Source organism: Pristiophorus japonicus, chromosome 1 (genome assembly GCF_044704955.1).
Source record: "Pristiophorus japonicus isolate sPriJap1 chromosome 1, sPriJap1.hap1, whole genome shotgun sequence".
NCBI classification, from domain to species: domain Eukaryota; kingdom Metazoa; phylum Chordata; class Chondrichthyes; family Pristiophoridae; genus Pristiophorus; species Pristiophorus japonicus.
The window spans coordinates 3,132,177-3,204,091 of NC_091977.1; the positions used below are offsets into that span (position 1 = coordinate 3,132,177).

The 71,915-nt window shown below is 48.5% G+C and overlaps 1 protein-coding gene across 1 annotated transcript; it reads right to left on the minus strand.

Annotated features, from left to right (window-relative positions):
• Positions 1-15,837: 15,837 nt before the first annotated feature.
• LOC139261631 (uncharacterized) lies at positions 15,838-53,775 on the minus strand. The gene is made up of 10 exons (XM_070877076.1): positions 53,742-53,775; positions 43,020-43,164; positions 42,727-42,803; positions 42,466-42,633; positions 28,672-28,767; positions 28,334-28,429; positions 25,902-25,997; positions 25,564-25,659; positions 23,067-23,152; positions 15,838-15,921 (listed from the first exon to the last, which is right to left on the minus strand). The coding sequence occupies exons 1-10, from the start codon at positions 53,773-53,775 to the stop codon at positions 15,838-15,840; spliced, it is 978 nt and encodes a 325-aa protein (XP_070733177.1).
• Positions 53,776-71,915: the final 18,140 nt, after the last annotated feature.

Genomic DNA, 71,915 nt, shown 5'->3' on the forward strand with positions numbered 1-71,915 from the left:
TGGTTCAAGCAGAAGGGGCAGCGCCAAAAACTGGAAGGAGCGTATCACTAAAGCCAAACATAAACTGGGATGGTGGAAGCTACGCAACCTCTCCTTTGCAGGAAAGAACCTGGTCTTGTGTGGAGTGAACGAGGGAGTGAGCGTGTGTGGGGTGAGCACCTGGGGAGTGAGCGAGGGAGTGAACATGAGTGGAGCGAATGTGTGTGGAATGAGCGTGTGTGGAGTGAGCGAGGGAGTGTGTGTGTGGGGTGAGCGTGTGTCGAGTGAGCGTGTGTCGAGTGAGCGTGTGTGGAGTGAGCGTGTGTGGAGTGAGCGCGTGGGGTGAGCGTGTGTGGAGTGAGCGAGGGAGTGAGCCTGTATGGAGTGAGCGTGTGTCGAGTGAGCGTGTGTGGAGTGAGCGTGTGTGGAGTGAGCGTGTGTGGAGTCAGCGCGTGGGGTGAGCGTGTGTGGAGTGAGCGTGCGTGGAGTGAGCGTGCGTGGAGTGAGCGTGCGTGGAGTGAGCGTGTGTGGAGTGAGCGGTGTGGAGTGAGCGTGTGTGGAGTGAGCGTGTGTGGAGTGAGCGTGTGTGGAGTGAGCGCGTGGGGTGAGCGTGTGTGGAGTGAGCATGTGTGGAGTGAGCGTGTGCGGAGTGACCACGTGGGGTGAGCGTATGTGGAGTGAGCGTGTGTGGAGTGAGCGTGTGTGGAGTGATCTTGTGTGGAGTGAGCGTGTTGGGTGAGCGTGTGTGGAGTGAGCGTGTTGGGTGAGCGTGTGTGGAGTGAGCGTGTGTGGAGTGAGCGTGTGTGGAGTGAGCGCGTGTGGAGTGAGCGTGTGTGGAGTGAGTGTGTTGGGTGAGCGTGTGTGGAGTGAGCGTGTGTGGTGTGAGCGAGGGAGTGAGCCTGGATGGAGTGAGCGTGTGTGGAGTGAGCGTGTGGAGTGAGCGTGTGTGGAGTGAGCGTGTTGGGTGAGCGTGTGTGGAGTGAGCGTGTTGGGTGAGCGTGTGTGGAGTGAGCGTGTGTGGTGTGAGCGAGGGAGTGAGCCTGTATGGAGTGAGCGTGTGTGGAGTGAGCGTGTGTGGAGTGAGCGTGTGTGGAGTGAGCGTGTGTGGAGTGAGCGTGTGAGGAGTGAGCGTGTTGGGTGAGCGAGTGTGGAGTGAGCGTGTTGGGTGAGCGTGTGTGGAGTGAGCGTGTGTGGAGTGAGCGTGTGTGGAGTGAGCGCGTGTGGAGTGAGCGTGTGTGGAGTGAGTGTGTTGGGTGAACGTGTGTGGAGTGAGCGTGTTGGGTGAGCGTGTGTGGAGTGAGCGTGTTGGGTGAGCGTGTGTGGAGTGAGCGTGTGTGGTGTGAGCGAGGGAGTGAGCCTGTGTGGAGTGAGCGTGTGTGGAGTGAGCGTGTGTGGAGTGAGCGTGTGTGGGCTGAGCGTGTGGAGTGAGCGTGCGTGGAGTGAGCGCGTGTGGAGTGAACGTGTGTGGAGTGAGCGCGTGGGGTGTGAGCGAGGGAGTGAGCGTGTGTGGAGTGAGCGCGTGGGGTGAGCGTGTGTGGAGTGAGCGTGTTGGGTGAGCGTGTGTGGAGTGAGCGTGTTGGGTGAGCGTGTGTGGAGTGAGCGTGTGTGGTGTGAGCGAGGGAGTGAGCCTGTATGGAGTGAGCGTGTGTGGAGTGAGTGTGTGGAGTGAGTGTGTGTGGAGTGAGCATGTTTGGAGTGAGCACGTGTGGAGTGAGCACGTTTGGAGTGAGCGTGTGTGGAGTGAGCGTGTGTGGAGTGAGCGCGTGGGGTGAGCGTGTGTGGAGTGAGCGTGTGTGGAGTGAGCGTGTGTGGTGTGAGCGAGGGAGTGAGCCTGTATGGAGTGAGCGTGTGTGGAGTGAGTGTGTGGAGTGAGCGTGTGTGGAGTGAGCACGTTTGGAGTGAGCGCGTGTGGAGTGAGCACGTGTGGAGTTAGCGAGGGAGTGAGCGTGTGTGGAGTGAGCGCGTGTGGAGTGAGCGCGTGTGGAGTGAGCGTGTGTGGGGTGAGCGTGTGTGGAGTGAGCGCGTGTGGAGTGAGCGTGTGTGGAGTGAGTGTGTGGAGTGAGCGTGTGTGGAGTGAGCGTGTGTGGAGTGAGCGTGTTGGGTGAGCGTGTGTGGAGTGAGCGTGTGTGGTGTGAGAGTGTGTGGTGTGAGCGAGGGAGTGAGTGAGCGTGTGTGGAGTGAGCGCGTGGGGTGAGCGTGTGTGGAGTGAGCGTGTTGGGTGAGCGTGTGTGGAGTGAGCGTGTTAGGTGAGCGTGTGTGGAGTGAGCGTGTGTGGAGTGAGCGTGTGTGGAGTGAGCGCGTGGGGTGAGCGTGTGTGGAGTGAGCGTGTGTGGTGTGAGCGAGGGAGTGAGCCTGTATGGAGTGAGCGTGTGTGGAGTGAGTGTGTGGAGTGAGCGTGTGTGGAGTGAGCATGTTTGGAGTGAGCACGTGTGGAGTGAGCACGTTTGGAGTGAGCGTGTGTGGAGTGAGCGTGTGTGGAGTGAGCGCGTGGGGTGAGCGTGTGTGGAGTGAGCGTGTGTGGAGTGAGCGTGTGTGGTGTGAGCGAGGGAGTGAGCCTGTATGGAGTGAGCGTGTGTGGAGTGAGTGTGTGGAGTGAGCGTGTGTGGAGTGAGCACGTTTGGAGTGAGCGCGTGTGGAGTGAGCACGTTTGGAGTGAGCGTGTGTGGAGTGAGCACGTGTGGAGTTAGCGAGGGAGTGAGCGTGTGTGGAGTGAGCGTGTGTGGACTGAGCGCGTGGGGTGAGCGTGTGTGGAGTGAGCGTGTGTGGAGTGAGCGCGTGTGGAGTGAGCGCGTGTGGAGTGAGCGTGTGTGGGGTGAGCGCTGAGCGCGTGTGGAGTGAGCGTGTGTGGAGTGAGCGTGTGTGGAGTGAGCATGTGTGGAGTGAGCGTGTGTGGAGTGAGCGTGTTGGGTGAGCGTGTGTGGAGTGAGCGTGTGTGGTGTGAGAGTGTGTGGTGTGAGCGAGGGAGTGAGTGAGCGTGTGTGGAGTGAGCGCGTGGGGTGAGCGTGTGTGGAGTGAGCGTGTTGGGTGAGCGTGTTAGGTGAGCGTGTGTGGAGTGAGCGTGTGTGGAGTGAGCGTGTGTGGAGTGAGCGCGTGGGGTGAGCGTGTGTGGAGTGAGCATGTGTGGAGTGAACGTGTTGGGTGAGCGTGTGTGGAGTGAGCGTGTTAGGTGAGCGTGTGTGGAGTGAGCGTGTGTGGTGTGAGCGAGGGAGTGAGCCTGTATGGAGTGAGCGTGTGTGGAGTGAGTGTGTGGAGTGAGCGTGTGTGGAGTGAGCACGTTTGGAGTGAGCGCGTGTGGAGTGAGCACGTTTGGAGTGAGCGTGTGTGGAGTGAGCGCGTGGGGTGAGCGTGTGTGGAGTGAGCGTGTGGGGTGAGCGTGTGTGGAGTGAGCGTGTGTGGTGTGAGCGAGGGAGTGAGTGAGCGTGTGTGGAGTGAGCGTGTGTGGTGTGAGCGAGGGAGTGAGCCTGTATGGAGTGAGCGTGTGTGGAGTGAGTGTGTGGAGTGAGCGTGTGTGGAGTGAGCACATTTGGAGTGAGCGCGTGTGGAGTGAGCACGTTTGGAGTGAGCGTGTGTGGAGTGAGCACGTGTGGAGTTAGCGAGGGAGTGAGCGTGTGTGGAGTGAGCGTGTGTGGAGTGAGCGCGTGGGGTGAGCGTGTGTGGAGTGAGCGTGGGTGGAGTGAGCACCTTTGGAGTGAGCGCGTGTGGAGTGAGCACGTTTGGAGTGAGCGTGTGTGGAGTGAGCGTGTGTGGTGTGAGCGAGGGAGTGAGTGAGCGTGTGTGGAGTGAGCGTGTGTGGTGTGAGCGAGGGAGTGAGCCTGTATGGAGTGAGCGTGTGTGGAGTGAGCGTGTGTGGGGTGAGTGTGTGGAGTGAGTGTGTGTGGAGTGAGCACGTTTGGACTGAGCGCGTGTGGAGTGAGCACGTTTGGAGTGAGCACGTGTGGAGTGAGCGAGGGAGTCTGCGTGTGTGGTGTGAGCGAGGGAGTGAGCATGTGTGGAGTGAACGTGTGTGGAGTGAGCACGTTTGGAGTGAGCACGTGTGGAGTGAGCGTGTGTGGAGTGAGCACGTTTGGAGTGAGCGCGTGTGGAGTGAGCGAGGGAGTCTGCGTGTGTGGTGTGAGCGAGGGAGTGAGCATGTGTGGAGTGAACGTGTGTGGAGTGAGCACAAGCAGAGCCTAGACGCGGGAGGGGCGGCATTTGGGGTGGGCTGCAAAGCCACCCACAGGCGAATAGTTCACCTGCCAAATCTTAATACCCAATGTGAGGCTCGTCGCCTTGACAAGAGGAAACGGTGTCTGGGCGTTACTAGAGAACAGCTTGGAGGAAGAAATTGATTGCTGACTCCTCTGTGATGCCCCTCTTGTGGATATCTGAACGGAATATATGGAATTAAGGACAGTAAAGTAAACGGGATATATGAAAATGTATAAGCCATGGAAGAATAGCTGGGAGAATGTCAGATTGCAAATAGTGCAACATCAGCATAGCTAACAGTCTGTCTCAAGGTTTCAAGTCACTAATCCTGCCAATAATATATAATTGTAACATGAAATACATCTGCAGAATTGCAAGGTCTCAGTAAATAGTCACACCATTAGATTGAAACATTTGGAGGCAATACTTAAGCTTTCAAGAAGAACATCTCATATAGATTGACTAATGAGTGACTGAGTTAGACTGTCAATCCATTTGTATTTTGTTATCTGATTTCAAAACTGTATAACTGTTAACGCTTTACGATGTAACTTCACCTATCCGTAGGGAGTGTGTACGCTCTATCCAGAGAGTATATCTTCTGTCTGATAGGTCTTACTGGCCGGTAATAAAGACTGCTTTGTTCAAAGCACAAGAGGTATTCGACTCAGTAATTTTACTGAACCAGATTGAGGTAAAAGAATCCAGGAATTAACATTTGGTGTCAGAAGTGGGATCTCAACGGACGACTGCCGAAAACTTGCGAATTAAGAGCCAGACTAGCCTTGGACGAGACGAGGGGAAAGTGGCCACTGGAGTGAGTATGATTTCAATACTGCTCCAGTTTCCCCCGGTTTCAAAAGTCTGAGGAAAGTTTAGCCACTCGCTGGTTCTCAGGTAGTGTCTGAACGAGATCCAGGACAATCTGGTGAATACCTTTCAAACTTAGAATAGGGATAGAGATAGGGAAATTGCGCGATGACGCAAACCAAGCGGCGACTTGGAAAGATAGTTAGAGCTAGATAGGGATAGATGATCAATCATGGATCCAAAAAAAAAAAAATTAATAGGAAAGAAAAGAGACTCTTGTGAATGTCTGTTTAAATGAGAAATGCTTCTGTGACTTTTACTGTAAAAAAAAAAGCCGGGGAGTTGTGGTTTGTTTTATCTCAAACAGAATGAAAGTTTGTTTTAACCCTTCGTCGTGTTGTCCTGTATGTGGGAAGTTTAAGAGTGTGAACCTTATTGAATTACGTATATTCGGATGATAAGTTGCGGAGCCAGGAAATGCCCAGAGGATCGATTTGTTAAAAAAATATAAATTACATGGTCCCGGTGGTTAAAAAGTTCAGAAAAACTTGTTGAAAGCAAACATTCAGTGAAGGCACAGCAAAACAACTGAGATGGATTCAAAAGGATTTAAAAAAAATTATATTAAATAACACGACCTTGAGGCTGGAACAATTGAGATAACGAAAAGCAGTCCACAGCCTACGTGCCAGACTTCTCTCTAGTTGTAAAAAAAAAGTAACGTACTAAATAGGTGCTGAAAGAAAAAAAAATGTTCTGAGATTTTAAATTATGAAAAATATAAAATCACTCCTGTCCAGTTGGCAGAAAAACTCCATTAAATTAGGGCTTTCATTGACTGATTGGATTTAAACTGCGCAGTAACGCGAAAGGATAGGGAAATTTGGAGACTAAAAGAAATTAATTGAGGCTCATAAGAAATCAAAATTAGAAAATTAGGCTCACAGGGAATAAAATGGGGATTTAAATAGAGGATAGGTGTTCAACTCAGGTACGACGAAGGGACCTTGAATATCACTTGGCCCGTCTAGGCTCTGATTGAATTTAAAAAAAAAACCCGCAGCAACTCAGAAGGTAGGGCCGACGCGAACGCGCGGCCGAGAGAAGGGCCGAAGCGAACGCGCAGTGACGTAAACGCGCAGTGAAGCGAACGCGCAGTGACGTCAACGCGCAGTGATGTAGACGCGCGGTGACGTAAACGCGCAGTGACGCCGACGCGTAGTGACGCAGAGGCGCAGCAACGCGAATCGCGAAAGTCAGTGCTAATGGCAGTAAGTCTGTAAGTCTTAAAGTGTTTAGAGTTTTAAGTAAAGTTTTAATTGAGATCGCGCGGCGACGCGGACCGTGCGGCGACGCGGGTAAGTGTTAGAAGTCTTTGTCTATTTTGTAGATCGCGCGGCGATGCGGACCGTGCGGCGACGCGGGTAAGTGTTAGAAGTCCTTGTTTACCTTTTAAAGTTAAAGTATCTTAACTCGCGCGGCGACGCGAGCCACGGGTCGACGCGGATTGCGCGGCGACATGAACTGCGAGGCAACGCGGATTGCGCGGCGACGTGAACTGCGAGGCGACGTGGTAGTTTAGTATTGAGATCGCGCGGCGACGTGGACCGTGCGGCGATGCGGGTAAGTGTTAGCATTAGTAAAGTTTGGTTATTTGGAGTTAGTTAAAGTCCGTGTTAGTTCTGTAAAGTCTGTGTCTATTTTTAAGTTTGTTTAAATTGCATGACGACACGAACGCGTAGCGACACAGTAATTAATACGAGGGGCAGTGTGAAAATGGGTAATCAGTTAGATAAAACCACGGATGCGGATAATCCGCTACAAAAGCTATGTGAGGAATTCCCTGAAAGAGCTGAAGACTTTAGAAAATTATCAGGAGCCCTGAACAAATTATTAGGGGATGACCAGTGGCCTCTAAGTGACACTAGAAGCGTAGAGGTAAAAAAAAAGCACAGGGATTAATTTGGAGAAGGGGACGAGGAAAAGGGGATAAAAAATTTAATTGCAACCTGGCGACATTATTGTCAGAAATTAAAAGATGCATCACTTCTATCGAGTTGGCAAACAATGCTATTAAATTAGGACTTGCATTGACAGAGGGAACACATGTTAAAACTGTAGACGTCTTTAAAAAAAAAGAATGAATGTGCGCACGAGAAACTTGCTAAGAGATCCTCTGGGACCTCTGAGAAAGGTATTGATCAACTACAAGTTAAAATGGCTGGCTTTGTGTTAACCGAGGCTGATGATGAAATTGATGAGTGGCCACTGACTCAGCGCTCAACGGCGCCTCCCGCACCCCCTGGCCTCTTGCTCCAGTCCTCTTCCCAACACCCTCCACCTAACACTCCGGTAAAAAGAGTTAGGAACAACCACATATCACCAAAGCAACAAACCCAAACTGACTCCTCATCCTTTGATAGCGATTCGGATCCCCAGTTTACAAGCAATACAGCCGAAAGGACCAGATCTCACACTCGAAAGGGCAGAACTATATCTCAACATCACAAACAGTCCCGTAAATCTTCTAGTCAACCTACCAGTCCAAGTTGTGAAAGACATAGCAAACACCCCCGCCGATCGAGACGCAGAACTGTCAAGCAGTCAGACAGCTCTGAAACATCCACCGGCCTAAAAATGATTTCCAAGATCCCAAAGTCCCGACACCAATTCCCTGTCAGACCAATGCCAAACCCTGATGCACAACAAGCTGCAGACCACCTCTCTATAGATGTCTGTGATCTTCAAACAACTATTTGATTGCTCACGCTATCCGGACAGATGGAAAGGGCAGTTAGATATTATTGGCAGAAAAAGAAAGGGGAGGGGGGAGGTGCGCCCCCAACCCGGGTCAAGACTGAATACGTGACTAGAAAGGAAGAGCCATCTCGGGAGGAAGGATCAATAGAACCGCAGTGTTGCATACAGGATTGGATGGATAAGCAAGGATACGGTTATACTAAACAACCAAACGGCCCGAGCCCTGCTAATAAACCTCCCTATTGTCCCCGGCATGGTATGGGAAGAGGCCGGGACTGGGTAAGAGGAATTGACTGTTTTAATTGTGGGCAGGAAGGACATTGGAATAAAAATTGCCCCTACCGTCAGCATGGAAAAGGAAGAGGAGGATGAGGAGGGGGACAAGGGGGGAGAGGAGGATCTTACACTAACTTCTCCCAGAACAACTCCTTTGGTCAATTGTCCCCCAATTGACTACGCAGCTTGATTGTGCAGGGATCCTCCCCGGACGACGAACCCATTCTGAATGAGTGGCAACCCTTTTTGATAGATACGGGAGCCTTCATGTCTTCTGTACAATCAAAGCTTAAACTCCCTGCCTCTACTGAAACACAGGAACTTTCAGGATTCTTGGTACAAATCTCGACATTCCCAGTGTCAGAACCGGTTAAAATGGGTTACCAGGAAGAATCGGTGGAACATCGAGTTGTTATCACAACCAATCTGGACTGTAACTTGATGGCTAGAGACCTCCTTTGCAAATTCCAGTTGCATTTGGAGTGTGGAGATAATGGGATTATTGTAAAACAGGAAACCCTTAAGCGGCAGTATTATACCACTAGAACCCCTCAGTGGTGGTCTCTGGACCTGCCGCAGGCACCCTATCACGTGACCCTAGCATACGATCCCAGTGGAAAGAATCAGGACCTGCAGAACTTTTATCAGGATCACGAAGGGGAAGTGAAGGGAATTCTATTCAGGGCTAGAGTGACTGGACTGGAAAGAGAGGCAGATTTTGTGGAAGTGGATAAGAATCTGTGGAAACAGCCCCTAACAATGGCACCGCATATTGCTCGTGAAGTATTAGCCCCTCACCATGCTAAGGATTTGGGAGTTATGGTACGCAAGGCCATAGATGAGGCTGACCCTACCAGCCGGGATGTGCAAATAAAACATGGCCGAACAGTCCAATTTCATGGGGACCCCGAGAAGGTCTTAAGGACTCTACAGCATCATACTGGCTCCGGCATACCTGACTATGTGGATCTTCATGTGTGGGCAGAGGACCCCTCCCAAGTGGGTTATACTCCCATTAATTGAGATCCCAGTGCAGGGCAATGTGGACTGGCCCTCTATCCGACAGAACCCACTGAAATCACAGGCAATCCTAAACTGACTTTTCGGCACTGTACTGCAAATAATCCAGCCTGTTTTCTTACTGAGCCACCCCAAGATGAGGAAGAACCCAGTCATGATTGCTTATCTTTAATTTAAGAGGCCATATCAGTCAGGGAAGATTTAGTTGATGGAAGATCCAGACTGTATTCTTACTGAGCCACCCCAAGATGAGGAAGAACCCAGTCATGATTGTTTATGTATGTTGACGGAAGTACTTCTATTAATCAAGAAGATACACGAATCTCAGGATACGCCATAGTAAACCAGGAGAATCAGGTCTTGGAATCTGCTGCTTTGAAACCGCCTATTCTGCTCAACAAGCTGAACAATTCGCCCTCACCCAAGCCTGTATCTTGGCCAAAGATCTCAAAGTCAATATCTATACCGACTCTAGGTATGCCTTTGGGGTGGCCTATGATTTCGGACAATTATGGAAAAATAGGGGATTCCTAACCTCACAGGGGAATGAGATATCTCAAACAGTTAGTATCTGATTTGTTGCAAGCCCTCATGTTCCCCAAACGCATTGCCATTGTCAAATGTACCGCCCATACTACCGGAAATTCTCTGGTTGATATACGGAATCGTTGTCCTGACCAAGAGGCCAAACAGGCCTCTCGTGACCAACAGATGGTAGTGCCCAAAATTATGAGTCAGATTAAAAATCCTTCGAAGGATAAGTTAGCCTCGGAAAAAAACCAATGCCAACCATCCAAGATGTTATAAAAGCACAGGGGGACGCTCCTGAAAAAGATAAACTGTTGTGGAAATATTATGCATGTACTTATGACAATGTTTCTAAACTCTGGACCACTCCCGCGGAACAGACTTGCATGTCTGACGAGTTGGCCTCATGGGTTATAGAATGTCTGCATATTGCTACTCATTGTGGAGCAAGGACCACGAGTGACACACTTTTGGCTACTTGGTGGCACCCTAAACTCCAGGCGCTCACCCAGAACATCAGTAGTCGTTGCCTGGTTGGCCAGCAACATAATCCAGGGAAGGGAGTCCCCTGTGATTGGGGTAAAACGCCCCTACCCGAAGGTCCCTTTGAGACATTTCAGTTGAACTACATTGAGTTGCAAAAAGTTCAGTGTTACAGGTATGTGTTAGTAATAGTAGATGTGTTTAGCAGATGGATTGAAGCCTACCCTAACCTGGACGATAAGACTCAGACTGTTGTTAAGGTGTTAATGAGGGAAATTGTTCCTAGATATGAGATCTCAGCTAGACTGATGACCACCTATGTTCTTTCTCTGACTCAGGCTCTGCGACTAGTTCACAACCAGGTTCAAGATGCTCACCTCGACCTCCCAGTTTTACCCGAATTGTCCCTCGTGGCACCAGGGAAGTATGGATTCGGAAGGGATTAGAGCCACAATGGGAGGGGCCTTTTTAGGTGTCACTCACTACCCCCACTGCAGCCAAGGTTGAGGGGAAAAGTGCCTGGGTTCACCTGCACCACTGCAAGCTCATCACCATTTAAACAAATTTTGCTGGTTAGTCTAATTCCTGTTTCTGTTCCAGATCTCCTCCTCCCTATAGCTGAACAAGGCAGTTGAAGGAGGATCAGTTTGAACTCTTACCTGTCAAACAGCCAAACACACTGACGGAAACCTGAAGGGAAACGTGAAAACAGAACTCTTTTTATCAGCTAAATAATTGGACTATTTATAAGATGAGACTGTGTCTGTATGCTACTGTCTGCATAATAGTGTTGATATATGACAGTTTTGGTGCACGGGAAGGAAGACAAAGGCGAGAGCTCCATGTAAACACCTTTTTGTATATGTCTTACGTTTATGCGGAAAAAGGGCACTTCACTAGATGCTGGGTGTGTTCACATATCCCTATACATTCTAAAGGGGGAATTCCTTTGCGCACCGTTCCCCTGACCCTAACTGAGACTGTTAGATGGATTCAAAGAAACGATATTGGAACAGGTAGCTAACCGCACTGCTGAGGCTCTGGAGGGCATCACAGCTGAAATGGTAGCGATAAGGACCGTAGCATTACAAAACCGAATGGCCCTCGATTACCTGTTAGCTGAGAAAGGGGGAACGTGTGCCCTGATAGGATCTGAATGTTGCACTTACATTCCTGATAGTTCAGAAAACATAACCCACCTTGCCGATCACATAAGGAGGGAGGTGAAAAAGTTATCCACACCAGCAAAAGAACTTAGCAGGTTTGATTGGTTTCTGGGTGGATCTTGGAGATCCTATCTAATACATGGCGCAATTGTTCTCATCATAATAATTACCTGCTGTTTGATTGTTGGTTGCCTTAACCTCTGCTGTAAAGCAATGACAAGGTTAGCAGACCCTCTTGTGGTCAAGGGTTCCCGGGTTATGATCCAACAAACTAGAGAACTACTCAACAATGCAATACTCATAGAATGATCCTAAATGTTATCATAGAATGATAAAAGGGGGGATGTGGATATCTGAACGGAATATATGGAATTAAGGACAGTAAAGTAAACGGGATATATGAAAATGTATAAGCCATGGAAGAATAGCTGGGAGAATGTCAGATTGCAAATAGTGCAACATCAGCATAGCTAACAGTCTGTCTCAAGGTTTCAAGTCACTAATCCTGCCAATAATATATAATTGTAACATGAAATACATCTGCAGAATTGCAAGGTCTCAGTTAATAGTCACACCATTAGATTGAAACATTTGGAGGCAATACTTAAGCTTTCAAGAAGAACATCTCATATAGATTGACTAATGAGTGACTGAGTTAGACTGTCAATCCATTTGTATTTTGTTATCTGATTTCAAAACTGTATAACTGTTAACGCTTTACGATGTAACTTCACCTATCCGTAGGGAGTGTGTACGCTCTATCCAGAGAGTATATCTTCTGTCTGATAGGTCTTACTGGCCGGTAATAAAGACTGCTTTGTTCAAAGCACAAGAGGTATTCAACTCAGTAATTTTACTGAACCAGATTGAGGTAAAAGAATCCAGGAATTAACATTCTCATGTCCGATCTTTTGCAGATGTTGCGCTCGATGTCACCCCCGTGTCCTCGGGGCTCCAGCCCGGGCTCACACCAGCAGAGGGTTCCCCAACATCTGGGGCATGTTTACCTCAGTGACCGAGTAAGTATATAGTGATACACTATGGGGCTCCTTGTAAATACTGACACACTCCCGAGGACCTCCTGTAAATATTGACACCTCCGGGAACCCCCTGTAAATACTGACACATTCCCGGGGACCCCCTGTAAATACTAACACACTCCAGAGCACCCCCTGTAAATACTGACACATTCCCGGGGACTCCCTGTAAATACTGACACACTCCCAGGGACCCCTGTAAATACCTACACACTTCCAGGGACCCCCTGTAAATACTGACACACTCCGGGGGACCCCCTGTGAATACTGACACACTCCCGAGCACCCCCTGTAAATACTGACACACTCCCGAGCACCCCCTGTAATTACTGACATACTCCCAGGGACCTCCTGTAAATAATGACGCACTCCCGGGGACCCCCTATAAATACTGACACACTCCCGGGGACACCCTGTAAATACTGACACACTCCCGGGAACCCAATGGAAATACTGACACACTCCCGGGGACACCCTGTAAATACTGACACACTCCCGGGAACCCAATGGAAATACTGACGCACTCATGGGGACCCACTGTAGATACTAACATACTCCCAGGGACCGCCTGTAAATACTGACACACTCCTGGGGACCTCCTGTAAATACTGACACATTCCCGGGGACCCCGTGTAAATACTGACACACTCCCGCGGACCCCCTGTAAATACTGACACACTCCCAGGGACCCCCTATAAATACTGACACACTCCCAGGGACCCCCTATAAATATTGACACACTCCCAGGGACCCCCTGTAAATACTGACACACTCCCGGGGACCTCGTGTAAACACTGACACACTCCCGAGCACACCCTGTAATTACTGACATACTCCCAGGGACCTCCTGTAAATACTGACACACTCCCAGGGACCCAATGGAAATACTGACACACTCCCAGGGACCCCCTATAAATATTGACACACTCCCGGGAACCCAATGGAAATACTGACGCACTCATGGGGACCCCCTGTAAATACTGACACACTCCCAGGGACCCCCTGTAGATACTAACATACTCCCAGGGACCGCCTGTAAATACTGACACACTCCCGCGGACCCCCTGTAAATACTGACACACCCCCGGGGACCCCCTGTAAATACTGACACACTCCCAGGGACCCCCTATAAATACTGACACACTCCCAGGGACCCCCTATAAATACTGACACACTCCCAGGGACCCCCTATAAATACTGATACACTCCCGGGGACACAATGGAAATACTGACATACTCCCGGGCACTTACTGTAAATACGGACACACTCCCAGGGACCCCCTGTAAATACTGACGCACTCCTGGGGACCCCGTGTAAATACTGACAATCTCCTGGGGTCCCCTGTAAATACGGACACACTCCCAGGGACCTCCTGTAAATACTGACGCATTCCTGGGGACCTCCTGTAAATACTGACGCACTCCTGGGGACCCCGTGTAAATACTGACAATCTCCTGGGGTCCCCTGTAAATACTGGCACACTCCCGGGATGAAGGGATTGTCTTATGAGGAAAGGTTGAGCAGTTGGGCCTGTACACATTGGAATTTCGAAGAATGAGAGGTGATCTTATTGAAATGTATAAGATACTGAGGGAGCCCGACAGGGTAAATGCTGAGAGGATATTTCTCATCGTTGGTGAATCCAGAACTCGGGGACATCGTTTCTGAATAAGAGGCCGCCCATTTATGACGGAGAAAAGGAGGAATTTCTTCTGTCAGAGGGTCGTGAATCTTTGGAATTCTCTGCCGCAGAGAGCTGTGGAGGCTGGGTCATTGAATATATTCAAGGTGGAGATAGACAGATTCTTGCACTGTAGGGGAGTGAAGGGTTAAGGGGAGCGGGCGGGGAAGTGGAGCTGAGTCCATGATCGGATCAGCCATGATCGTATTGAATTACGGAGCAGGCTCGAGGGGCCGTGTGGCCTACTCCTGTTCCTATTTCTTATGTTCTTATGGGGCATAACCTCAAAAATGTGAGCTAGGCCGATCAGGGATGATGTGAGGAAAAACTTCTTCACGCAAAGGGTAGTGTAAATCTGGGATTCTATCCCCACAGAAACCTGTTGAGGCTGGGGGTTAATGACAGATGTCAATACTGAGCCTTTTGTTGGGTAAGGGTACCAAGGGATATGGGACCAAGGCAGGTAGACAGAGTTAAGGTACAGATCAGCCATGATCTCATTGAGTGGGGGAACAGGCTCGAGGGACTGAACCACCTACTCCTGTCCCCATGTCCCTGTGTGAGCCATTTTGAGTGAGATGGATTAGCCAAGGTGAGCAGAATACAATGGGGGAGGGGGCACACTGGGTGCTGGAGATGGACAGATCCCACCCACCGGTTACAGTGACATCCCATCTGACCCCCCAGCCTCTCTCCACCAATCATTGGACAGCGAGTGTTCCTTACCGGGAGAAAAACACCGGCTTTTCCTGATCAGGTGATCTCGCCATTCCTCCAAGATCAATAAGCTTCTTGACACGTGCAGGTTAAGTGTTGGTTGATTTATTGAGCAGTACAGATCATGCAGTAGCACTTAAACACACACTAAATCGATGGGGCTTACAGACACAGCCGATGGTCAGGAGCTCAAAGGGCCTTACAGTTCTGAGCTCAGTATTCAGGCCCTACACACCCTTGCAGTACAAATCCCCATTTCCGTCCACCACTTTATTGCTCCTTTCTAAGCTCCAGTTTCCCCCTTGTCCAAATATCCATCAATGGAAGCTACAACTGTCCTGACCATGTCTGGCTCACATCTGCAGCTTTCCACCGTCACACCACAGAATGGGGACCAACCACTGGGTCATTTCCACAACACGCCTGTTCACTGACGTGGGTCAAGATGCAAACCTTTGGCTTTCCACTTCCTCAGGAATAAATCTCCGTGTCGGGAGAATCTCACTGGACCCGCCCATTACCAGTAACTTCGGTTAATAAAACTGGCACCCTTACCTATTTTACACTGGACTCATGAGCTCGGTTTACTCCATTCCTCCCTCATCTTATCAAAACGGTTAGCTTTTCTCTCATATAATTGCTGTTCTACCAAAGAATATCTTTACTTATAAGTCTATAATGAATTCTGTAAGGACCACAACCAGCTACTTGCCCCCACTCTAGGGAAACCCCAATGACAATGCTGATATCCACCCAGAGGTTCTCCTTTGGCCAGGACTACCTCCCGCCCGCCCGTTATCAGCGCTGACTGACAGCTCCCTGAAGCTCAGGAGCCTCTGCACAATGCTGGCTGGCTGGGTCTTTGCTGAGATTCCCTCACTGAGCAGGAGGTCCCCTCAGCCTGAAACAGGCCCGAGCTGGAGGCTCAGTCTCGGCCCAGTGGTTACTACTTAAACATGGGATGGTATTTCCCACCGCTAACGCTCAAAGCTCCCACACCCTCGCAGTATGAAGAGGAATCAATAGTGATACAAGAATAGCACGCGTCTCGTTGAAGGTTAACCTTTTGTAGAGAGTTTCCTTGGGTTAAACAAGACAACGGTCGGTCAGGCAGAGCCGGAATCGAGGCAGGCTGTCACACACACACACACGGAGACGGCATCACGGGCTCTGGCTGACCCGCTTGCTCCGTCAATTCCCATCCGAGCACTCAACGTCCTCCAGTTTGAAACGGAACTCCTCGTTTGGGCATTGTTCCTTTATCATCTGATTAATCTGCATCACAGACAGGAGAAAGTGTGGGTGTTACAGCAAGGGGGGAGTGCAGGGGGAGAGGGGGATAGAGAGAGAGAGAGAGAGAGAGACAGGAGAAAGGGTGAGTGTTACAGTAAGGGTGGAGTGCAGGAGGAGAGAGGGGGATAGAGAGAGAGAGAGAGACAGGAGAAAGGGTGAGTGTAGGGGGAGAGAGAGAGAGAGAGACAGGAGAAAGGGTGAGTGTTACAGCAAGAGGGGAGTGCAGGGGGAGAGGGGGATAGAGACAGGAGAAAGGGTGAGTGCAGGGGGAGAGAGGGGGATAGATAGAGAGAGAGAGAGAGAGAGACAGGAGAAAGGGTGAGTGTTACAGTAAGGGTGGAGTGCAGGAGGAGAGAGGGGGATAGAGAGACAGGAGAAAGGGTGAGAGTAGGGAGAGAGGGGGGGTAGAGAGAGAGAGAGAGAGAGAGAGACAGGAGAAAGGGTGAGTGTTACAGCAAGGGGGGAGTGCAGGGGGAGAGAGGGGGATAGAGACAGGAGAAAGAGTGAGTGCAAGGGGAGAGAGGGGGATAGATAGAGAGAGAGAGAGAGAGAGAGAGACAGGAGAAAGGGTGAGTGTTACAGTAAGGGTGGAGTGCAGGAGGAGAGAGGGGGATAGAGAGAGAGAGAGAGACAGGAGAAAGGGTGAGTGTAGGGGGAGAGAGAGAGAGAGAGACAGGAGAAAGGGTGAGTGCAGGGGGAGAGAGGGGGATAGAGAGAGAGACAGGAGAAAGGGTGAGTGTAGGGGGAGAGAGGGGGATAGAGAGAGAGAGAGGAGAAAGGCTGAGTGCAGGGGGAGAGAGGGGGATAGAGAGACAGGAGAAAGGGTGGGTGTAGGGGAGAGAGGGGGACAGAGAGAGAGAGGAGAAAGGGGGAGTATAAGGGGAGAGAGGGAGATCGAGAGAGCAACAGTATCCGTAATAAGGTGGATGAATTAACTGTGCAAATAGATGTTAACAAATATGATGTGATTGGGATTACAGAGACATGGCTCCAGGATGATCAGGGCTGGGAACTCAACATCCAGGGGTATTCAACGTTCAGGAAGGATAGAATAAAAGGAAAAGCAGGTGGGGTAGCATTGCTGGTTAAAGAGGAGATTAATGCAATAGTTAGGAAGGACATTAGCTTGGATGATGTGGAATCTATATGGGTAGAGCTGCAGAACACCAAAGGGCAAAAGACGTTAGTGGGAGTTGTATACAGACCTCCAAACAGCAGTAGTGATGTTGGGGAGGGCATCAAACAGGAAATTAGGGGTGCATGCAATAAAGGTGCAGCAGTTATCATGGGTGACTTTAATATGCAGATAGATTGGGCTAACCAAACTGGAAGCAATACGGTGGAGGAGGATTTCCTGGAGTGCATAAGGGATGGTTTTCTAGACCAATATGTCGAGAAACCAACTAGTGGGGAGGCCATCTTAGACTGGGTGTTGTGTAATGAGAGAGGATTAATTAGCAATCGCGTTGTGCGAGGCCCTTTGGGGAAGAGTGACCATAATATGGTGGAATTCTACATTAGGATGGAGAATGAAACAGTTAATTCAGAGACCATGGTCCAGAACTTAAAGAAGGGTAACTTTGAAGGTATGAGGCGTGAATTGGCTAGGATAGATTGGCGAATGATACTGAAGGGGTTGACTGTGGATGGGCAATGGCAGACATTTAGAGACCGCATGGATGAACTACAACAATTGTACATCCCTGTCTGGCGTAAAAATAAAAAAGGGAAGGTGGCTCAACCGTGGCTATCAAGGAAAATCAGGGATAGTACTAAAGCCAAGGAAGTGGCATACAAATTGGCCCGAAATAGCAGCGAACCCGGGGACAGGGAGAAATTTAGAACTCAGCAGAGGAGGACAAAGGGTTTGATTCGGGCAGGGAAAATAGAGTACGAGAGGAAGCTTGCAGGGGACATTAAGACGGACTGCAAAAGCATCTATAGATATGTAAAGAGAAAAAGGTTAGTAAAGACAAACGTAGGTCCCCTGCAGTCAGAATCAGGGGAAGTCATAACGGGGAACAAAGAAATGGCAGACCAATTGAACAAGTACTTTGGTTCGGTATTCACGAAGGAGGACATAAACAACCTTCCGGATATAAAATGGGTCAAAGGGTCTAGTAAGGAGGAGGAACTGAGGGAAATCCTTATTAGTCGGGAAATTGTGTTGGGGAAATTGATGGGATTGAAGGGCGATAAATCCCCAGGGCCTGATGGTCTGCATCCCAGAGTCCCCACTTTTTAAAAAAGGAGGGAGAGAGAAAACAGGGAATTATAGACCGGTCAGCCTGACATCGGTAGTGGGTAAAATGATGGAATCAATTATTAAGGATGTCATAGCAGTGCATTTGGAAAGAGGTGACATGATAGGTCCAAGTCAGCATGGATTTGTGAAAGGGAAATCATGCTTGACAAATCTTCTGGAATTTTTTGAGGATGTTTCCAGTAGAGTGGATAAGGGAGAACCAGTTGATGTGGTATATTTGGACTTTCAGAAGGCGTTCGACAAGGTCCCATACAAGAGATTGATGTGCAAAGTTAGAGCACATGGGATTGGGGGTAGTGTACTGACATGGATTGAGAACTGGTTGTCAGACAGGAAGCAAAGAGTAGGAGTAAATGGGTACTTTTCAGAATGGCAGGCAGTGACTAGTGGGGTACCGCAAGGTTCTGTGCTGGGGCCCCAGCTGTTTACACTGTACATTAATGATTTAGATGAGGGGATTAAATGTAGTATCTCCAAATTTGCGGATGACACTAAGTTGGGTGGCAGTGTGAGCTGCGAGGAGGATGCTGTGAGGCTGCAGAGCGACTTGGATAGGTTAGGTGAGTGGGCAAATGCATGGCAGATGAAGTATAATGTGGATAAATGTGAGGTTATCCACTTTGGTGGTAAAAACAGAGAGACAGACTATTATCTGAATGGTGACAGATTAGGAAAAGGGGAGGTGCAAAGAGACCTGGGTGTCATGGTACATGAGTCATTGAAGGTTGGCATGCAGGTGCAGCAGGCGGTTAAGAAAGCAAATGGCATGTTGGCCTTCATAGCAAGGGGATTTGAGTACAGGGGCAGGGAGGTGTTGCTACAGTTGTACAGGGCATTGGTGAGGCCACACCTGGAGTATTGTGTACAGTTTTGGTCTCCTAACCTGAGGAAGGACATTCTTGCTATTGAGGGAGTGCAGCGAAGGTTCACCAGACTGATTCCCGGGATGGCGGGACTGACCTATCAAGAAAGACTGGATCAACTGGGCTTGTATTCACTGGAGTTCAGAAGAATGAGAGGGGACCTCATAGAAACATATAAAATTATGACGGGGTTAGACAGGTTAGATGCAGGAAGAATGTTCCCAATGTTGGGGAAGTCCAGAACCAGGGGTCACAGTCTAAGGATAAGGGGTAAGCCATTTAGGACCGAGATGCGGAGGAACTTCTTCACCCAGAGAGTGGTGAACCTGTGGAATTCTCTACCACAGAAAGTTGTTGAGGCCAATTCACTAAATATATTCAAAAAGGAGTTAGATGAGGTCCTTACTGCTAGGGGGATCAAGGGGTATGGCGAGAAAGCAGGAATGGGGTACTGAAGTTGAATGTTCAGCCATGAACTCATTGAATGGCGGTGCAGGCTAGAAGGGCCGAATGGCCTACTCCTGCACCTATTTTCTATGTTTCTATGTTTCAATGTTAAGGAGGTGGCCTTGGAAATAGCGGATGCATTGACAGTCATTTTCCAACATTCCCTCGACTCTGGATCAGTTCCTATGGAGTGGAGGGTAGCCAATGTAACCCCACTTTTTAAAAAAGGAGGGAGAGAGAAAACAGGGAATTATAGACCGGTCAGCCTGACATCAGAAGTGGGTAAAATGATGGAATCAATTATTAAGGATGTCATAGCGCACATTTGGAAAAAGGTGACATGATAGGTCCAAGTCAGCATGGATTTGTGAAAGGGAAATCATGCTTGACAAATCTTCTGGAATTTTTTGGGGATGTTTCCAGTAGAATGGACAAGGGACAACCAGTTGATGTGGTGTATTTGGACTTTTAGAAGACTTTCGACAAGGTCCCACACAAGAGATTAATGTGCAAAGTTAAAGCACATGGGATTGGGGGTAGTGTGCTGACGTGGATTGAGAACTGGTTGTCAGACAGGAAGCAAAGAGTAGGAGTAAATGGGTACTTTTCAGAATGGCAGGCAGTGACTAGTGGGGTACCGCAAGGTTCTGTGCTGGGGCCCCAGCTGTTTACATTGTACATTAATGATTTCGACGAGGGGATTAAATGTAGTATCTCCAATTTGTGGATGACACTAAGTTGGGTGGCAGTGTGAGCTGCGAGGAGGATGCTATGAGGCTGCAGAGTGACTTGGATAGGTTCGGTGAGTGGGCAAATGCATGGCAGATGAAGTATAATGTGAATTAATGTGAGGTTATCCACTTTGGTGGTAAAAACAGAGAGACAGACTATTATCTGAATGGTGACAGATTAGGAAAAGGGGAGGTGCAACGAGACCTGGGTGTCATGCTACATCAGTCATTGAAGGTTGGCATGCAGGTACAGCAGGCGGTTAAGAAAGCAAATGGCATATTGGCCTTCATAGCGAGGGGATTTGAGTACAGGGCCAGGGAGGTGTTACTACAGTTGTACAGGGCCTTGGTGAGGCCACACCTGGAGTATTGTGTACAGTTTTGGTCTCCTAACTTGAGGAAGGACATTCTTGCTATTGAGGGAGTGCAGCGAAGGTTCACCAGACTGATTCCCGGGATGGCAGGACTGACCTATCAAGAAAGACTGGATCAACTGGGCCTGTATTCAAGAGTTCAGAAGAATGAGAGGGGATCTCATAGAAACGTTTAAAATTCTGACGGGTTTAGACAGGTTAGATGCAGGAAGAGTGTTCCCAATGTTGGGGAAGTCCAGAACCAGGGGTCACAGTCTAAGGATAAGGGGTAAGCCATTTAGGACCGAGATGAGGAGAAACTTCTTCACCCAGAGAGTGGTGAACCTGTGGAATTCTCTACCACAGGAAGTTGTTGAGGCCAATTCACTAAATATATTCAAACGGAGTTAGATGTGGTCCTTACTACTAGGGGGATCAAGGGCTATGGCGAGAAAGCAGGCTTGGCGTACTGAAGTTGCATGTTCAGCCATGAACTCATTGAATGGTGGTGCAGGCTCGAAGGGCCGAATGGCCTACTCCTGCACCTATTTTCTATGTTTTTATGACAGGAGAAAGGGTGAGTGTCGGGGGAGAGAGGGGGATAGAGAGAGAGAGAGAGACAGGAGAAAGGGTGAGTGCAGGGGAAGATGGGAGATAGAGAGAGCGACAGGAGAAAGGGTGAGTTTAGGGGGAGAGAGGGGGATAGAGAGAGAGAGAGAGAGACAGGAGAAAGGGTGAGTGTCGGGGGAGAGAGGGGGATAGAGAGAGAGAGACAGGAGAAAGGGTGCGTGTAGGGGGAGAGGAGGGGATAGAGAGAGAGGAGAAAGGATGAGTGTCGGGGGAGAGAGCGGGATAGAGAGAGCAACAGTGATAGTGATAGAGAGAGACAGAGAGAGTGAAAGTGAGAGAGAAAGAGGGAGAAAGTGACAGAGAGATAAACAGTGACAGAGAAAGAGGGGGATAGAGTGAGAGATAGAGAGGAGGATAGAGCGTGACAGTGAGAGAGAGAGAGAGGGAGAGATATAGATAAACAGTGACAGAGAGCGAAAGAGGGGAATAGAGAGACAGAGACAGTGGCAGAGAGTGATAGAGAGACACAGAATGAGACAGTGTTTGAGAGAGAGAGCGACAGAGAGAAAGAGAAACAGTGACACTGAGAGAGGGGAGAAAGTGATAAAGGGACAGTTAGCGAGAGACAGTGTGTGAGAGAAAGACGTGAGGCAGTGGCAGAGAGAGATAGACAGAGGGCGAGAGAGAGAGAAAGAGATTGTGGCTGAGAAACAGAAAGAGAGAGACTGACAGTGAGAGATAGAATGGGAGAGAAACAGAGAAAGAGACATGGAGGGGGAGAGAGAGTGAACGAGAGAGATGGAGAAAGAGAGAGAGAGACAGAGAGCGATAGCAATAGAGATAGAGACCGTGACAGAGAGAGAGAGAGAGAGAAAAGAATGACAAAGCAACAAAGAGAAGTGATCCTAACATCATCAAGTCATTCAGCCCCTGGAGCCTGTTACATAGGAACAGGAGGAGGCCATTCAGCCCCTGGAACCTGTTACACAGGAACAGGAGGAGGCCCATTCAGCCCCTCGAGCCTGTTACACAGGAACAGGAGGAGGCCCATTCAGCCCCTGGAGCCTGTTACACAGGAACAGGAGGAGGCCATTCAGCCCCTGGAGCCTGTTACACAGGAACAGGAGGAGGCCCATTCAGTCCCTGAAGCCTGTTACACAGGAACAGGAGAAGGCCCATTCAGCCCCTGGAGCCTGTTACACAGGAACAGGAGGAGGCCCATTCAGCCCCTGGAGCTTGTTACATAGGAACAGGAGGAGGCCATTCAGCCCCTCGAGCCTGTTACACAGGAACAGGAGGAGGCCCATTCAGCCCCTGGAGCCTGTTACACAGGAACAGGAGGAGGCCCATTCAGCCCCTGGAGCCTGTTACACAGGAACAGGAGGAGGCCATTCAGCCCCTGGAGCCTGTTACATAGGAACAGGAGGAGGCCCATTCAGCCCCTGGAGCCTGTTACATAGGAACAGGAGGAGGCCCATTCAGGCCCTGGAGCCTGTTACACAGGGACAGGAGGTGGCCATTCAGCCCCTGGAGCCTGTTACACAGGAACAGGAGGAGGCCATTCAGCCCGTGGAGCCTGTTACACAGGAACAGGAGGAGGCCATTCAGCCCCTGGAGCCTGTGACATAGGAACAGGAGGAGGCCCATTCAGCCCCTGGAGCCTGTGACATAGGAACAGGAGGAGACCCATTCAGCTCCTGGAGCCTGTTACATAGGAACAGGAGGAGGCCCAGTCAGCCCCTCGAGCTGCCCGTGACCACAGCTCCATGAATGGGGTGTTGCGGGGGACAGGACGATACCCAGAGGGGGAAGTGGAGCTGGTGAATTCAGACGGCGAGAGGGAGGATGTGGTGTGGTGTGGCCCTGTGTTTGCCCTCAGTGCCGTGCTGTCTCTCACCCTCTCCGCAATGATCTTCTTCGTCGTGTCAGGATGGAGCTTGGTCGTCGAAGTAAGCTGCACATTAATCCACCGCTCCTTGGGATCTAAAAACAACAGTCACAACTTCAAAAGCCTAAACAGAGCGAGAGTTCAGCACAGGTCAAAGGGACCGAGTTAGAATTCTTGCTCCCCTCTATTTCATGCTCTCCTGCCTCTGTTTTTGCATTCACTCTCTCCTTCCCCTCCCTTTTATTCACTTTTTATCTCAGCCCCTCTTGCCTCCATTCTACTCTCTCTGTGTTTGCATTCTCGACCTTCCTTTCTCTCGCCCCCTTTTGTCTCCTCCTGTCCCCTGTTCCGATATGATTTCTATTCTCCCTTTGTGACGTTCTCAAGAACATCAGAAATAGGAGCAGGAGTCGGCCATTCAGCCCCTCGAGCCTGCTCCGCCATTCAGCAGGATCATGGCCGATCATCCACCTCAACTCCACCTTCCCGCACTGTCCCCATATCCCTTCGTTCCCCGAAATTATCCACCTCTGTCTTGGACATACTCAATGACTGAGCTCTCTCACATTTGCCCCATCTCTCAGTGAGAGAGAAAGATGGAGAGAGAGAGAGTTAGAGAGACAGAGGGAGAGCGAGACAGATAGAGAGTCAGAGAGAAAAATAGAGATAGAGACGAGAGGCAGAGCGAGAGGCAGAGAGAGAGATAGGCACAGAGATAGAGAGTCTTGGAGAGAGATAGAGAGGGAGGCAGAGATAGAGAGACAAAGAGAAATGGAAGGACGGAGAGAGCGAGAGAGACAAAGCCATGGAGAGAAATAGAGAGTGAGAGAATCAGAAAAATATAGAGAGACAAACAGAAAGAAAGGGAGATAAACAGAGAGATTACATCAGTGAGAATGAGGAGGAGTGGAGATGGAAGCCGAGAGAAGATTAGTGAAGCACACATTATATATTCCCGTGTTTGCCCCAATGATTGTACACAGCGAATACAAGAGACAGTAACTTGTGTTGTGACAGCACCGACCGGGCAAAGCTAGTGACCGACAGTGATGGCTCTTGGTGCACAGACTGATGGCACACCTGCTTTGGGAGACTCGGGCCCGATATATTTGCGCCTGACTAAGACAGAGAGAGGGATTTAATTTCCCTGAATTGTTGAGAACCTGAGATGTTCTCACCCTCAACAAAATCCTCCTGAAAGGTGGGAGATTCCTCAGGTGTAGACAGAGGGTCATCTGATGCCAAAACAGTCCCAGAATCTGAGGGTCAAATATAGACAGCCTGAATTTCACTGGGACTCTGAGTGGTTGATGGAATGGAGAGAGGACAGGAGGGAGAGACAGAGAGAGAGAGAGATACAGGCAGGGGCACAGAGAGAGACATGGTGATAAAGACAGGGACACAGAGAGAAAGAGAGAGGGACAGAGAGAGATACAGGTAGGGGCACAGAGAGAGAGAGGGACAGAGAGAGATACAGGCAGGGGCACAGAGAGAAAGAGAGAGGGACAGAGAGAGATACAGGCAGGGGCACAGAGAGAAAGAGAGATACAGGCAGGGACACAGAGAGAAAGAGACATAGTGATAGAGATAGGGACAGAGAGAGATACAGGTAGGCGCACAGAGAGAGAGAGACAGAGAGGGACAGAGAGATACAGGCAGGGGCACAGAGAGAAAGAGTCATAGTGATAGAGACAGGGACACAGAGAGAAAGTGAGAGATAAAGACAGAGAGAGGGAACACAAGAGTAAGAGAGAGAGAGAGACAGATACAGAGAGAGAGGGAGACGGATGATTTCGGCAGTTATTATGATGAACAGTCTGTAGAATGGACCCCACAAGGCAGATACCTGAGGTGAATGTCAGATACCAGTCTTTATATAACCCAAAATCATCCAAACCCATTCCCCTTGTCACTGCATTTTTAAATTGGGTCCTGGGATGTGGGTGTCACTGGCAAGGCCGGCATTTATTGCCCATCCCTAATCGCCCTGGAGAAGGTGGTGAGCCGCCTTCCTGCATACGACTGAGTGGATCGCTGGGTATTTCAGGGGGCAGTTAATTTTCCAACACATTGTTGTGGGGCTGGATCCATACATAAGCCAGACCGGTAAGGGCGGCAGATTTCCTTCCCTGAAGGGCATTAGTCTTTATATAACCAGTAATCATCCCATTCTACTCCCCTCAGTCACTGCATCCCACTCCCCTCAGTCACTGCATCCCACTCCCCTCAGTCACTGCATCCCACTCCCCTCAGTCACTGCATCCCACTCCCCTCAGCCACTGCATCCCACTCCCCTCAGTCACTGCATCCCACTCCCCTCAGTCACTGCATCCCCACTCCCCTCAGTCACTGCATCCCACTCCCCTCAGTCACTGCATCCCACTCCCCTCAGTCACTGCATCCCACTCCCCTCAGTAAGAGACCGGAATTGATCTGAGGGACTGAATATTTCTGTAGTTACACTGGGAGAAAGGAACATTTAGAATGGACCCCACAAGGCAGATACCTGAGGTTGAAGACCCCTCTGGGATAATGGATGGACGGTCAGTAGTTTCACGGGTCGATTGATCCTCAGGCCCCTGAGTTGGGGATGTCTCTGTATCTGTAATAAAGGAAGAGAGATATGGGAGCGTGGAGAATGACAGAACAGGCCATCAGGCTGATGCTAGATCCGGAGAATATCAGATACCAGTCTTTATATAACCAGAATATTACAATCCCTCACCCCTCAGTCACTACAACCCACTCCCCTCAGTAACAGATGGATGAATCTCTGGGATTGAGGATTTCAGCAGTTACATTAGGTGAACAGCCTGTGTAGAATGGACCCCACAAGGCAGATACCTGAGGCTGTAGAGCCCGCTGGGATAGTGGATGGACGGTCAGTGGTTTCACGGGTCGATTGATCCTCGGGCCCCTGAGTTGGGGATGTCTCTGGGTCTGTAATAAAGGAAGAGAGACATGGGAGAGTGCAGAGTGGAGAACCCGAACAGTTCATCAGGCTGGTACTAGAGTCCGGAGAATGTCAGATACCAGTCTTTATATAAAATCCAGAATCTTCCAGGCCCCTCATTCACTACATTTTTAAATTGGGTCCTGGGATGTGGGCGTCACTGGCAAGGCCGGCATTTATTGCCCATCCCTGATTGCCCTGGAGAAGGTGGTGGTGAGCCGCCTTCCTACATACCACTGAGTGGATCGTTGGGCTATTTCAGAGGGCAATTAAGTGTCCAACAAATTGTTGTGGGTCTGGACCCATATATAGGCCAGACCGGTAAGGACGGCAGATTTCCTTCTCTGAAGGACATTAGTCTTTATAAGAACATAAGAAATAGGAGCAGGAGTAAGCCATATGGCCCCTCGAGCCTGCTCCACCATTTAATAAGATCATGGGCTGATCCAATCATGGACTCAGCTCCACTTCCCCGCCAACTCCCCATAACCCCTTATTCCCTTATCGTTTAATAAACTGTCTATTTCTGTCTTAAATTTATTCAATGTCCCAGCTTCCACAGCTCTCGAAGGCAGCGAATTCCATTGATTTACAACCTTCTGAGAGAATAAATTTCTCTTCATCTCTGTTTTAAATGGGTGGCCCCTTATTCTAAGATCATGTCCCCTAGTTCTAGTCTCTCCTATCAATGGATACATCTTCTCTGCATCCACCTTGTCAAGCCCCCTCATAATCTTATATGTTTCGATAACATCACCTCTCATTCTTCTGAATTCCAATGAGTAGAGACCCAACCTACTCAACCTTTCCACAAAAGTCAACCCCCTCATCTCCGTAATCAACCTAGTGAACCTTCTCTGAACTGCCTCCAAAGCAAGTATATCCTTTCGTAAATATGGAAACCAAAACTGCATTCAGTATTCCAGTGTGGCCTCACCAATACCCTGTATAACTGTAGCAAGACTTCCCTGCTTTTGTACTCCATTCCCTTTGCAATAAAGGCCAAGATTCCATTGGCCTTCCTGATCACATGCTGTACCTGCATTCTATCCTTTTGTGTTTCATGCACAAGTACCCCCAGGTCCCGCTGTACTGCAGCACTTTGCAATGTTTCTCCATTTAAATAATAACTTGCTCTTCCATTTTTTCTGACAAAGTGCATGACCTCTCACTTTCCAACATTATACTCCATCTGCTAATTTTTTGCCAACTAACTTAGCTGTCTATGGCCTTTTGCAGGTTTTTTGTGTCCTCCTCACACATTGCTTTTCTTCCCATCTTTGTATCATGAGAAAACTTGGCTACGTTACACTCAGTCCCTTCTTCCAAGCCGTTAAGATAGATTGTAAATAGCTGGGGTCCCAGCACTGATCCCTGCGGCACCCCACTAGTTACTGATTGCCAACCCAAGAACCAACCATTTATCCTGACTCTCTGTTCTCTGTTAGTTAGCCAATCCTCGATCCATGCTAATATATAACCCCCAAACCAGTGCAGTAACCTTTTATGTGGCACCTTGTCAAATGCCTTCTGAAAGTCCAAATACACCACATCCACTGGTTCCCCTTTATCCACGCTGTTCATTACATCCTCAAAGAACTCCAGCAAATTCGTCAAACATGACTTTCCCTTCGTAAGTCCATGCTGACTCTGCCTGACCGAATTTTGCTTTTCCAAATATCCTGCTACTGCTTCTTTAATAATGGACTCCAACATTTTCCCAACTACAGTTGTTAGGCTAACTGGTTTATCGTTTCCTGCTTTTTGTCTGTCTCCTTTTTTAAATAGGGGCATTACATTTGCAGTTTTCCAATCTTAAGGGGCCTCCCCAGAATCCAGGGAATTTTGGTAAATTACAACCAATGCATCCACAATCGCTGCTGCTACTTCTCTTAAGATCCCAGGATACAAGCCATCAGGTCCGGGGGATTTATCTGCCTTTAGTCCCATTATCTTACTGAGTCGCACCACCTTAGTGATTGTGATTGTGTTAAGTTCCTCCCCCCCATAGCTCCTTGACTATCCACTGTTTCAATATTGTTAGTGTCCTCTACCATGGACCGATACAAAATATTTGTTCAGAGTTTCTGCCATCTCCATGTTCCCCATTACTAATTCCCCGGTCTCGTCCTCTAAGGGATCAACATTTACTTTAGCCACTCTTTTCCTTTTTATATAACCATTAATCATCCCATCCCACTCCCCTCAGTCACTGAATCTCACTCCCCTCAGTAAGAGACCGGAATTAATCTGAGGGACTGAATATTTCTGTAGTTACACTGGGAGAAAGGAACATTTAGAATGGACCCCACAAGGCAGATACCTGAGGTTGAAGACCCCTCTGGGATAGTGGATGGATGGTCAGTGGTTTCACGGGTCGATTGTTCCTCGGGCCCCTGAGTTGGGGATGTCTCTGGGTCTGTAATAAAGGAAGAGAGACATGGGAGCGTGGAGAATGACAGAACAGGCCATCAGGCTGACGCTAGATCCGGAGAATGTCAGATACCAGTCTTAATATAACCAGAATATTACAATCCCTCGCCTCTCAGTCTCCTTGCCCCACTCCCCTCAGTAACAGATGGATGAATCTCTGGGATTGAGGATTTCTGTAGTTACATTGGGTGAACAGCCTGTGTAGAATGGACCCCACAAGGCAGATACCTGAGGCTGTAGACCCCACTGGGATAGTGGATGGACGGTCAGTGGTTTCACGGGTCGATTGATCCTTGGGCCCCTGAGTTGGGGATGTCTCTGGGTCTGTAATAAAGGAAGAGAGACGTGGGAGAGTGCAGAGTGGAGAATCCAAACAGATCATCAGGCTGGTACTAGAGTCCAGAGAATGTCATAACACCAGTCTTCATATAACCCAGAATCTTCCAATCCCACAACATTAAATCACTTTTTCCCACTCCTGTCAGTCCCTGCATCCCCCAACCCTCAGTCTTCTCATCCTATTCCCCTCCATCTCCCCATCCCACTCCCCTCAGTCTCCTCATCCCACTCCCCTCAGTCTCATCTCACTGCGCTCAGTCTCCTCATCCCACTCCCCTCATCGCACTGCCCTCAGTCTCCTCATCCCGCGCCCCTCATCCCGCGCCCCTCATCCCACTCCCCTCAGTCTCCTCATCCCACTCCCCTCAGTCTCATCTCACTGCGCTCAGTCTCCTCATCCCACTCCCCTCATCGCACTGCCCTCAGTCTCCTCATCCCGCGCCCCTCATCCCGCGCCCCTCATCCCACTCACCTCAGTCTCCTCATCCCACTCACCTCAGTCTCCTCATCCCACTCACCTCAGTCTCCTCATCCCACTTGCCTCAGTAGCTTCTACCCCCTGAAGCACCAATAACCTCAGTCTCACTCTCCGCCCTGGTAGAAAATCCCCCAAATTAAAGCTGGATCTGTTCCTCCTTCTTTAAACCAGGTTTCCAACTGTCTCCCAGCTCAGTCTCCTCTCCAACTCACTGCTCACAGACAGACCTCATTGGGTATCTCAGTCCGCAGGTGAACACTGAGTGCAGATGGTGGGGACACTCGATGGTCAGTGACAGATATCATAAGAATATAACAACATAAGGAATAGGAGCAGGAGTTGGCCATACGGCCCCTCGAGCCTGCTCTGGTATTTAATACGATCATGACTGATCCGATCATGGACTCAGGTCCACTTCCCTGCCTGCTCCCCATAACCCCTTATTTCCTTATCGGTTAAGAATCTGTCTCTGTCTTAAATGTATTCAATGTCGCAGCTTCAACAGCTCTCTGAGGCAGTGAATTCCACAGATTTACAACTCTTTGAGAAAAGAAATTCTTCCTCATCTCGGTTTTAAATGGGCGGCCCCTTATTCTAAGATCATGCCCCCTAGTTCTCGTCTCCCCTATCAGTGGAAACATCCTCTCTGCATCCAACTAATCAAGCCCCCTCATAATTTTATACGTTTCGATAAGATCACCTCTCATTCTTCTGAATTCCAATGAGTAGAGGCCCAACCTACTCAACCTTTCCTCATAAGTCAACCCCCTCATCTCCGGAATCAACCTCGTGAACCTTCTCTGAACTGCCTCCAAAGCAAGTATATCTTTTCTTAAATATGGAAACCAAAACTGCATTCAGTATTCCATTGTGGCCTCACCAATACCCTGTATAACTGCAGCAAGACTTCCCTGCTTTTATACTCCATCCCCTTTGCAATAAAGGCCAAGATTCCATTGGCCTTCCTGATCACTTGCTGTACCTGCATACTATCCTTTTGTGTTTCATGCACAAATACCCCCAGGTCCCGCTGTACTGCAGCACTTTGCAATGTTTCTACATTTAAATAATAATTTGCGCTTCCATTTTTTCTGCCAAAGTGCATGACCTCACACTTTCCAACATTATACTCCATCTGCTAATTTTTTGCCAACTAACTTAGCCTGTCTATGGCTTTTTGCAGGTTTTTTGTGTCCTCCTCACACATTTCTTTTCCTTCCAGCTTTGTATCATCAGCAAACTTGGCTACATTATACTCGGTCCCTTCATCCAAGTCGTTAATATAGATTGTAAATAGTTGGGGTCCCAGCACTGATCCCTGCGGCACTACACTAGTTACTGATTGCCAACCTGAGAATGAACCGTTTATCCCGACTCTGTTTTCTGTTAGTTAGCCAATCCTCTATCCATGTTAATATATTACCCGCAGTCCCGTGAAATTTTATCTTGTACAGTAACATTTTATGTAGCACCTTGTCTGGAAATCCAAATACGCCACATCCACTGGTTCCCCCTTATCCACCCTGCTCGTAACATCTTCAAAGAATTCCAGCAAATTTGTCAAACATGACTTCCCCTGCATAAATCCATTCTGACTCTGCCTGACTGAATTTTGCTTTTCCAAATGTCCTGCTACTGCTTCTTTAATAATGGACTCCAACATTTTCCCAACCACAGATGTTAGGCTAACTGGTCTATAGTTTCCTGCTTTTTGTCTGCCTCCTTTTTTAAATAGGGGCGTTACATTTGCAGTTTTCCAATCTTCCGGGACCTCCCTAGAATCCAGGGAATTTTGGTAAATTACAACCAATGCATCCACTATCCCTGCCGTTACTTCTCATGGGGTATCTCAGTCCCCGGGTGATCATTATCATAGGCAGTCCTTCGGAATCGAAGACGACTTGTTTCCACTCTTAGAATGAGTCATTCGGTGGCTGAACAGTGCAATACAAGAACCACAGTCCCTGCCACAGGTGGGACAGTCGTTGAGGGTAAGGGTGTGTGGGACTGGTTTGCCGCACGTTCTTTCCGCTGCCTCCGCTTGTTTTATGCATTCATTTGGCGATGTGACTCGAGGTGCTCAGCGCCCTCCCGGATGCACTTCCTCCACTTAGGGCGGCCTTTGGCCAGGGACTCCCAGGTGTCGGTGAGGATGTTGCACTTTATCAGGGAGGTTTTGAGGGTGTCCTTGTAACGTTTCCTCTGCTCACCTTTGGCTCGTTTGCCATGAAGGGGTTCCGAGTAGAGCGCTTGTTTTGAGAGTATCGTGTCTGGCATGCAGCCAATGTGACCTGCCCAGCAATGGTCAGTGCTTTAATGCTGGGGATGTTGGCCTGGTTGAGGACACTAATGTTGATGCGTCTGTCTCTCAGGGGATTTGTAGGATCTTGCGGAGGCATCGTTGGTGCCAACGACTTGAGGTGTCTACTGTACATGGTCCATGTCTCTGAGTCATACGGGAGGGCAGGTATTACTACGGCCCTGTAGACCATGAGCTTGGTGGTAGATTTCAGGGCCTGGTCTTCGAACACTCTTTTCCTCAGGCAGCCGAAGGCTGCGCTGGCGCACTGGAGGCGGTGTTAAATCTCCTCAAATGTCTGCTTTTGTTCTTAAGAGGCTCCCGAGGGAGAGTAAATGGTCCACATTGTCCACGGCCGCACCGTGAATCTTGATAACTATGGGGCAGTGCTGCGCGACGAGGACAGGCTGGTGGAGGACCTTTGTCTTACGGATGTTTAGCGTAAGGCCCATGCTTTCGAACGCCTCAGTAAATACGTCCACTCGATGCTCAGTGGGAGCTACCATGGGGTATCTCAGTCCCCGGGTGAACACTGAGTGTAGATGGTGGGGACACTCGATGGTCAGTGGGAGATACCATGGGGTATCTCAGTCCCCAGGTGAACACTGAGTGTAGATGGTGAGTGACACTCGATGGTCAGTGAGAGATACCATGGGGTATCTCAGTCCCCGGGTGAACACTGAGTGTAGATGATGGGGACACTCGATGGTCAGTGGGAGATACCATGGGGTATCTCAGTCCCCGGGTGAACACTGAGTGTAGATGGTGGGACACTCGATGGTCAGTGGGAGATACCATGGGGTATCTCAGTCCCCGGGTGAACACTGAGTGTCGATGGTGGGGACACTGGATGGTCAGTGGGAGATACCATGGGGTATCTCAGTCCCCGGGTGAACACTGAGTGTAAATGGTGGGGACACTCGATGGTCAGTGTCTCAGTCTTGGGGTGAAATTAGATTAGAAATAATTTGCTGTTCTTGATTCTTCATTGATAAATATAGAAACATAGAAAATAGGTGCAGGAGTAGGTCATTTGGATCAATAAGATCATGGTTGATCATTCATCTCAGTACCCCTTTCCTGCTTTCTCTCTTGAACCCTTTTGCCGTAAGGGCCATATCTAACTCCCTCTTGAATATATCCAATCAACTGGCATCAACAACTCTCTGAGGTAGGGAATTCCACAGGTTAACAACTCTCTGAGTGAAGAAGTTTCTCCTAATCTCAGTCCTAAATGGCTTACCACTTGTCCTTAGACTGTGTCCTCTGGTTCTGGACTTCCCCAACATCGGGAACATTCTTCCTGCATCTAACCTGTCCAGTCCCTTCAGAATTTAATATGTTCCTATGAGATCCCCTCGCATCCTTCGAAACTCCAGTGAATACAGGTCCAGTCGATCCAGTCTCTCCCATCCTCCTTAATGTCAGTCCTCCCATCCCGGGAATCAATCTAGTGAACCTTCGCTGCTCTCCCTCTATAACAAGAACGTCCTTCCTCAGATTAGGAGACCAAAACTGAACACAGTATTCCAAGTGAGGCCTCACCAAGGCCCTGTACAACTGCAGTAGGAACTCCCTGCTCCTATACCCAAATCTCCTAGCTATGAAGTCCAACATACCATTTGCCTTCTTCACTGCCTGCTGTATCTGAATGCCAACTTTCAGTGACTAATGTACCATGACACCCAGGTCTCGTTGCACCTCCCCTTTTCCTCATCTGCCGCCATTCAGATAATATTCTGCCTTTGTGTTTTTGCCCCCAAACCGGATAACCTCACATTTATCGACATTATACTGCATCTGCCATGCACTTGCCCACTCACCTAAACTGTGCAAATCACCCTGCAGCCTCGTAGCATCCTCCTCACAGTTCACACCGCCACCAATTTAGTGTCATCTGCAAACTTGGAGTTATTACACTCAATTCCTTCCTTCGTGAAGACAGAACCAAAGTATTTGTTCAACTGGTCTGCCATTTTGTTCCCCATTATAAATTCACCTGATTCTGACTGCAAGGGACCTACGTTTGTCTTCACTAATCTTTTTCTCTTCACATATCTACAGAAGCTTTTGCAGTCAGTGTTTATGTTCCCTGCAAGCTTCCTCTCATACTCTATTTTCCCCCTCCTAAGTAAACCCTTTGTCCTCCTCTGCTGAATTCTAAATTTCTTCCAGTCCTCAGGTTTGCTGCTTTTTTTGGCCAATTTATATGCTTCTTCCTTGGATTTAACACTATCCTTAATTTCCCTTGTTAGCCATGGTTGAGCCACCTTCCCCGTTTTATTTTTACTCCAGACAGGGATGTACAATTGTTGAAGTTCATCCATGTGATCTTTAAATGTTTGCCATTGCCTATCCACCGTCAACCCTTTAAGTATTATTTGCTAGTCAATTCTAGCCAATCCACGTCTCATACCATCAAAGTTACCTTTCCTTAAGTTCAGGACCCTAGTTTCTGAATTAACTGTGTCACTCTCCATCTTAATAAAGAATTCTACGATATTATGGTGACTCTTCCCCAAGGGGCCTCGCGCAACAAGATTGCTAATTAGTCCCTTCTCATTACACATCACCCAGTCTAGGATGGCCAGCCCTCGAGTTGGTTCCTCGACATATTGGTCGAGAAAACCATCCCTAATACACTCCAGGAAATCTTCCTCCACCGTATTGCTACCAGTTTGGTTAGCCCAATCTATATGTAGATTAAAGTCGTCCATGATAACTGCTGTACCTTTATTGAACGCATCCCTAATTTCTTGTTTGATGCTGTCCCCAACCTCACTACTACTGTTTGGTGGTCTGTGCACAACTCCCACTAGCATTTTCTGCCCTTTGATTTTCCGCAGCTCCACCCATACAGATTCCACATCCTCCAAGCTAATGTCCTTCCTTACTATTGCGTTAATTTCCTCTTTAACCAGCATCGCTACTCCACCTCCTTTTCCTTTCTGTCTATCCTTCCTGAATGTTGAATACCCCTGGATGTTGAGTTCCCAGCCTTGGAGGAACGACACGTGGTTCCACGCAAGGAAAACGATTGGGATAAAATAAGCAAGGCCATTTTAAAGCAGGCCAACAACCCGCCATTTTTGAATGAACTGCTTGAAATTGGTAACCAACGTAAAAGTCCAGCTGTAACGAGCAAAATGTTGTTGAGCGATGTCAGGTGCAAATTGCAATCTGCCAATGTAGCGGGCGAACACCTAACGGTCGTATACAGGTCCAGCGAGCAACCCAATGCTGTCGCCTGCGTCCCTGGGACCAGAACGATGTATCATAAAGTGTCCCAACAGCTGACAGAAGTAGAGAATCGCAGAGTAAACGACCGCCGAAAAGCAGAGCCACCGGTAGCGATACCCTGCCTCAGATCAGTTTAACATTGCAGGCACCCGATGGCATGAACCGCCACGGGCCAGAAACAATAAATTGCACCTATGTTCGCAGTTGGCTACTGTCGCCCACCACCTGGGTGGAAAAAGCGCAGCCCACAAACCCACTGGCAATGCTCAAGAGCGAAGGGTCACCTGCAACTGCTCCTCCGAACAGGACCTGGACCAGCCAGGATCCCAAACTAGAGAGTGCTCACAACGGTGCCCTCAAGGAAAGCGAGTCAGCAGTCCCCTGTGAACTACTAGACAAGACGAGGCAGTCCCACCGTCGCTGAGACAAAGCGCTCACTCGCTCAGACCGCTTCCCAGGGAGCAGCAGCAACTGTGCAAACGAAAAGGACAGGGAGGTCACAGACACATCAGCTGTCTTTGGGCCTACCCGACACTAGGAGTAACGGCAAGAGCCCTGAGCTCCGGCAACTCGAGCAAAATGAGCTCACCTCGCCCACAGACTCACTAGCATGGGTCGCTACTCCACCACCAGACGACCCGGATCTTATCCGGCCGTGCTGGAACTAGACTGTCCTTGTGTACCTGTACTGATATACCTGTACTGATCATGTAAATGTACCACACAAAAAGAAACCCAACAAATGTACCAAGCTGTAAATGTAAAACCCATGTGATGAACTTGAATGCAACTTACATGTAATGGGCCATCAGCATGATCTGTGTGTGTGGGGCGGGGGGGTGGGGAGAATGGAGTAGTCATGGATTCACAACCAGAAACCACGGGGACCTCCACTGGCAACAAATCTCACTACCAACCCACCCAAGCTAGAAACGACCCTCCAATGGTCAACCAGGAAGAGCAAAGCCCAGGTCACCGTCAATGTACGAGTCAATTTGCATTAAAGACTTGGGGGGAAGTGATGTCATGTATGTAGACCATGTATACTAACTGTATAGTCACATCAGGTGTGCCACCAGAGGGCACTGCGGTGGGAGACCTGAGGATCACCTGTACAGGTGTGCAGGGCCCAGTATAAAAGGCTGCCCACCATGCTTGTGTCTCACTCTGGAGTTACAATAAATGGGACTAAGGTCACAACAGCTCAAGTACAATACTAGACCTCATGGAGTCAGTCATAAGAGTATTAAAGATGTAATACATACAAAATGGCCAAAACTAGTGGGAGGACAGAAGATTGGGAAGCTTTTAAAAGGCAGCAAAGACAGACTTAGAGGGCACTAACAATATTCCGACAGTGGATAGTCAAGGGCTATGGGGGGGAGGAACTTGACACAATCACAATCACTAAGGAGGTGGTACTCAGTAAGATGATGGGACTAAAGACAGATAAATTGCCTGGACCTGATGGCTTGCATCCTCGGGTCTGAAGAGAAGTAGCAGCAGGGATAGTGGAGGCATTGGTTGTAATTTACTAAAATTCCATGGATTCTGGGGAGGTCCCAGCAGATTGGAAAACTGCAAATGTAACACCCCTATTTAAAAAAGGAGGCAGACAAAAAGCAGGAAATTATAGACATCTGTGGTTGGGAAATTGTTGGAGTCCATTATTAAAGAAGCAGCAGCAGGACATTTGGAAAAGCATAATTCAGTCAGGCAGAGTCAGCATGGATTTATGAGGGGGAAGTCATGTTTGACAAACTTGCTGGATTCTTTGAGGATGTAACGATAAAGGGGTAACCAGCGGATGTGGTGTATTTAGACTTCCAGAAGGCATTTGACAAGGTGCGACATAAGAGGTTACTGCACAAGGGGCTGGGGGTAATATATTAGCATTGATAGAGGATTGGCTAACTAACAGAAAACAGAGTGTTGGGATAAATGGTTCATTCTCGGGTTGGAAATCAGTAATGGTGGGGTGCCGCAGGGATCAGTGCTGGGACCCCAACTATTTACGACTTGGATGAAGGGACCGAGTGTAATGTAGCCAAGTTTTCTGACGATACAAAGATGGGAGGAAAAGCAATGCGTGAGGAGGACACAAAAAATCTGCAAAAGGACATAGACAGGCTAAGTGAGTGGGCAAAAAATTGGCAGATGGAGTTTTATGTTGGAAAGTGTGAGGTCATGCACGTTGGTAGAAAAAAATCAATCAAAGAGCAAGTTATTATTTAAATGGAGAAAGATTGCAAAGTGCTGCAGTACAGCGGGACCTGGGGGTACTTGTGCATGGAACACAAAAGGATAGTATGCAGGTACAGCAAGTGATCAGGAAGGCCAATGGAATCTTGGCTTTTATTGCAAACGGGATGGAGTATAAAAGCAGGGAAGTCTTGCTACAGTTATACAGAGTATTGTTGAGGCCACACCTGGAATACTGTGTACAGTTTTAGTTTCCATACTTATGAAAGGATACACTTGCTTTGGAGGCAGTTCAGAGAAGGTTCACTAGGTTGATTACGGAGATGAGGGGGTTGACTTATGAGGAAAGGTTGAGGAGGTTGGGCCTCTATTCATTGGAATTCAGGAGAATGAGAGGTGATCTTTTCAAAACGTATAAGATTATGAGGAGGCTTGACAAGGTAGATGCAGATTGGCCAGGAGTTGCTCTGTTTTTTTTTGGAGCAACTTGAATTTTCTGGAGTATCTTAAAAATCCCCATTTTGCACATTCAATTTGCGACAGTGTCAGTGAGTTAGCAAGGATTTTTTTTAGTTTAGTTTAGTTTTTCTCAAAAGGGGGTGTTACCAGCCACCGACGCCAATTTTAGCCATTTAGGCCACTTTGGCCAGCTAATACTTACTCTAAATCTACTTAGGCCAGCGTATGTGGCCACTTCAGAAAACCCCTGCGGAGCGTTAACAAATCAGCGCAGGTAGGTATATCGGAGGCCAGCAGAACTTAATGACTGGACTAAAGAATGTGAATAGGATTAAACAGCTATACAGGACATAGAAACATAGAAAATAGGCGCAGGAGCAGGTCATTCTGCCTTTGAGACTGCACCACCATTCAATATGATCATGGCTGATCATGCAACTTCAGTACCCCATTCCTGCTTTCTCTCCATACCCCCTGATCCCTTTAGCCGTAAGGGCCACATCTAACTCCCTTTTGAATATATCTAACAGAGAATTCCACAGGTTCAGAATTCTCTGAGTGAAGAAGTTTCTCCTCATCTCGGTCCTAAATGGCTCACCCCTTATCCTTAGACTGTGACCCCTGGTTCTGGACTTCCCCAACATCGGGAACATTCTTCCTGTATCTAACCTGTCCAGTCCCATCAGAATTTTACATGTTTCTATGAGATCCCCTCTCATCCTTCTAAACTCCAGTGAATACAGGCCCAGTCGATCCAGTCTCTCCTCATATGTCAGTCTTGCCATGAGGGTATCAGTCTGGTGAACCTTCGCTGCACTCCCTCAATAGCAAGAACATCCTTCCTCAGATTAGAAGACCAAAACTGAACACAATATTCCAGGTGAGGCCTCACCAAGGCCCTGTACGACCACCCAGCTTAGTATCATGTGCAAACTTGGAGATATTACATTCAATTCCTTCGTTTAAATCATTAATGTATATTATAAATAGCTGGGGTTCCAGTACTGAACCCTGCGGCACCCCACTTGTCACTGCCTGCCATTCTGAAAAGGACTCGTTTATTCCCACTTTTTGCTTCCTGTCTGCCAACCAGTTGTCTATCCACGTCAGTACATTACCCCCACTACCATGTGCCTTAATTTTGCACACTAATCTCTCGTGTGGGACCTTGTCAAAAGCCTTGTGAAAGTCCAAATGCACCACATCCACTGGTTCTCCCCTGTCCACTCTACTCGTTACATCCTCAAAAAACTCTAAAAGATTTGTCAATGATGATTTCCCCTTCATAATTCCATGCTGAATTGGACCGATCCTGTCACTGCTTTCCAAATGCGCTGCTATTACATCTTTAATAATTGATTTCAGCATTTTCTCCAATACTGATGTCAGGCTAACCGGTCTATAATTCCGTGTTTTCTCTCTCCCTCCTTTTTTAAAAAGTGGGGTTACATTAGCTACCCTCCAATCCATAGGAACTGAACCAAAGTCCATGGAATGTTGGAAAATGACCACCAATGCATCTACTATTTCTAGGGCCACTTCTTTAAGTACTCTGGGATGCAGACTATCAGGCCCTGAAGATTTATCGGCCTTCAGTCCCTTCAATTTCCCCAACACCATTTCCTGACTAGTAAGGATTTCCCTCAGTTCCCCCTTCTCGCCAGAACCTCGGTCCCCTAGTATTTTTGGGAGGTTATTCGGACAGAACCAAAGTATTTGTTCATCATATGACAAACTTCGCAAAGTTAATTTACTATACAACAGAAGCATTGATGGAAGCTTAAACTACAAAAATAGAAGTAAAGGATAGTTGAATTAAATTGCCCTAATCTCACAACTATTTTAAACAACTATTTCTTTGCAATAATTATACTGAGCCAAAGTTGAGCCCATATTATCTAAATAAAGTCTACTTCAATAAATAAGATATTCTCTCAGTGTTCCTCCGTCGCTTATGTTCTTCTGTCACAATAGCCCTGCCCACCCGCCCCGAGCCCTGGCCGAGTGACCAATCAATGCGATTTCTAGATAATTAAAGCTGAAAATCAAATACCCCTCGTCACAGCAACATTTGCCGGTATCAGGTCCCACACTCACAGCAACACACTGAGAGGCTGGGGATTCCAGCAGTCAGTATGATGATGATGATCAGGTCCCACACTGCAGCAACACACTGAGAGGCTGGGGATTCCAGCAGTCGGTATGATGATGATGATCAGGTCTCACACTGCAGCAACACACTGAGAGGCTGGGGATTCCAGCAGTCGGTATGATGATGATGATGATCAGGTCCCACACTGCAGCAACACACTGAGAGGCTGGGGATTCCAGCAGTCGGTATGATGATGATGATCAGGTCCCACACTGCAGCAACACACTGAGAGGCTGGGGATTCCAGCAGTCGGTGTGATGATGATGATGATCAGGTCCCACACTGCAGCAACACACTGAGAGGCTGGGGATTCCAGCAGTCAGTATGATGATGATGATCAGGTCGCACACTGCAGCAACACACTGAGAGGCTGGGGATTCCAGCAGTCGGTATGATGATGATGATCAGGTCCCACACTGCAGCAACACACTGAGAGGCTGGGGATTCCAGCAGTCGGTATGATGATGATGATGATCAGGTCCCACACTGCAGCAACACACTGAGAGGCTGGGGATTCCAGCAGTCGGTATGATGATGATGATGATCAGGTCCCACACTGCAGCAACACACTGAGAGGCTGGGGATTCCAGCAGTCGGTATGATGATGATGATGATCAGGTCTCACACTGCAGCAACACACTGAGAGGCTGGGGATTCCAGCAGTCGGTATGATGATGATGATGATCAGGTCCCACACTGCAGCAACACACTGAGAGGCTGGCAGTGTGAGCTGCGAGGAGGATGCTATTAGGCTGCAGAGTGACTTGGATAGGTTAGGTGAGTGGGCAAATGCATGGCAGATGAAGTATAATGTGGATAAATGTGAGGTTATCCACTTTGGTGGTAAAAACAGAGAGACAGACTATTATCTGAATGGTGACAGATTAGGAAAAGGGAAGGTGCAACGAGACCTGGGTGTCATGGTACATCAGTCATTGAAGGTTGGCATGCAGGTACAGCAGGCGGTTAAGAAAGCAAATGGCATGTTGGCCTTCATAGCGAGGGGATTTGAATACAGGGGCAGGGAGGTGTTGCTACAGTTGTACAGGGCCTTGGTGAGGCCACACCTGGAGTATTGTGTACAGTTTTGGTCTCCTAACTTGAGGAAGGACATTCTTGCTATTGAGGGAGTGCAGCGAAGGTTCACCAGACTGATTCCCGGGATGGCGGGACTGACCTATCAAGAAAGATTGGATCAACTGGGCTTGTATTCACTGGAGTTCAGAAGAATGAGAGGGGACCTCATAGAAACGTTTAAAATTCTGACGGGTTTAGACAGGTTAGATGCAGAAAGAATGTTCCCAATGTTGGGGAAGTCCAGAACCAGGGGTCACAGTCTGAGGATAAGGGGTAAGCCATTTAGGACCGAGATGAGGAGAAACTTCTTCACCCAGAGAGTGGTGAACCTGTGGAATTCTCTACCACAGAAAGTAGTTGAGGCCAATTCACTAAATATATTCAAAAGGGAGTTAGATGAAGTCCTTACTACTCGGGGGATCAAGGGTTATGGCGAGAAAGCAGGAAGGGGGTACTGAAGTTTCATGTTCAGCCATGAACTCATTGAATGGCGGTGCAGGCTAGAAGGGCTGAATGGCCTGCTCCTGCACCTATTTTCTATGTTTCTATGTTTCTATTCCAGCAGTCGGTATGATGATGATGATCGGGTCCCACATTGCAGCAACACACTGAGATGCTGGGGGCGAGGATCCACTGTGCATATGCAGACAGTGTTTTCAGCGCGGGACGCTGGCTTCGCCCCTGACTCAACTGGCCAAGCTGCGCGAAGACCCTGGAGAGGCCAGACAGCGGCCAAAGTGGGGAGCAATTTTGTCGGAGCATGTTTCAACGTAGAAAAACGGCACATCTCCGGTGAATGCGTCAAAAAAAGGGGTGGGCCAATTTTGAGCCCAATGTTTCTACTGATAGGGGAGACTAGAACTAGGGGGTATAATCTTAGAATATGGGGCCGCCCATTTAAAACTGAGATGAGTTGTAAATCTGTGGAATCCGCTGCTTCAGAGAGCTGTGGAAGCTGTGTCGTTGAATAAATTTAAGACAGAGATCGACAGTTTCTTAACCGATAAGGGGATAAGGGGTTATGGGGAGTGGGTGGGGAAATAGACCTGAGTTCATGATCGGATCAGCCATGATCATATTAAATGGCAGAGCAGGTTCGAAGGGTCAAATGGCGTACTCCTGCTCCTATTCCTTATGTTCTTATCTCTGACTGTACATCACATTATAAATACAACAATTCCAGAAAATTTGGATGAGGAGAAGTTACTTACATAACTGTACATCTGGGAAGGTTTTCTATAACAGAAGATTTGTTTCTAATCACTAAGTTAGACAGTCTGAGCTAAACTCAATGCTGTTTACACTCTTTCACTTTCTCTGTCCAATGGGAAAATGCCACTCCAGTGGTGGGAAATCATCCTGGCAAGTACGGTATCCCTAAAAGGACAATAAGACTCCAAACGGAAAACTCCAACCATTACAACTGGAGCCCGAATACCAGACACCAGTCTTTCTATAACCCCGAATATCCCAATCCCACTCCCCGTGACCTGTAAACCCTGGAGAGGGAGGATGGGGTACCCAGTGCTACACTGGGGGTCTATCGCCATCAGTGGGTCCCGCAGGGAACAGAGTGTCCGACACACACAGAGAACAGCGTCTGATTCAGCTCCCTGGAGCTTTGGTGAAAAGACCACTTTGTGTTTCAGGTCCTTTACCCGTTGTGTCCCTTACAACAGGAGGGGCCCGCCCCGTGTAACTTTCTTATTGTTGTGGGTGGGTGACACGGGACATCCCAGAGTCACCCTTCTGGGTCATTCACAATGCGCAATGTACCTGTGCAATAAACATCGCAACCGGTGGGGTTTGTCGGCTTCAACTGGTAAACGGAGTAACTGGTGCAGTTTTTGATCTTTATCTCCCGGGTCAGGTAGCAGTTATCTCCATCCCAGCTAAAACAAACTGTCCTTGTCACTTCTCCCTGGCCCACGGTGGGATGAGTTCCTGAAATGAGGATTATAAATATTGCAGAATGTAACCAAGGTGAACAGTGCTGGAGAGTGAATGTAAATCTGAGATTATAAAGTCTGAAAGTACCGTTTAACCAGCCTGAGCCAAGTGTGGAGCAGTGATATTCTGGGACCACAGTCTCCGGAATCTTCTTTCCGCCAGAACTGAAACAACAATCACACAGTCAGCCCCTGAACTGGTGGCAACGATCAACTGATAGAAGCTGTTCCCCTTTCCCTGTATCCACTCCCTGCCCCATTGCTCTGACTGATAATCCCGCTCTCTCTACACAACCGCTTCCTAATCTCACACTTCGCTCTCAGTTCGACATTTACTCCTGGTTTATTGACTAGTTTATCTGCCATTTCCCCTCACGTTACCTTTTAAATCTGTACCATCCTTGGACAAGATCCTGATCACACCGATAGTTTCCGATGCACTCAGTCCCACCACAATCCGTGCTCCTCCAGGGCTGGTCCAGGACTGTGTGATTTTCACACGGGTCAGTGAGTGCGGAGTCTGCGACTGAGTGACAGAAAGATGTTTAATGTTAATATAGAGCACAGTTAATGTTACACAGCGACTTGTACCCCCCGAAGCACCAATAACATCAGTCTCACTCTCCGCCCTGGTACAAAACCCCCAAATGAAAGCTGGATCCTTTTCTCCTTCTCTAAATCAGGTTTCCATCTGTCTCCCAGCTCAGCCTCCCCTCCAACTCACTGCTCACAGACAGATCTCATGGGGTATCTCAGTCCCTGGGTGAACACTGAGTGTAGAGGGTGGGGACACTGGATGTCAGTGGGAGATACCATGGGGTATCTCAGTCCCCTGGGTGAACACTGAGTGTAGAGGGTGAAGACACTCGATGGTCAGTGAGAGATACAATGGGGTTTCTCAGTCCCTGGGTGAACACTGAGTGTAGATGGTGGGGACACTGGATGGTCAGTGGGAGATACCATGGGGTAGCGAGTTGGTCTTACCGCAGGTGAAGGGTCCACAGCCAGCTAGGGAATGGAAGACCAGCAGGAAGAGCAGTGCAAGGAAGGCAGTGCAGGGGTCCCCTGCGGTCATCCCCCTGCAAAACAGATACACTGCTTTGAGTACTGTTGAGGGGGATGACTCATCAGGGGAGGGCAGCAGCAGCCAAGTTCATGGCACCGTGGCTGGCTCTGTTGCACAGGACGGCAGGAAAAAGAGTGGGAGAGCGCTAGTGATAGGGGATTCAATTGTAAGGGGAATAGATAGGCGTTTCTGCGGCCGCAACCGAGACTCTAGGATGGTATGTTGCCTCCCTGGTGCAAGAGTCAAGGATATTTTGCAGTGGGTGCAGGACATTCTGAAAAGGGAGGGTGAACAGCCAGTTGTCATGGTGCACATTGGTACTAACGACATAGGTAAAAAAAGGGATGAGATCCTACGAGACAAATTTAAGGAGCTAGGAGCTAAATTAAAAAGTAGGACCTCAAAAGTAGTAATCTCGGGATTGCTACCAGTGCCACGTGCTAGTCAGAGTAGGAATCGCAGAATAGCGCAGATGAATACGTGGCTTGAGCAGTGGTGCAGCAGCGAGGGATTCAAATTCCTGGGGCATTGGAACCGGTTCTGCGGGAGGTGGGACAAGTATAAACCGGATGGTCTGCACCTGGGCAGGACCGGAACCAATGTCCCAGGGGGAGTGTTTGCTAGTGCTGTTGGGAAGGAGTTAAACTAATATGGCAGGGGGATGGGAACCAATGCAGGGAGACAGAGGGAAACAAAATGGAGACAGAAGCAAAAGACAGAAAGGAGATGAGTAAAAGTGGAGGGCAGAGAAACCCAAGGCAAAAAACAAAAAGAGCCAATGTACAGCAAAATTGTAAAGGGTCAAAGTGTAATAAAAAGGCAAGCCTGAAAGCTCGGTGCCTCAATGCAAGGAGTATTCTGAGCTAGTTAGAGTGGGTGAGAGCTCAGATGAACAGGACCCCAAGAAAGAATGCAAAAGGCAGGAGGCAACAGAGCAGACTAGCACTGGGGTAAGTGTAAACCACAAGGTGATAAGAAGGGACAATATGTATGAATATATAGGGCTGCAGGAGGGGTCAAAACTAAAAATCATGGTTTAAAAACTAGGATTAAAACACTTTACCTAAACGCACGCAGCATTCGAAATAAAGTAAATGAGTTGACGGCACAAATCATTACAAATGGGTATGATTTGGTGGCCATTACAGAAATGTGGTTGCAGGGTGGCCAAGACTGGGAATTAAACATACACGGGTATCTGACAATTCGGAAGGATAGACAAGAAGGGAAAGGAGGTGGGGTAGCTCTGTTAATAAAGGATGATATCAGAGCAGTTGTGAGAGATGATATTGGCTCCAATGAACAAAATGTTGAATCATTGTGGGTGGAGATTAGAGATAGTAAGGGGAAAAAGTCACTGGTGAGCATAGTTTATAGGCCCCCAAATAATAACTTCACGGTGGGGCGGACAATAATCAAGGGAATAATAGAGGCATGTGAAAAAGGAACGGCAGTAAACATGGGGGATTTTAACCTACATATCGATTGGTCAAGTCAAATCGCACGGGGTAGCCTGGAGGAGGAATTCATAGAATGCATACGGGATTGTTTCTTAGAACAGTATGTTACAGAACCTACAAGGGAGCAAGCTATCTTAGATCTGGTCCTGTGTAATGAGACGGGAATAATAAATGATCCCCTAGTAAAAGATCCTCTCGGAATGAGTGATCACAGTATGGTTGAATTTGTAATACAGATTGAGGGTGAGGAAGTAGTGTCTCAAACGAGCATACTATGCTTAAACAAAGGGGACTACAGTGGGATGAGGGCAGAGTTAGTTAAAGTAGACTGGGAACATAGACTAAACGGTGGCACAATTGAGGAACAGTGGAGGACTTTAAGGAGCTCTTTCATAGGGCTCAACAAAAATATATTCCAGTGAAAAAGAAGGGCGGTAAGAGAAGGGATAACCAGCTGTGGATAACCAAGGAAATAAAGGAGAGTATCAAATTAAAAACCAATTCATATAAGGTGGCCAAGGTTAGTGGGAAACGAGCAGATTGGGAAAATTTTAAACGACAGCAAAGAATGACTAAGAAAGCAATAAAGAAAGGAAAGATAGATTACGAAAGTAAACTTGCGCAAAACATAAAAACAGATAGTAAAAGCTTTTACCGATATATAAAGCGGAAGAGAGTGACTAAAGTAAATGTTGGTCCCTTAGAAGATGAGAAGGGGGATTTAATAATGGGAAATGTGGAAATGGCTGAGACCTGAAACAACTATTTTGCTTCGGTCTTCACAGTGGAAGACACAAAAACCATGCCAAAAATTGCTGGTCACGGGAATGTGGGAAGGGAGGACCTTGAGACAATCACTATCACTAGGGAGGTAGTGCTGGACAGGCCAATGGGACTCAAGGTAGACAAGTCCCCTGGTCCTGATGAAATGCATCCCAGGGTATTAAAAGAGATGGTGGAAGTTATAGCAGATGTATTCGTTATAATCGACCAAAATCTCTGGACTCTGGGGAGGTACCAGCGGAATGGAAAGCAGCTAATATAACGCCTCTGTTTAAAAAAGGGGGCAGACAAAAGGCAGGTAACTATAGGCCGGTTAGTTTAACATCTGTAGTGGGGAAAATGCTTGAAGCTATCATTAAGGAAGAAATAGCGGGACATCTAGATAGGAATAGTGCAATCAAGCAAACGCAACATGGATTCATGAAGGGGAAATCGTGTTTAACTAATTTACTGGAATTCTTTGAGGATATAACGAGCATGGTGGATAGAGGTGTACCGATGGATGTGGTGTATTTAGATTTCCAAAAGGCATTCGATAAGGTGCCACACAAAAGGTTACTGCAGAAGATAAAGGTACGTGGAGTCAGAGGAAATGTATTAGCATGGATCGAGAATTGGCTGGCGAACAGAAAGCAGAGAGTCGGGATAAATGGCTCCCTTTCGGGTTGGAAATCGGTGGTTAGTGGTGTGCCACAGGGATCGGTGCTGGGACCACAACTGTATACAATATGCATAGATGACCTGGAAGAGGGGACAGAGTGTAGTGCAACAAAATTTTCATATAACACAAAGAGTTGTGGGAAAGCGGGTAGTGTAGAGGACACAGAGAGGCTGCAAAGAGATTTAAATAGGTTAAGCGAATGGGCTAAGGTTTGGCAGATGGAATAGAATGTCGGAAAATGTGAATTTATCCACCTTGGGAAAAAAAAACAGTAAAAGGGAATATTATTTGAATGGGGAGAAATTACAACATGCTGCGGTGCAGAGGGACCTGGGAGTCCTTGTGCATGAAACTCTTTTTGGGAGTAAACAAAAAACATTAAACCGCGCCCCCCCGATCTGGGGGAAAACACCAACCATTTACAAGGCCCTTTTTTTTATTTTTTGGGGGGTTTTTTTGGGCACAGAATTGAATTTTTTCCAAGTGCCCCCTATAAAAGGGGAGGGGGGACACTAAAAGCACCGGCAATTAAAACAAATTAACTTAAAAACATAAAATCAAATTAAAATTTGGTTGCCGGGCGTGATGATGCACTCCAGTCCCTCCGGTGCCCACCTCTCGTGAATCCCAAAAAGTTAGTTTGCAGGTGAAGCAGGTAATCAGGAAGGCGAATGGAATGTTGGCCTTCATTGCGAGAGGGATGGAGTACAAAAGCAGGGAGGTCCTGCTGCAACTGTATAGGGTATTGGTGAGGCCACACCTGGAGTACTGCGTGCAGTTTTGGTCACCTTACTTAAGGAAGGATGTACTGGCTTTGGAGGGGGTACAGAGACGATTCACTAGGCTGATTCCGGAGATGAGGGGGTTACCTTATGATGATAGATTGAGTAGACTGGGTCTTTACTCGTTGGAGTTCAGAAGGATGAGGGGTGATCTTGTCGAAACATTTAAAATAATGAAAGGGATAGACAAGATAGAGACAGAGAGGTTGTTTCCACTGGTCGGGGAGACTAGAACTAGGGGGCACAGCCTCAAAATACGGGGGAGCCAATTTAAAACCGAGTTGAGAAGGAATTTCTTCTCCCTGAGGGTTGTGAATCTGTGGAATTCTCTGCCCAAGGAAGCAGTTGAGGCTGGCTCATTGAATGTATTCAAGTCACAGAAAGATAGATTTTTAACCAATAAAGGAATTAAGGGTTATGGGGAGCGGGCGGGTAAGTGGAGCTGAGTCCACGGTCAGTTCAGCCATGATCTTTTTGAATGGCGGAGCAGGCTCGAGGGGCTAGATGGCCTACTCCTGTTCCTAATTCTTATGTTCTTATGTTCTTATGTATCTCAGTCCCCAGGTGAACACAGTGTAGATGGTGGGGGCACTCGATGGTCAGTGGGAGATACCATGGGGTATCTCAGTCCCTGGGTGAACATTGAGTGTAGATGGTGGGACACTGGATGGTCAGTGTCTCAGTCCTGGGGTGAAATTAGATTAGTATTAATTTGCTGTTCCTGGTTCTTCATTGATAAAACTAGATAATTTTATATATATGTCAATCATGTATATATTAATACTGAATATATTAATCAATTGGAGGCTGATTATCAAAAGTATTTTCACAATATATTATACAAATTGCCTGATAAATATTCTGATAGAATTGCTGAGCATATGAATATCACAGAATCATAGAATAGTACAGCACAGGAGACCATTCGGCCCATCGAGTCTGTGCTTGCTCTTTTAAACAGAAATCCAGTTAGTCCCGATCCCCTGTTCTTTCCCCACATCACTGCAGTTTTTTTTCCTTCCATTATTCATCCAATTGCCATTTGAAGGTTACTAGTGAATCTGTTTCCACCATCCTATTGGGCAGTGTATTCCAACTTTTCTTTTATTCGTTCCTGGGATCTGGGCGTCACTGCCCAGGCCAGCATTTATTGCCCATCCCTAATTGCCCCTTGAGAAGGTGGTGGTGAGCCGCCTTCCTGAACTGCTGCAGTCCGTGTGGTGAAGGTGCTCCCACAGTGCTGTTAGGGAGGGAGTTCCAGGATTTTGACCCAGCGACGATGAAGGAACGGCGATATATTTCCAAGTCAGGATGGTGTGTGACAGGGAGGGGAACTTGGAGGTGATGGTGTTCCCATGCACCTGCTGCCCTTATCCTTCTAGGTGGTAGAGGTTGTGGGTTTGGGAGGTGCTGCCGAAGAAGCCTTGGTGAGTTGCTTCAGTGCATCGTATAAATAATACACACTGCAGCCACGGTGCGTCGGTGGTGGAGGGAGTGAATGTTTAAATCCTTCTATCTGAATCCTTCATGATTGTAAGCACCTCTCTCAAATATCCTCTTCGCTTTCTCTACTCTGAGAAGAACTACCCCACTTTCTCCAGTCTATCAACGTAACGGCAATCCCACATCTCTGTACCCATTCTAGTAAATCTCTTCTGCACCCTCTCCAAAGCCTTCACCTGCTTCCTAAAGTCTGCTGCCCAGAATTGGACACAATTCTGCTGCTGGGCCCCAGCTCGTGAATTTAAATCAAATGTTTAAGATAAATTTAAGAACTAAATGTAAAGATGACAAATTAATGACAATGGGAAATATAAACAAACATACGGATATAAATGAGAATTTAAACGTACAAATACTTAAGTATCTGTATTACATTTAAACACCAAATACATCTGGCTAAATATTAGAAAGAATTGTGTAAATATAACGATAATTTTTACAGTAAATATCCGTTTCTGTCTAAATAAAGATCAGAGATCACAAATACCTAATAAACAATACAAATCAGTATTGTAAATGTTAAAAATCCATCACAAATGCATAATAAATTATATGAATCGATAATTTAAATATTAAATGTCTATTACAAATGCATAATAATATGAATCAATAATCAAATATAAATATCTATTACAGATACATAATAAATATATCAATCATGGGGGAATCTGGAACTAGGGGGCATAGTTTCACAATAAAGGGTCGCCCATTTAGGACGGAAATGAGGAGGAATTTCTTCTGTGGAATTCTCTGCCACAGAGAGCTGTGGAGGCTGGGTCATTGAATATATTTAAGGTGGAGATAGACAGATTTTTCAATAATAAGGGAGTCAAGACTTATGGGGAGCGGGCAGGGAAGAGGAGCTGAGGCCAAGATCAGATCGGCCATGATCTTACTGAATGGGGGAGGAGGCTCGAGGGGCCAAATGGCCAACTCCTGCTCCTGTTTCTTATGTTCTTATGCTCTATTACAATGCATAATAAATAATATGAATTGATAATGCAAATATTAATGATATATTACAATGCATAATAAATAAAATAAATCAGCAATGCAAACATTAAATATGATAACAAATGCATAATAATTAATATTAATCAAAGATGCATATGTGGAACATCTATCACAAATGCATTATAAATAATATGAAACAATAATGAAAATATTCAAGAATCATTACAAATTCATAATAAATAATATAAATCCATAATGCAAATAATGAGGATCTATTATAAAGGAATAATACATTATATCAGTCAGTGATGCAAAAATTAATGATATAATTTATTATGCATTTGTAATTTATGAATCAACAATGCAATATTTCAGTTTTATGAATAATATCAATCAGAATTGCAACTAATAAATATATATGACAAATGCATAATAATTAATATTAATCAAAGATACAAATGTGAAATATCTATCACAAATTTATAATAATAAATATGAATCAATAATGCAAATATTCAAGATCTATTACAAAGGAATAAGTTATATCAATCAGTAATGGAAAAATTAAAGATATATTACAAATGCATAATAAATAATATCAATCACAGATGCAAATGTGAAATAGCTATCACAAATACATTATAAAGAATATAAATCCATAATAAAAATATTAAATACTATACCAAATGCATAATAATTAATATTAATCACAGGTGCAAATGTGAAATAGCTATCACAAATACATTATAAATAACATGAATCAACAATGAAAATATTCAAGAATCATTACAAATGCATAATATGAATTAGTAATGAACACAATAAAGATACAGGGTATATATCAAATGCGTAATACATTGTATCAATCTGAAATGCAAAAATTAAAGAGTTTCAAAGGCATAATAATTAATATTAATCAGTAATGCAAATCTTAATCACTATTACAAATGCACAATCATTAATATAAATCAACAATGCAAGTGTAAAATATCTATCACATAATAAATAAATAATATAAATGAATAATACAAATATTTAAGATATATTAAAAATGCATATTGTATAATATGAACAATAATGCAAGTATTAAAGTCTCTTACAAATGTATAATAAATATCAATCAGTAATGCCAATATTAAAAATCTATTACAAATGAATAATAAATATCAACAACAACAACTTGTATTTATATAGCGCCTTTAATGGAGTAAAATGTCCCAAGATGCTTCACAAGTGTGTTATAAGACAACAATTTGACACCGAGTCAAATAACCAGATGACCAAAAGCTTGGTCAGAGAGGTAGGTTTTAAGGAGCTTTTTAAAGAAGGAGAGGGAGGCACAGAGACGGAGAGGGGATTTTAGAGGTTGGGGCCCATCAACTGAAGGCAAGGCCACCAATGGTGGAGCGATTATAATCAGGGATCCACAAGAGGGCAGAATTAGGGGAGCGCAGACATCTCGGGTGTTGTGAGGCTGGAGGAGATTACAGAGATCAGGAGGGGCGAGGGCCATGGAGGGATTTTAAAATAAGGATGAGAATTTTGAAATTGAGCCGTTCCTTAACTGGGAGTCAATGTAGGTCAGCGAGCACAGGGGGTGATGGGTGAACGAGACTTGGTGCGAGTTAGGACTCGGGCAGCCGAGCTTTGGATGATCTCAAGTTTACGTGGGGTAGAATGTGGGAGGACAGCCAGGAGTGCTTTGGAGTAGTCAGGTCTAGATGTAACAAAGGCCTGGATGAGGGTTTCAGCAGCAGATGAGCTGAGGCAGGCGATATTACAAAGGTGGAAATAGGGGGTTTTAGTTACGCTGCGAATATGTGGTCAAAAGCTCATTTCAGGGTCAAAAATAACACCAAGGTTGTGGACTGTGTTGTTCAGCCTCAGACAGATGTTAGGGAGAGAGGTGGAGTCAGTGACGAGGGAACGCAGTTTGTGGCGGGGCTAAAGACAATGGCTTCGGTCTTCCCAATATATAATTGGAGAAAATTTCTGCTCATCCAGTACTGGATGTCGGACAAGCAGTCTGACAATCAATTATGCAGCTATTAAATATCTATCACAAATGCATAATAAATAATATCAATCAATAATTCAAAAATTAGATATATTACAAATACATAATAAATATGAATCGATATTACAAATATTAAAGATATATTATAAATACATAATGAACTGAAAATTGCGGCCTCTCCAGGTGAGTACGACGTGCACACACAAAGAGACTTCGCCAACGCTGGTTCTCAGCTTGCAACGCATCCCCGGGAGAAGGACATCCGCGGAGCAGAGATGGGAGCTATTTGCCCAACTCTTGCCCAGCGAATGTCCTTCAAACTCTTACACCTGGTAAAAGCAGACGTACAGCTTACTTTTACCAGCGTAAGAGTTTTAAGACAGAGAAAATAATATATGTCATTCCTTGTAAGGGCATAAGGCAGTCAAGGGTTACGGGGAGCAGGCAGGGAAGCCAAGATCAGATCAGCCATGACCTTATTGAATGGCGGAGCAGACTCGAGGAGCCAGACGGCCTACTCCTGCTCCTATTTCTTCTGTTCTTATTTTTATATTTAAAAACCTGTCTATGAAGGGAAGTTTATTTTGAACACTATTAAAACATTTTTTTTAATTCACAAAACTAAAGTTTTCTCTCAAACATTTAATTTAATGCAATTTATATTAACTTAAAAAATGAAGTGTTTTCTTTATTTATGTCGGAGTTTCATTTGATTTTTATGATATTCTCACTGACAGTAACTGAGCTCGGAGCTCCCATTACTATGCACGAGAATACGACATTGCGGTTGGTGGTCCAGGCCCGCGTGATCCCAGGATACACATACGATCCTGAAAGGCATGTTCCCGTACGCTGGACTGAGCACAAGTCTATGTTCCTCCGGGACCACCAGGTATTTTCATAAAAAGAATTTCAGTCGGAGGCGTCCGCCCGTGAGAAGCCTCCATCCGCAATTTTCCCCCAATAGATAAGATCAATAATGCAAATATTAAAGCCCATTACAAATCCATAATAAATACTATCAATCTGTAATGGCAATATTAATGATATATTAAAATGCTGAATGTTTACATCTGTTCAGTAATTAAGAGTATGTGTAATATTGTGTATGTACGGCACAGAAAGAGGCCATTTTGCCGAACTGGTCCTAACGCTGTTTATGTTCCCCACGAGCCTCCTCCCACCCATCTACATCGAACCCTATCAACATCTCCTTCTATTCCTTTCCCTCTGTGTGCTCATCGAACTCAGCCGTGAATAATCTCTGCCTCTCGCCTCAGCCTCTCTGTGTGGTGACGAGCTCCACATTCTCACCACTCTCTGGGTAAAGAAGTTTTCCCAAATAGCCCACTGGATTTATTAGTGACGATCTTATATTGATGGCTCCCGAGATCTCGTCTCGCCCATAAGTGGAAACATCTCCGATACATTTATCGCCATCATTTTAAAGACCTGTATCAGGTTCCCCCCTTCAGCCTTCTCCTTTCCAGAGAAAAGAGCCCCCACCAGTTCAGTCTTTCCTGGGAGTTATAACATCGCAGTTCTGGTATCATCTTGTCAATCCTTTATCGCACCCGCTCCAGTGCCTCTACATCCTTTTTGTGTAATATGGAGACCAAAACTGCACACAGAAATGATGGAATACCTATCACACATCCATAGGTTTTAAATCTGATCAATAATTAAAAGTATAAATAATAGGAATGTAAGAATTTCAATGCGACCATGTTTGAATCTCCCAACTCAGATTTCCATCCCTGCCACAGCCCTAAAACTGCCCTGATGGAAATCACAAACCAGAAGAGCCTTGGGAGGTTTCTCTACATAAAGACATTAAATAAACACGGTGCAGTTTGTTTATAATGACAATGACTTACTCAGGTAACCCAGAATCAGCAACAGAGTCCTCATCGTACTGGGGGATATTCTGGAAGTGAACACAGGGAATTATTATTGGAGAGAGTTGAGGGGATAGTGGGGTCCGAGGGAACTTTAAATAGGGAGTTGGACAGGAATCAGTGAGTATATCAATTTATAATCAGAGCTCCACCTCACTCCCTCACTGGGACCCTACAGACAGAGGTGAGCTCTATCTCTCTCCCTCACTGGGACTCTACAGACAGAGGTGAGCTCGGACCCTACAGACAGAGGTGAGCTCGGACCCTACAGACTGAGGTGAGCTCTATCTCTCTCCCTCACTGGGACCCTACAGACAGAGGTGAGCTCTCCCTCTCTCCCTCACTGGGACCCTACAGACAGAGGTGAGCTCTATCTCTCTCCCTCACTGGGACCCTACAGACAGAGGTGAGCTCTCCCTCTCTCCCTTACTGGGACCCTACAGACAGAGGTGAGCTCTATCTCTCTCCCTCACTGGGACCCTACAGACAGAGGTGAGCTCTATCTCTCTCCCTCACTGGGACTCTACAGACAGAGGTGAGCTCGGACCCTACAGACAGAGGTGAGCTCTATCTCTCTCCCTCACTGGGACCCTACAGACAGAGGTGAGCTCTCCCTTTCTCCCTCACTGGGACCCTACAGACAGAGGTGAGCTCTCCCTCTCTCCCTCACTGGGACCCTACTGACAGAGGTGAGCTCTATCTCTCTCCCTCACTGGGACCCGACAGACAGAGGTGAGCTCTCCCTCTCTCCCTCACTGGGACCCTACAGACAGAGGTGAGCTCTATCTCTCTCCCTCACTGGGACCCTACAGACAGAGGTGAGCTCTATCTCTCTCCCTCACTGGACTCTACAGAGAGAGGTGAGCTCTATCTCTCTCCCTCACTGGGACCCTACAGACAGAGGTGAGCTCTCCCTCTCTCCCTCACTGGGACCCTACAGTCAGAGGTGAGCTCTATCTCTCTCCCTCACTGGGACCCTACAGACTGAGGTGAGCTCTCCCTCTCTCCCTCACTGGGACCCTACAGACAGAGGTGAGCTCCCTCTCTCCCTCACTGGGACCCTACAGACAGAGGTGAGCTCCATCTCTCTCTCACTGGGACCCTACAGACAGAGGTGAGCCCTCTCTCTCTCCCTCACTGGGACCCTACAGACAGAGGTGAGCTCTCCCTCTCTCCCTCACTGGGACCCTACAGACAGAGGTGAGCTCTCCCTCTCTCTCTCACTGGGACCCTACAGACAGAGGTGAGCCCTCTCTCTCTCCCTCACTGGGACCCTACAGACAGAGGTGAGCCCTCCCTCTCTCCCTCACTGGGACCCCTACAGACAGAGGTGAGCTCTCCCTCTCTCCCTCACTGGGACCCTACAGTCAGAGGTGAGCTCTATCTCTCTCCCTCACTGGACTCTACAGACAGAGGTGAGCTCTATCTCTCTCCCTCACTGGGACCCTACAGACAGAGGTGAGCTCTCCCTCTCTCCCTCACTGGGACCCTACAGTCAGAGGTGAGCTCTATCTCTCTCCCTCACTGGGACCCCTACAGACAGAGGTGAGCTCTCCCTCTCTCCCTCACTGGGACCCTACAGACAGAGGTGAGCTCTATCTCTCTCCCTCACTGGGACCCTACAGACAGAGGTGAGCTCTATCTCTCTCCCTCACTGGACTCTACAGACAGAGGTGAGCTCTATCTCTCTCCCTCACTGGGACCCTACAGACAGAGGTGAGCTCTCCCTCTCTCCCTCACTGGGACCCTACAGTCAGAGGTGAGCTCTATCTCTCTCCCTCACTGGGACCCTACAGACTGAGGTGAGCTCTCCCTCTCTCCCTCACTGGGACCCTACAGACAGAGGTGAGCTCCCTCTCTCCCTCACTGGGACCCTACAGACAGAGGTGAGCTCCATCTCTCCCTCACTGGGACCCTACAGACAGAGGTGAGCCCTCTCTCTCTCCCTCACTGGGACCCTACAGACAGAGGTGAGCTCTCCCTCTCTCCCTCACTGGGACCCTACAGACAGAGGTGAGCTCTCCCTCTCTCCCTCACTGGGACCCTACAGACAGAGGTGAGCCCTCTCTCTCTCCCTCACTGGGACCCTACAGACAGAGGTGAGCCCTCCCTCTCTCCCTCACTGGGACCCCTACAGACAGAGGTGAGCTCTCCCTCTCTCCCTCACTGGGACCCTACAGTCAGAGGTGAGCTCTATCTCTCTCCCTCACTGGACTCTACAGACAGAGGTGAGCTCTCCCTCTCTCCCTCACTGGGACCCTACAGACAGAGGTGAGCTCTTCCTCTCTCCCTCACTGGGACCCTACAGACAGAGGTGAGCTCTCCCTCTCTCCCTCACTGGGACCCTACAGACAGAGGTGAGCCCTCTCTCTCTCCCTCACTGGGACCCTACAGACAGAGGTGAGCCCTCCCTCTCTCCCTCACTGGGACACCTACAGACAGAGGTGAGCTCTCCCTTTCTCCCTCACTGGGACCCTACAGACAGAGGTGAGCTCTCCCTCTCTCCCTCACTGGGACCCTACAGACAGAGGTGAGCTCTATCTCTCTCCCTCACTGGGACCCTACAGACAGAGGTGAGCTCTCCCTCTCTCCCTCACTGGGACCCTACAGACAGAGGTGAGCTCTATCTCTCTCCCTCACTGGGACCCTACAGACAGAGGTGAGCTCTATCTCTCTCCCTCACTGGACTCTACAGACAGAGGTGAGCTCTATCTCTCTCCCTCACTGGGACCCTACAGACAGAGGTGAGCTCTCCCTCTCTCCCTCACTGGGACCCTACAGTCAGAGGTGAGCTCTATCTCTCTCCCTCACTGGGACCCTACAGACTGAGGTGAGCTCTCCCTCTCTCCCTCACTGGGACCCTACAGACAGAGGTGAGCTCCCTCTCTCCCTCACTGGGACCCTACAGACAGAGGTGAGCTCCATCTCTCCCTCACTGGGACCCTACAGACAGAGGTGAGCCCTCTCTCTCTCCCTCACTGGGACCCTACAGACAGAGGTGAGCTCTCCCTCTCTCCCTCACTGGGACCCTACAGACAGAGGTGAGCTCTCCCTCTCTCCCTCACTGGGACCCTACAGACAGAGGTGAGCCCTCTCTCTCTCCCTCACTGGGACCCTACAGACAGAGGTGAGCCCTCCCTCTCTCCCTCACTGGGACCCCTACAGACAGAGGTGAGCTCTCCCTCTCTCCCTCACTGGGACCCTACAGTCAGAGGTGAGCTCTATCTCTCTCCCTCACTGGGACCCTACAGACTGAGGTGAGCTCTCCCTCTCTCCCTCACTGGGACCCTACAGTCAGAGGTGAGCTCTATCTCTCTCCCTCACTGGGACCCTACAGACTGAGGTGAGCTCTCCCTCTCTCCCTCACTGGGACCCTACAGACAGAGGTGAGCTCCCTCTCTCCCTCACTGGGACCCTACAGACAGAGGTGAGCTCTATCTCTCCCTCACTGGGACCCTACAGACAGAGGTGAGCTCTATCTCTCCCTCACTGGGACCCTACAGACAGAGGTGAGCCCTCTCTCTCTCCCTCACTGGGACCCTACAGACAGAGGTGAGCCCTCCCTCTCTCCCTCACTGGGACCCTACAGACAGAGGTGAGCTCCACCTCTCTCCCTCACCGGGACACCGACAGACTTTCGATATAAACTCCATATTCCGCCCCACCACAACCCTCAAACTGCCCGAATACATTGCCCGCCATGGCTCAGTGACTAGCACTCTTGCCTCTGAGTCGGAAGGTGGTGGGATCAAGTCCCACTCCAGAGACTCGAGAAACAAATCCAGGCTGGCACTCCCAGTGCAAAGGGGAGCTCTCCCTCTGCCCCTCACTGCGACCCTACAGACAGAGGTGAGCTCTATCTCTCTCCCTCACTGGGACCCGACAGACAGAGATGAGCTCTATCTCTCCCTCACTGGGACCTGACAGACAGAGGTGAGCTCTCCCTCTCTCCCTCACTGGGACCCTACAGACAGAGGTGAGCTCTATCTCTCTCCCTCACTGGGACCCGACAGACAAAGGGGAGCTCTCCCTCTCTCCCTCACTGGGACCCTACAGACAGAGGTGAGCTCTATCTCTCTCCCTCACTGGGACCCGACAGACAAACGGGAGCTCTCCCTCTCTCCCTCACTGGGACCCTACTGACAGAGGTGAGCTCTATCTCTCTCCCTCACTGGGGCCCTACAGACTGAGGTGAGCTCTCCCTCTCTCCCTCACTGGGACCCTACAGACAGAGGTGAGCTCTATCTCTCTCCCTCACTGGGACCCTACAGACAGAGCTGAGCTCCACCTCCTTACATGTCCTTGATAAACATTAATACCTTGTCTCTCGATCCATTCTCCATGTGCGGACCCCCTCCATTAATGAGCCCTGTATCGGGACAGGACAAGAGGTACACAAACCTGAATCCCTACTTAGCAAGTGACAAACCCCTGAGCTGGTGTAAAAGTCCATTCATACCCGACTGCTTACCAGAGTCTCCAAAGGCGGTGTCTCTGTGTGAGATGCAGAGAGTTCTGATCACCTGCAACCTTCTCAGTACCAGGTCCAGCCCGCTGTGAGCGATGTCAGGCTCAGTGACAGCTGATATAACCAAACCCTCAACACCAGAGGTACATGTGACTGATGGCAGTGCTGATTGGCTGACACATTATCATTGACTCATGATCTATAATATGGCAGAATCCATGCAAATTAAATATTTTTAATGAAAGGATCTGAAATAAACAAATGAGTGAACATCTCTCTGGGCCCATGGTAACCAGTTGGGCTTTGCTGCTGTAACAGAACTGGTCGTCAGCTGCCCAGCATGAAGGGTGTAGGGGTCTGAGCATGTTATGTTCAGTATTGGGGAATGGTGTGTATTGGGACTGGGGAGGGTCTGAGCATGTTATGGTCAGTATTGGGGAATGGTGTGTATTGGGACTGGGGAGGGTCTGAGCATGTTATGGTCAGTATTGGGGAATGGTGTGTCTTGGGACTGGGGAGGGTCTGAGCATGTTATGGTCAGTATTGGGGAATGGTGTGTATTGGGACTGGGGAGGGTCTCAGCATGTTATGGTCAGTATTGGGGAATGGGCTGTGTGTGTATTGGGACTGGAGAGCGTCTGAGCATATTATGGTCAGTATTGGGGAATGGGCTGTGTGTGTATTGGGACTTTAATGTAAGTAAGAATATAAACAATAGGAGCAGAGTCGGTCAGTGAAGCAGTCCATGCCACATGCAGCAAGACCTGGACGACATTCAGGCTCAGGCTGATAAGTGAAAAGTAACATTCGCCCCACACAAGTACCAGACAATGATCATCTCCAACAAGCGGGAGTCTAACCATCGCCCCTTGATATTCAACAGCATTACCATCACCAAATCCCCCACCATCAACATCCTGGGGTCCACCATTGCCCAGAAACTTAACCGGACCAGCCACATAAATACTGTGGTAACAAGAGCGGGTCAGTGGCTGAGTATTCTGTGGTGAGTGTCTCACCTCCTGACTCCCCAAAGCCTATCCACCATCTACAAGGCACAAGTCAGGAGTGTGATAGAATACTCTCCACTTGCCTGGATGGGTGCAGCTCCAACAACACTCGAGAAGCTCAACACCATCCAGGACAAAGCAGCCCGCTTGACTGGCTCCCCATCCACTACCTTCAACACTCACTCCCTCCACCACCGGCGCCCCCTGGCTGCAGTGTGTACCATCTACAAGATGCACTGCAGCAACTCGCCAAGGCTTCTTCGGCAGCACCTCCCAAACCCGCGACCTCTACCGCCTAGAAGGACAAGGGCAGCAGGCGCATGGGAAGACCACCACCTCCACATTCCCCTCCCAGTCACACACCATCCTGATTTGGAAATATATCGGCCGTTCCTTCATCGTCACTGGGTCACAATCCTGGAACTCCCTCCCTAACAGCACTGTGGGAGCACCTTCACCACACGGACTGCAGCGGTTCAAGGCAGCGGCTCACCACCACCTTCTCAAGGGGCAATTAGGGGGATGGGAAATAAATGCCGGCCTGGGCAGCGAAGCCTTCATCCCGGAATGAACTTTTAAAAAATACGGCCCCTCGAGCCTGCTCCACCATTCAATACGATCATGGCTGATCTTCTACCTCAACTCCACCTTCCCGCCCGATCCCCACATCCCTTGGCTCCCTTCGTGCCCAAACATCTATCAATTGCAGTCTTGAATATACTCAAAGACTGAGCCTCCACAGCCCTCTGGGGCAGAGAATTCCAAACATTCACCACCCTCAGAGTGAAAAAATTTCTCCTCATCTCAGTCCTAATTGGTCCAGCCCTGATGGTGAGACTGTGACCCCTTGTTCTGGACTCCTCAGCCAGGGGAAACCACCTCTCAGCATTAATCCTCTCAAGCCCTCTAAAAATTATATCTCTTTCAATCAGATCACCTCTCATTCTTCTAAACTCCAGAGAATAGAGGTCCACTCTACTCAGTTTCTCATCCCAGGGATCAATCAAGTGCACTCCTTCTGAAGCAAGTGTATCCTTCCCTAGGAAAGGAGACCACAACTGTGCCCAGTACTCCAGGTGTGGTCCCACCAAAGGCCTGTACAATTGTAGCAGGACTTCCTCACTCTTACACTCCAACCATCCGGCAATGAAACAGAAACAACAACAACTTGTATTCATATAGCGCCTTTAACGGAGCAAAACCTCCCAAGGTGCCTCACAGTAGCAATAGAGGAGAAAACAGACACATTTTGACACCGAGAAGAAGAAATGACAGTAGCTGACCAAAAGCTTGGTCAAAGAGGTAGGTTTTAAGGAGCGTCTTAAAGGAGGAAAGAGAGGTGGAGAAGCGGGGAGGTTTCGGGAGGAAGTTCCAGAGCTTGGGGCCCAGGCAACAGAAGGCACGACCACCGACAGGTGAGCGATTATAATCAGGGATGTTCAAGAGGGCAGAATTAGAGGAGCGCAGAGATCTTGGTGTGTTGTGGGGCTGAAGGAGATTACAGAGATAGGGTGGGGTGAGACCATGGAGGGATTTGTAAACAAGGATGAGAATTTTGAAATCAAGGCGTTGTTTAACCGGGAGCCAATGTAGGTCAGCGAGCACAGGGGTGATGGGTGATTGGGACTTGGTGCGAGTTAGGACACGGGGCAGCGAGCACAGGGGATGATGGGTGATCGAGACTTGGTGCGAGTTAGGACACGGGGCAGTGAGCACAGGGGTGATGGGTGATCGGGACTTGGTGTGAGTTAGGACACGGGGCAGCGAGCACAGGGGTGATGGGTGATCGGGACTTGGTGTGAGTTAGGACACGGGGCAGCGAGCACAGTGGGTGATGGGTGATCGAGACTTGGTGCGAGTTAGGACACGGGGCAGCGAGCACAGGGGATGATGGGTGATCGGGACTTGGTGCGAGTTAGGACACGGGGCAGTGAGCACAGGGGTGATGGGTGATCGGGACTTGGTGTGAGTTAGGACACGGGGCAGCGAGCACAGGGGTGATGGGTGATCGGGACTTGGTGTGAGTTAGGACACGGGGCAGCGAGCACAGTGGGTGATGGGTGATCGAGACTTGGTGCGAGTTAGGACACGGGGCTGCCCAGTTTTGGATGACCTCAAGTTTACGTAGTGTAGAATGTGAGAGGCCATCCAGGAGTGAGTTGGAATAGTCAAGTCTGGAGGTAACAAAGGCAAGGATGAGGGTTTCAGTCACTGATGAGCTGAGGCAAGGGCGGAGGTGGGCGATGTTACGGAGGTGGAAATAGACGATTATAGTTATACTACGGATATGTGGCCGGAAGCTCATTTCAGAGTCAAATATGACACCAAGGTTGCAAATAGTCTGGTTCAGCCTGAGACAGGAGTTGGGGAGAGGGATGGAGTCAGTGTCTAGGGAACGCAGTTTGTGGCGGGGACCGAAAACAATGGCTTCGGTCTTCCCAATATCTAATTGGAGAATATTTCTGCTTATCCAGTACTGGATCTGACAATTTAGAGACCGAGGAGGGGTCGAGGGAAGTGGTGGAGAGGTAGAGCTGGGTGTCGTCAGCGTACATGTGGAAACTGACTCCGTGTTTTCGGATATCGCCAAGGGGCAGCATATAGATGAGAAATAGGAGGGGCCAAGGACAGATCCTTGGTGGATACCAGAGGTAACGATGCGGGAGTGGGAAGAGAAGCCATTGCAGGAGATTTTCTGGCTACGATTAGATAGATTAGAATGGAACCAGGCGAGTGCAGTCCCACCCAGCTGGACGATGGTGGGGGAGGATGGAGTGGTCAACCGTGTCAAAGGCTGCAGACAGGTCCAGGAGGACGAGGAGGGATAGTTTACCTTTGTCACAAAGTACGTCATTTGTGACCTGATGAGAACCGTTTCAGTACTGTGGCGGGGGCGAAAACCGGATTGAAGGGATTCAACCATGGAGTTCTGGGAAAGGTCACGGATTTGGGAGACGACACACGTTCAAGGACTTTGGAGAGGAACGGGAAGTTGGAGATGGGGTGGTACCTAGCATGTACAGTGGGTCAAGGTTGGTTTATTTGAGGCCAGCGGTGATGACGGCAGATTTGAAGGAGAGGGACAGTACCTGAGGACAGAGAACCATTAACAATGTCAGCTAACATGGGAGCCAGAAAAGGAAGTTGTGTGGTGAGCAGTTTGGTTGGAATAGTGTCAGGGGAGCAGGAAGTGGGTCTCATGGACAAGCTGAGCTTGGGGAGATGAAGAGGGGAGATCAAAGAGAAACTGGAGAAAGATGTGAGTTTCAGGCTGGGACAGGGGGGAGTCTCAGAGGAAGTTTGGCCCAACATATCCCTTGCCTTCCTGAGTGCTTGCTGTAGCTGCATGTTAACATTCTGTGATTTGTGTACAAGGACACCGAAATCCCTCTGAATACCAACATTCACTAGTCGCTCACCTTTTATACAATATTCTGCTTTTCATAGGCTCCATAGACTTGCCTTGCATTCCCACGTGTATAGAATTGGGATTGACAGCTTTTTGTTGGGTAAGGGTATTGAGGATCACAGAACCAAGTCAGGTATTTGGGGTTAAGGTACAGATCAGCCATGATCCGACTGAATGCTGGAGCAGGCTGGTGCTGGAGAGGTTACATTGCCCCTTCCTGTTCCTATGTTTCCGTGTTGCTGTGACTCTCAGAATTCTGTCTCTCTACACTCAACTTTGCATTAGTTGTGAAATGTGCTCCTGTGACCTTTAGCAGAATATGTCCGTGTTTCTGATCTGAACAGTGCATTGTTCTCAGTCTCTCAGCATCCTCTGACAAACACAACAAGCCCCCCACCTTTTTGAAGCCTGCCATTGACCTACCTGCAACACAGCATGCAACATTCAAATCCGTTAGCCACAGGGATGCAAAGTTCAGGCCGACACAGAATCGACAATGGGTCCATAGTCGCTTCGAGTAACTTCCTTGTACACTGGTGCTCACGCACAGGGATTGACAGCTTCGGCAATCTGGGGAGATTGGAGATTGTGGATCTATTCGGGACTAGGCCTTTTCACACACACCAACACTGAGCAAGCAGATGTTACAAAGGGACTGAGACCATTGAGGGAAGGGTAGCACTGTGCTATTGTCACTGCACTATTGATCCAGAGAATGAGAGTTCTGGGGATTTGTACCAAAATTGGGGGAGCTGTCCCCCAGACAAGTCAAACCACAGCCTGACATAGTCATACTCACAGAATCATACCTTTCCACCAATGTCCCAGACTCCTCCATCACCAGCCCTGGGTATATCCTGTCCCACCGGCAGGACAGACCCACCCGAGGTGGCAGCACAGTGGTATAGTCGGGAGGGAGTGGCCCTGGGAGTCCTCAACATTGACTCCGGACCCCATGAAGTCTCGTGGCTTCAGGTCGAGCATGGGCAGGGAAACCTCCTGCTGATTCCCACCTCCAACTCTCAACTGTGGCTCAGTGGGCAGCACACTCACCTTGGAGTCACAAGGTTGTGGGTTCAAGTCCCACTCCAGAGACTTGAGCTCAAACAAAATCTAGGCTGACACTCCAGTGCAGTGCTGAGGGAGAGCCGCACTGTCGGAGGGGCAGTACTGAGGGAGCGTCGCACTGTTGGAGCGCCACACTGTCGGAGGGTCAGTACTGAGGGAGCGCCACACTGTCGGAGGGGCAGTACTGAGGGAGCGCCGCACTGTTGGAGCGCCACACTGTCGGAGGGGCAGTACTGAGGGAGCGCCGCACTGTCGGAGGGGCAGTACTGTCAGAGCGTCGCACTGTCAGAGGGGCAGTACTGAGGGAGCGCCGCACTGTCGGAGTGGCAGTACTGAGGGAGCGCCGCACTGTCGGAGTGGCAGTACTGAGGGAGCGTCGCACTGTCGGAGGGATGGTACTGAGGGAGCGCCGCACTGTCGGAAGGGCAGTACTGTCAGAGCGTCGCACTGTCGGAGGGGTGGTACTGAGGGAGCGCCGCACTGTCGGAGTGGCAGTACTGAGGGAGCGCCGCACTGTCGGAGGGGCAGTACTGAGGGAGCGTCGCACTGTCGGAGTGGCAGTACTGAGGGAGCGCCGCAATGTCGGAGGGGCGGTACTGAGGGAGTGCTGCACTGTCGGAGGGGCAGTACTGAGGGAGCGCCACACTGTCGGAGGGGCAGTACTGAGGGAGCGCCGCACTGTCGGAGGGGCAGTACTGAGGGAGCGCCGCACTGTCGGAGGGGCGGTACTGAGGGAGTGCTGCACTGTCGGAGGGGCAGAACTGAGGGAGCGCCGCACTGTCGGAGGGGCGGTACTGAGGGAGCGCCGCACTGTCGGAGGGGCGGTACTGAGGGAGCGCCGCACTGTCGGAGGGGCGGTACTGAGGGAGCGCCGCACTGTCGGAGGGGCGGTACTGAGGGAGCGCCGCACTGTCGGAGGGGCAGTACTGAGGGAGCGCCGCACTGTCGGAGGGGCAGTACTGAGGGAGCGCCGCACTGTCGGAGGGGCAGTACTGAGAGAGCGCCGCACTGTCGGAGGGGCAGTACTGAGGGAGCGCCGCACTGTCGGAGGGGCAGTACTGAGGGAGCGCCGCACTGTCGGAGGGGCAGTACTGAGGGAGCGCCGCACTGTCGGAGGGGCAGTACTGAGGGAGCGCCGCACTGTCGGAGGGGCAGTACTGAGGGAGCGCCGCACTGTCGGAGGGGCAGTACTGAGGGAGCGCCGCACTGTCGGAGATGTCGTCTTTCAGATGAGATGTTAAAGCGAGAAATATTACACCAATGTTGCGAAGAATGTGGTTCAGTCTCAGACAGATGTTAGGGAGAGGGATGGAGTCAGTGGTTAGGGAACGCAGTTTGTGGCTTCGGTCTTCCCAATATTCAATTGGAGAAAATTTCTGCTCATCCAGTACTGGATGTCATACACTTTAGAGACCAAGCAGCGGTTGGGAGAAGTGGGGGTGAGGTAGAGCTGGGTGTCGTCAGCGTACATTTGGAAACTGACTCCGTGTTTTCGGATGATATCGCTAAGGGGAAGTATATTGATGAGAAATAGGAGGGGCCAAGGACAGATCCTTGGGGGACACCAGAGGTAACGATGAGGGAGTGGGAAGAGAAGCCATTGCAGGAGATTTTCTGGCTACGATTAGATCGATAAGAGTACAGTCCCACCCAGCTGGACGATGGTGGAGAGGTGTTGGAGGAGGATGGATGGTCAACCGTGTCAAAGGCTGCAGACAGGTTGAGAAGGACGAGGAGGGATAGTTTAACTTTGTCACAGTCACACAGGATGCCATTTGTGACTCTGATGAGAGCCGTTTCGGTGCTGTGCCAGGGACGAGAACCAGATTGAAGGGATTCAAACATTGAATTCAGGACAAGATGGTCACGGATGTGGGAGGCGACAATACGTTCAAGGACTTTGGAGGGAGGTTGGAGATGGGGCGATAGCTGGAAAGCATAGTGGGGTCAAGGGTCGGTTTATTGAGGAGAGCGGTGATGACGGCAGATTTGAAGGAGGGGGACAGTACCTGAGGACAGAGAACCGTTAACAATGTCGGCTAACATGGGAGCCAGAAAAGGAAGTTGGGTGGTCAGCAGTTTAGTGGGAATAGGATCAAGGGAGCAGGAAGTGGGTCTCATGGACAAGCTGAGTTTGGAGAGATCAAGGGGGGAGATCGGAGAGAAACTGGAGAGAGATGTGTCTTTAGAGCTGGGGCAGGTGGGAGCCTCAGATGAAGTTTGGCCCGGTGGGCGAGGGGAAGGAAGGGAACTGGCAGAGGCAGCTGATCAGATGGTGTCAATCTCTGAGACAAAGAAATCCATGAGCTCCTCACACTTGTTGTTGGAGGTGAGGGTGGGGTTGATGGGAGAGGGGTTTAAGGAGATGGTTAGCAGTAGAGAATAGTAGCCTGGGCTTATTTCTGCATTCCACAATGATCCTGGAATAGTGAGCAGTTTTTGTAGACAAGAGCAGGAACCGATAATGTTTTATGTGTTCGAGCCAGATCTGGCGGTGAAAGGTTAAACCAATTGTCCGCCACATCTGTTCAAGTCTGCGCCCTTTAGACTTGAGGGAGCAAAGATGAGGGCTGTACCGGGGGAATTGGCTAACGTGGGAGAGTAATTGTTTTAATAGGGACTGGGGCATCAAAGGTGGTGGTGAAGGTGTGGTTGGGAAGATCGGTGGCTGCAGCAATATCATTATTAAAAAGCGGCCAAAGGTTGGACAGTTTTATGTTGATTTGTGCAGTTGTAAGTGTTGGAGAGAGTTTTTTCCAGGGGTGGATACAGAATGAAATAGGCTTGGATTGGGGAAGGGGGATGTGGGCTGAGAGCAATACAAGGAAATGGTCAGAGATAGCTTTATCTTTAACTGACACTGTAGGAATAGCAAGGCCATGAGAGATAGCAAGGTCAAGGGGCTGGCGGTCAATATGGGTTGAGGAATTTACATGGAGGGAGAGATTAAGGGAGGACAGGAGGGTAGTGAACCCAGAGGAGAGAGAACATGGTGAATTGAGATGGAGGTTGAAATCACCAAGGATGAGAAGTCGCTCGGTGCATAGGCTGAGGGAGGATAGCAGTGAGGATATATCCGTGATAACAGTTTTAGAATGCTTGGTGGGTGGTAGAGAACGAGAAATTTGAATGAGAGGTGAGGGGTGGAATAGGGCGAGATGTTCAAAAGATGAGAAAGTGCTGGAGGAGTAGGGGGCCAGACCAAGGTATGATTTGATGAGAGTTATACTGCCACCACGGCGGTCTGGGCGGGGCAAGTGGTGGAAGGTGTCGCCGGGAGGGGGTGGATCGAATTTCCCCATTCTCCCACTCGCTCTCTGTCTCTACCTCTCTCTGTCTCTCACTCTCCCTCTGTCACACACACACTCTCTCTCTGTCTGTCTCTCCCAGTCTCTCACTCTCCCTGTCTCTCACTCTCCCTGTCTCTCCTTGTCTCCTCTGTCCCTCTCCCTCTCATTCACTAGGTCTCTGTCTCTCTGCTCTGTTGCCCTCTCTCTGCCACCCACTTTCTCTATCTCTCTCCCTATTTCCCTCTCTCCGTGCCTCTCACACTCTCGCAATCTCTACCTGTCTCTCTTTCTCACAATCTCTCAAAATATCACTGTCTCTCTCACTCTGTCTCTGTGTCTCTCTCCCTCTCTCACTCATTCTCTCTCTCTTTGACTCACTCTGTCTCTCCCCCCTTGTGTCACTCTGTCGCTGTCTCTCACTCTGCCTGTGTCTTTGTCTCTCTCAGTCCCTTTCTCTCACTTTCTCTCAATGTCTCTCTCTGTTTCTGTCTCTCACATTCACTGTGTCTCTGTCCCTCTCGCTCTCCCACCTGCGTTCTCTCGCTATCTCTCTCTGACTCTCTCTCTATTTCCCTCTCTCTCTGCCACTCAATCGCACAATCTCTACCTCTCTCTCGCTCTCTCTCTGTACCTTTCGCTCTCTCTCTGTCTCGCTCTCTCCCTCTCACCTTGTCTCCTCTGTCTCTATCTCTGTGTTCCTCTCTCCTCCATTGACTTTCTCTCTCTCTCTCTCCCTATTTCCCTCTGTCTGCCACTCAATCTCTCTCAATCTCACCCCTGTCTCTACTTGTCTCTTTCTCTCAATCTCACTTTGTCCCCCTGTCTCTCTCTCTCGCTCTGTCTCTCTGAATCTCTGTCTGTGTGTGTCTCTCTCTGTGTGTCTGTGTGTCTCTCTCTGCCTCTATCTCGCTCTGTCTCCATCACTTTATCTCTCTCTCCCCGTCTCTCTCTGTACCGGTAGAGCTATGGAATTTCTAGCCCAGAGAGAGGAATAGAGTGAAAGACCGAGGGGGGAATTAACCTTGTTTTTTAATACCAGATTTATTTAGTATTTTAAAAAAATAATTCAGCTTTACAAGAGCCCAAAGTGTGTTTTGAACTTTCGGCCATTAGTGTGATCACACCTCTGGGAACATTACCTCTACACCAACATATCGGACACAGTCTGGGATCTCAATAAACATATTCAAGAGCTGCGCTAACACAATGTGTTTCTATCTTTTCCCATTTCCTTTCCTTCTTATCTTCAGGACAATGATCACCCCCAAGGTACAGTGTCAGACATTGCTTCATAATTTCATTGTTTCAGCTTCTTTACTGAAACACCTCCCATTCTCTCTACATCGCAGCCACATTTCATTCTCACACCATTCAAGCAAGTTTTCCAGCTGATTATTTCAAAAAATGTCAACTCAATCTGGGCTAAAAAAACAAAGCTATTTCTCCGTTTCAACAACAGCTTGTATGATTCATTTGTATTTGTACTTGCAAAATGATATCATCACATTATGAGAAGATTAAATGATTCAAGCTCGCCATGTTCCTCAGTGTGGGCACATAGCGTGTAATCTTAGAATAAGGGGCCGCCCATTCAAAACTGAGATGAGGAGGAATTTCTTCTCTCAGAGGGTTGTAAATCTGTGGAATTCACTGCCTCAGAGAGCTGTGGAAGCTGGGTCATTGAATATATTTAAGACACAGATTGACAGTTTCTTAACCGATAAGGGAATATGGGGTTATGGGGAGCGGAGGGAATACCCTTTAATACCCCCTCTCTCACTGTGTTTATTTCATCCAGAATATCACACACCTCCTCGATAGCAATATCTGCATTGCCCCTTTCCTTTGTGAAAACAGACGCAAAGTTTTCATTAAGAACCATACCCACATCTTCCACCTCCACACACAGATTACCCTCATGGTCTCTAATAGGCCCTACCCTTTCTTTAGTTACCCTCTTGCTCTCTCTCTCTCTGTCTCGTTCTCTCATTCTGTGTGTTTGTGTCTCCCTCACTGTCTCACTCTGTGTGTCTCTCTCTGTCTCTCTCCCTCTATCTCTCACTCTGTGTATCACTCGCACTTTCTCACTCTGTCTCTTTCTCTCTCTGTCTCTCTCTCATTCACTCTGTGTCTCCCTCTCGCTCACACACTCTCTCTCATTCTCTGTGTCTCTCTCTTTCACTGTCTCTCTCGGTCTCTCTCTCTCACTGTCTCTCTGTGTCTCTCTCTCTGCCTCTCTCTTTTCTCTCTCTCACTGTGTGCCTGTCTCTCTCTCTCTCACACTGTGTCTTTATCACTCTCTCTCTCTCTCGCACAATGTGTGTCTCTTTCTCTCTCTCACTGTGTGTGTGTCTCTCTGTCTCTCTCTCTCTCTGACTCTCACTATCTGGCTCTCTGTGTCTCCCTCTCTCTCTGCCTCTCCCTCGCACTCTTGTGTGTGTCACTCTCTCTCTCTGTCTGTCTCTCTCTCTTTCTCTCTGTGTGTCTCTCTCTCTCACTGTGTCTGCCTCTCTCACTGTCACTGTCTCTCTTTCTCTCTCTGTGTCTCTCGCTCTCACACTCTCGGTGTCTCTCTCTCTCTCTCTCTCTCACTCTGTCTCTGTCTCTGTCTCTCTCTCTCTCTCTCTCACTGTGTGTGTGTGTGTGTGTGTGTCTCTCCTCTCTTTGTGTGTGTCTCCCTCTCTCTCTCACGGTCTCTGTCTCTCTCACTCTGTCTCTCTCTCTGTTTGTCTCTGTCTCTCTCTCTCTCTCCCTCTGTGTCTGTCTCTGTCACTCACTGTCTCTCTCTCTCGCTCTCTCTCACTGTGTGACTCTCTATCTCTCTCTCACTCTGTGTCTGTCTCTCTCTCTCACTGTCTTTCTCTCTCTCTCTCTCTCTCTCTGACTCTCTCTCTCTCTGGCTCTCCCTCACTGTGTCCCCCTCTCTCTCTGCCTCTCCCTCACACTCTTGTGTGTGTCACTCTCTCTCTCACTGTCTCTCTCTCTCTCTCTCTCACTGTGTGTCTCACTGTGTGTCTCTCCCTCACTGTCACTGTGTGTGTCTCTCTGTCTCTCTCTCACTGTCTCTCTCACACTGTGTGTGTGTGCCTCTCTCTCTCACTGTGTCTCTCTTTTTCTCTCCCTCTCTGTCTGTCTGTCTGTCTCTCTCTCTCTCTCTCTCTCTCACTGTATGTCTCTCTCTCTCACTGTGACTCTCTCTATCTCTCTGTGTGTGTCTCTCTCTCTCTGTCTCTCTCATTGTGTGTGTGTCTCTCTCTCTGCCTTACTGTGTCTCTCTGTCTCTCTCTGTCTCTCTCTCTATGTCTCTCTCTCACTGTGTGTCTACCTCTCTCCCTTTCCGTCTCTCCCTCTCACTGTCTCTGTGTGTGTGTCTCTCTCTCTGTCTCTGTGTAGTCTCTCTCTCTCTCACTGTGTGTGTCTCTCTCTCTAGTCTCTCTCTCTCATGGTCTCTTTCTCTCTCACTATGTGTGTGTGTCTCTCTCTCTCTCACTCTGCCTCTCTCTCTCTCACTCTGCCTCTCTCTCTCTCTCACTCTCCATCTCTCACTGTGTGTCTCTCTATCTTTCTCTCATTCTCTGTCTCTCTGCCTCTCTCTCTCTCGCTCTGTGTCTCTCTCTCTCTCTCTCTCTCTCATTGTGTGTGTGTCTCTCTCCCTCTCTGTGTCTTCCTCTCCATCTCTCCCTCTCACTGTCTCTCTCTCTGTCTGTGTGTGTGTGTGTCTCTCTCTGTCTCTCTCTCTCTCTGTAGTCTCTTTCTCTCTCTCTCTCTCTCACTGTGTGTGTGTCTTTCTCTGGCTCTCTCTCTCACTGTCTTTCTCTCTCTCTGTAGTCTCTCTCTCTCTCTCTGTAGTCTCTGTGTGTGTGTGTGTGTCTCTCTCTCTCTGTTTGTCTCTGTCTGAATCTCTCTCTCTTTCTATCTCTCTCTCCCTCTGTCTCTTCCTCTCTGTGTCTGTCTCTCTGTCTCTCACTGTCTCTCACTCTCTCTTTCACTGTGTGTCTCTCTCTCTCACTGTGACTCTCTCTCTCTCATGGTCTCTTTCTCTCTCTCTCTCTCTCTCTCACTCACTCTCTCTCTCTCTGTGTCTCTCTCTCGGGCTCTCTCTCTCTCTCTCTCACTGTCTCTCTCTCTCTCTCTGTGTCTCTCTCTCGGGCTTTCTCTCGGTCTCTCTCTCTCTCTTGGTCTCTCTCTTTCTTCTCTCGGTCTCTCTCTCTCTGTGTCTCTCGGTCTCTCTCTCTCTCTATGTCTCTCGGTCTCTCTCGCTCACTCTCAAGGTCTCTCTCGGTCTCGCTCTGTCTCTCACTGTCTCTCACTCTGTGTGTCTCCCTCTCTGTCTGTGTGTGTCTCTCTCTCTCTCCGTCTGTGTGTGTGTGTGTGTGTCTCTCTCTCACTGTGTGTGTCTCTCTCTCTCACTCTGCCTCTCTCTCTGCCTCTCTCACTGTCTCTCTCTCTCACTGTGTCTCTCTCTATCTTTCTCTCATTCTGTGTCTCTCTGCCTCTCTCTCTCTCTCACTCTGTGTCTCTCTCTCTCTCTCGTTGTGTGTGTGTCTCTCTCCCTCTCTGTGTCTCCCTCTCAATATCTCTCTCTGTCTGTGTGTGTGTGTCTCTCTCTCACTGTGTGTGTCTCTCTCTCTCACTCTGCCTCTCTCTCTGCCTCTCTCAGGTCTCACTCTCTCTCTCTCTCACTGTGTCTCTCTATCTTTCTTTCATTCTGTGTCTCTCTGCCTCTCTCTCTCTCTCTCACTCTGTGTGTCTCTCTCTCTCTCATTGTGTGTGTCTCTCTCCCTCTCTGTGTCTCCCTCTCCATCTCTCTCTCTGTCTCTGTGTGTGTGTCTCTCTGTGTAGTCTCTCTCTCTCTCACGGTCTCTCTCTCTCTCACTGTGTGTGTGTCTCTCTCTCTCTCACTGTCTT

Excerpts from the sequence above, each read along its gene's own strand:
- LOC139261631 (XM_070877076.1), bottom strand. The coding sequence starts at position 53,775 with ATGAGGACTCTGTTGCTGATTCTGGGTTACCTGA. Across the intron at positions 42,804-43,019 it reads GGATGGTACAGATTTAAAAG|TTCTGGCGGAAAGAAGATTC; the intron begins GTAACGTGAGGG and ends TTGTTGTTTCAG. Across the intron at positions 28,430-28,671 it reads AGTGGGGTCTACAGCCTCAG|ACCCAGAGACATCCCCAACT; the intron begins GTATCTGCCTTG and ends CCTTTATTACAG.